At 40.5% G+C, this 72,089-nt stretch overlaps 1 protein-coding gene across 5 annotated transcripts; it reads right to left on the reverse strand.

Moving 5' to 3' along the window:
• Positions 1–26,020: 26,020 nt before the first annotated feature.
• SLC35B3 (solute carrier family 35 member B3) lies at positions 26,021–54,206 on the reverse strand. Of its 5 annotated transcripts, none has more exons than XM_062184441.1 (10): positions 54,117–54,206; positions 46,111–46,404; positions 41,578–41,699; positions 37,265–37,419; positions 35,849–35,956; positions 31,686–31,783; positions 29,664–29,756; positions 29,154–29,265; positions 28,080–28,149; positions 26,021–26,641 (listed from the first exon to the last, which is right to left on the reverse strand). In XM_062184441.1, the coding sequence occupies exons 2-10, from the start codon at positions 46,309–46,311 to the stop codon at positions 26,491–26,493; spliced, it is 1,110 nt and encodes a 369-aa protein (XP_062040425.1). In that variant the 5' UTR covers positions 46,312–46,404; positions 54,117–54,206; the 3' UTR covers positions 26,021–26,490. The 5 variants fall into 5 exon arrangements, with proteins under 5 accessions (XP_062040425.1, XP_062040418.1, XP_062040412.1 ...); XM_062184434.1 differs by lacking the exon at positions 54,117–54,206 and adding an exon at positions 53,593–53,752; XM_062184428.1 differs by lacking the exon at positions 54,117–54,206 and adding an exon at positions 53,669–53,749.
• Positions 54,207–72,089: the final 17,883 nt, after the last annotated feature.

Below are 72,089 nucleotides of genomic sequence, written 5' to 3' on the forward strand. Positions count from 1 at the left end.
TCAGTGGATGGAATATGTCTGTCTATCTCTGTCTTTCAAATAAAATGAAAATAAATAAATTTAAAAATATACATTGCAATAAGATCTGCAGGTGTGCTTGCTATCTCTTTCATTCGAGGTGCCACGCATAGTTCAGAAAACACTTCTGTATCTCACAACACGCTACACAGTCTTGCTCATTAGATCTGTTTTCCAGGCTCCTGCAATGGGAGGTCACATTCTTGGAAGCTTAACCAACAGGCATCCATTTTCTCTTGAATTCTTGAAGACGTAAGTCCAAGATCCAGGTGCTAGGGTTGGTTTCTGGGCCACCTTCTCATTGGGTCTTCACTTGGCTTTCCTCTGTGTGCACATGGCGGGGAGAGGAGATGGTGCTGGTGACTTTCATCTTAGAGTGGGGAGGTGAGGAGAAAGGCTTCTGGTTCCCATCGTTTATTCCCAGCTGATCATCTCTTCTTTTTCTTCACAAAAACACACTTCTGTGGTCTCTGGAGACACCTTTTCCTCTTATAAGGACACAAGTCCTGTTAGATGGCAAAGACAGGTTTAATCAAGGAAAGGACTATAGCTTCATTGACGTGGCCGTCAGACGCAAGGTAAGAGCTGAAGAAACTCTGCTCAGCCCTGTTTCTTCATGGAGAAAAAACCGGTTCAGTTTTTAAAAGCTCACTTTCATGATTTCTCTCTTGTCCAGAGCTTTTAGGTGAGAAAACAGAGTTTTACAGAAGAAAGTTCAGCTGGGAGACGGGTGCCTATATACAGTGCTCAGTAACTTAGAGAACGACCTGCGACTGTTTGCACGGCTCCCAGAGCCCTCAATTTCGTCTCCTATAAAGTGAAGTAGCGAACACTGTGGTGCCCTATTCTGCAGTGAGCAGTTTCTATAACTCTGACATTTATTTTTATTTTTATTTTTGACAGGCAGAGTGGACAGTGAGAGAGAGAGAGAGACAGAGAGAAAGGTCTTCCTTTTGCCGTTGGTTCACCCTCCAATGGCCACCGCGGTAGCGCGCTGCGGCCGGCGCACCGCGCTGTTCCGATGGCAGGAGCCAGGTGCTTCTCCTGGTCTCCCATGGGGTGCAGAGCCCAAGCACTTGGGCCATCCTCCACTGCACTCCCTGGCCACAGCAGAGAGCTGGCCTGGAAGAGGGGCAACCGGGACAGAATCCGGCGCCCCGACCGGGACTAGAACCCGGTGTGCCGGCGCCGCAAGGCGGAGGATTAGCCTGTTGAGCCACGGCGCCGGCTCTGACATTTATTTCTAGAGAACGTGTGAGTGGACTTCAAAACATTGTGGGAGAATGGAAGTCACAGATCAGTTTGCTTCTGTGCACAATGTCTTGGAAACCCTCGCACAGATTTTTCATGTGTGTTTCCCATGTGTTGCCTGATGAGCCCTCATGGATGCTGGTTCCCATGGTTCTAGAGCAGCTGCCATGTTACTCAACCTTCCTTCCACTCTTCAATGCAGGCACCTCTGTAATGCCAAGCCTTGTGCTCTGGAAACCACTGTCATCTGAGGAGTAGCGAAGAACAAAACAGAATGAAATCCAAGTTAGGGGCCTCATTCCCGCTGTGCCATGATGTAGCGGGCTGGTTTATTTAGAAGTAGTTTCATTTTAATTCTGTCAATATCATTCCCTTAATGCTCATTTAAAAAAGGAGAGTCTAAATTTAAGCTCTGTGGGTCCAGGATGGGATATTTTCTTTACTAGCTTTAGAGTTAACAGCAAATACTGTTTCTTAGTGGATTAAACAATTCAAAAATGAATTTGGATGATGTTGTCACAGAATTACACGGTAGAAACATATCATGTCATATATGTCATGATACGGCCATCTTTTACACTTCAGGGAGGGGATTCCATATGTGGCAGATGTTAATCAAACTGCATGTCTTGCACAATGTCTTTCTCTAAGAGTCCTTCCCCTCCTCAGAAGACCATAGCCCCCATCAGTCAATAGTATTAAGGAGCTGTCACTTAGTGCAAGTTAGGTGATCTCTTAGCCTGACCCAAGAGCTTCTTGGTTGGTTGGGCATCTGTGTGACTTCTGGGGCCCTGGAGACTTAGAAGGTAGGCCCTTCAGTGACAGTCTGTATTGAGAGTGAGCCGAGAAAGACAGTCTGCAGAAAAAAATGAGAAGAGAGGCAAGAAGCCGGCCTGTGGGCAGAGGGAACATGAGAAATAGCCTCCTCATGGCTTTCTTTGTTCTTTCAGATCCTGGAAGGTCAGTTTTCAATTCCCACTGTAGGATTCCTCTAAGAGATAGCACAGTGCCCCTGCCCACCAAACTTACCCATCTTAAACACGACTTTAACTCAACAGTCCTCCCCCCCTTTTTTTTAAGTTTATTTATTTGAAAGGCAGAGTTACAGAGAGAGAGGTCTCTCTCACACATGCACACACACACACACACAAAACTTCCATCCACTGGTTCACTCTCCAGATGATCACAATGGCTCGCACTGGGCCAGGCGGAAGCCAGGAGCCAAGAGCTTCTTCCAGGTCTCCCACCAGGATAGCAGGGGCCCAACCACCTGGGCCATCTTCTGCTGCTTTTCTCAGACCATTAGCAGGGAGCTGGACCAGAAGAGGAGCGTCTGGGACACAAGCTGGTGCCTGTACGGGATGCCAGCATTGCAGGCGGTGGCTTCACCCACTACCCATGACGCTGGCCTCTCACCAGTCCCTTCATTGCCATCCTCATCTTGGCAAAGCACTCTAGAGTTTAACCAAATTTCATTACTTTTTCTCAATCAGTGTCCCCCTTATTGCCCTCTCCTCAAAGTAACCCTACACGCTCTTTTCTAATAGTTAGCAATATTTTCCTAATCGTGCTAAGCATGGCCATTGATTAACTTTTAATGAGCTTCTAACTCCTATTAGTGATCTGGAAATTTCCAACAAATATGTGTCATTGGCTAAAAAGGAAAGGTTAAATTTCAGACCAATTATATCAGTGCAAATCCATCACCAGAAATTCAACTGAAAATGCATGATAAATGTAGGTTAGCAACGTCAGTGTGGGAAATGAATTACATTACTTGTCATATTTGCTTTATCTATTAAACACTTTATGTTCACAAATGCTTAACAGTGATTCCTAAACCTCCCTGAAGACAAAATAATTAAGGGGATCTTTTTAAATATAAATTTCTAATCTTATTTCAGAACTATGAAACAAGAACCTGTTGGGGAGGAGGCCAGGGAATCTGCATATTTGGATAGATATAAGTCTATGAGTGATTTTGAATATTTGAGGACCACTGTTCTGTAGTACTTATAATATCCAGGGGAAATTTGTAATTGAAAATAAAATCCTAATCAATATAGAAAAATCAACTATATTTCTTTATATGGCAATGAGCAACTGAAAATTCAAATTTCAAGAAGTAAATATTAGAACCGTACCCCAAATATCTGGGTAAAAATCTGAAAACATGTGCAAGATATGCATGCTAGGAGCCAGCACAGAAGGCTAAGCCTCCACCAGCAGTGCTGGCATTCCATATGGGTGCAGGTTTGAGTCCAGGCTGCTCCACTTCTGATCCAACTCCCTGCTGATGCACCTGGGATGGCAGTGGTTGATGACCCAAGTGTTTGGGCCCCTGTGCCCAGGTTGAAGACCTGGAAAAAGCTCCTGGCTTCAACCTGGCCCAACTCTAGTCATCGCAGCCATTCAGGGAATGAACCAGTGGGTAGAAGATCTGTCTCTCTCTCCTCTATTTCTGCCTTTCAAATAAATAAACAAATCTTTTAAAAATATGTATGCTAAAATCTATAGAATTTTGATGAAAGAAATTCAAAAATACCTAAACACTGAGATATTTACAGTATTCATGGATATTTACAGTATTTGTGGATCAGAAACGTTAATATTTTTATGACTATTTTCCAAGAGTGATCTATGGATTCCTCTCAATCTAATCAAAATCCCAATGACATTTTAAAAAAGTTATTTAAAAGAGTGACAGCGGAGGGAGAGGGAGAGAGAGAGAGAGAAACTTCATTTGCTGATTCATTCCCCAAGTGTCTGTCCACAGTCAACTAGGCCAGGCTGAAGTCAGGAACTAAGAACTCTATCCAGGTCTCCCACATGGTGGCAGAGGCCCAAGCACTTGGGCCATCTGTGTTACCTTCCCAGGCGCATCAGCAAGAAGCCTAAATGAAAGTGGAGCAGCAAGGACTCAAACTGGAATTCTAATATAGAGTGCTGGTATTACAAAAGGTGGCTTCACCTCCTACATCATAATGCTACCCCTGCTCCCCTGCTCCCGGTAACAGTTTATAAGAGAAATTGACAAGATGATTTTAAAATGTATGTGGAAAGGTAAATTAACTAGAACAGCCTAAATAATTTTGGAAAAGTAGAACAAGAGCATAGGAACTCACACTGCCCGAGTTCTTAGATTCAGGATCATGTAGTACTGGCGAGAAGACAGACACATTACAGACAGAACAGAATTAGAGGTGTGCATATGATAAATTGATTTTTGACAAAAGGTGCAAGGGCAGTTAAGTGGAGGAAGAAATAACTTTTCCAACAAATGATACCAGAACAACTGAATATCCAATAGGCAAAACAATGAACTTTGGCCCAAACCTCACATTATATGGAAACATTATCTCAAAAAGTGTAATAGACTTATATATGTAAAACCTAAAAACAATAACAAAACAAAACAAATTCTATCAGAAAATCTTTTGTGACCTTGGGCAAAGCCAAGATTTCTTGATAATGATCCTTAGGCATGATCAACAAAAGGAAAAATGTGATAAATTGGAGTTCATCAAAATTTTTTTAAAAGAATTTACCATTCTTTTTTTTTTTTAGATTTATTTATTTGAAAGTCAGAGTTACACAGAGAGAGAGGGAGGTCTTCCATCCGCTTGTTCACTCCTCAAATGGCTGCAACGACCAGAGCTAAGCCGATCCAAAGCCAGGAGCCAGGAGCCAGGAGTTTCCTACGGGTCTCCCATTTGGGTGCAGGGGCCCAAGGACTTGGGCCATCTTCCACTGCTTTCCCAGACCATAGCACAGAGCTGGATCAGAAGTGGAGCAGCCGAGACTTGAACTGGTGCCCATATGGGATGCTAGCATTGCAGGTGGCGGCTTTACCCGCTCCGCTAGCTGAGTTCATCAAAATTAAAAGCTATTTCTCTTTGAAGAACATTGTTGAGAAAATGAAGACAAGCCACACATTGGCAGAAAATGTTTGCAGAATATACATCTAATAAAAAGTTTGTTATCCTGAATATATAAGGAGCTTGTAAAACTCAATAAGGAAGCAACTCAATTCAAAATGGGCAAAAGATTTGACTAGATAATTTACCAAAGAAGGTATACAAATGAGGGGCCAGCATTGCAGCATAGTAGGTTAATCCTCCACCTGCAGTGCTGGCATCCCATATGGGCACCAGTTCTAGTCCCGGCTGCTCCTCTTCTGATCCAGCTCTCTGCTATGGCCTGGGAAGGCCACAGAAGATGGCCCAAGTGCTTGGGCCCCTGCACCAGCATGGGAGACCTGGAAGAAGCTCCCGGCTCCTGGCTTCAGATCGGCACAGCTCCGGCCGTTGCAGCCTTGGGAGTGAGCCAACAGAAGAAAGACCTCTCTCTCTCTCTGTCTCTCCCTCTCACTGTCTGTAACTCTACCTCTCAAATAAATAAATAAAATCTTAAAAAAAGGAAAATATACATATGGAGAATAAGTATATGAAAAGATAACATAATAACTATTAGGGAAATGCATATTAAAACTGCAATGAGCCACCTTGATACCTATTAGAATTCTACAGCTTAAAAACCTATGAAATATATGAAATCTGTTCTCTTTATATTAATAAAAATTTAAAAAGTAATACAATTAAAACCTTACAGTATTAAGTGTTGGTGAGGATGCAGAGCAACTGGAACTGTCCCAGACTGTTGACGGGAACACCACTTGGGAAGTTTATAGTTCGGAAATGTCTCACAAAGTTAAATATATACTTATCACAAAAATCCCACTCCCAGTGATTTAAGAAGAATGAAACATATTTACATAAAACATGCTTATAAGTGCTTGTAGCAGCTTAATTCATAACCAATTGGAAATACCCCAAATGTTCATCAACAGGTAAAATGATAAACTGTACAGCCACACAATGAAATACTACTCAGGAATGAAAAGGGACACACTGCTATATACTCCAAAATATGAGTAAATTTCAAATACGTTCTGCAAATTAAAAGAAGCCAGATTCAAGAAGCTATACGTACTGTTTGATTCCATTTTATATGACATGCCGGAAAAGATAAAACTGTAGAATCTGGAAGCATTATTGAGTTGATGGGCAGAGGGGATGCTACTACTTGTCCCTTTGTGGTGATGGGGCTCTGTGTTACATTACCGCATATATTTGTCTGAATTCATAGAATGGCATATGGTAAAGAGTGAATTTTACTACATTATGCCTGAGCTTCAATAAGCCTATGCAAAAAAGAAAAACCATAAAAACAAGCCACGTTCCAGTCAAGTGTGTCAAGGGCTATGTATTTGCTTTCAATTCGATCATTTCTAAGAATGAAATGATCGTTTTTGCATCCCTTCAAAATGACTGAGGTAACAAATGGACTGCCAGCTTCTTTAGCATGGAAATTCGGAGAGGACAGAGCGTAATGCTGTTGTGATGGGCCTTAGGCATTTGCCATTATTTATTATTCAGGGTTACGATATAATGGAGAGGTCACCTTCCAGCTGCAGTGAGATATTAGCACACTGGGAAGGGTGGGGGTGGGGAAGAAGACAGCTGTAATGTTATGCTTCTGTCAAGAATCAGAGAGTCTCAATTTGTAATGGAATCGACGAGCTGATTAAAATGTTAAGTTGCACTGAAATTATTGCACTTAAAATGGTCACAGTTAAGAGGTTCTCTGCATTCAATTTGCCCCAGAATCTTCACAGGGAAGGAAAGAACTTCTACTGTCTCATAGGCGTGTATGTGCTACCTCTAAGCAAGTGTTATGCTAAAAGAAAATATTAACCAATCTCTAGAATGCTACCGAATTTTCTAGTATTTAGGAGAACGCCATGAATAGAAAAGAGTTGTGGAACACTAATTAAATTATTAAATATCACAGTTAACACCTTTAATTTTAAGAATTTGCCATCTCAGACATCTTGGGCCTCAGAGCCATTAACTGATTTGTCCACAGCTGGTGAGTGGCAAGACTCATATTTAAATTCAGGTCTTCCCATTGAAGGCGGATGCACATTATATTGCTTTACTTTTCCTCTTAGAAGCTCACAAATGCATAAGCCATGATGGTGTGTTAAATCATGTCAGAGATGCCAGCGGTATTTCTTCTCGTAGACTCTAGTGCTGGGAAGTTGAATGTGGCAATTTTTAAATTAATTCTTACTTGGCACTCCATTATCATTAGATTGATTTAACTCAGCTACATTTTTAATATTTCAAAGTTAGAAGATATATGCCCACAATTTCATTTTCTTTTATGACTTTTTAAAATGCTTCAGGAATGAGGAAGGAAAATACTTGGGGACATTCTTCACCAGAACATAACATTTCCTTTCTCTTGCCTACCCCAGCCTCCTGATTCTCTCTTCCTTTCCAGTTGTTTTTAGACCCCTTGGGGGAATATCTTCTTCTGCTTACCCATTAGCTGCTGGTGTTTCTCAGAGCTCTCTCCCTGGGTCAGTGGGCATGGTGTCTCCTAGGTGATCTCACTCACTCATCTTCCCCTACCATCTCTACGTTGATGACTTCATCTCTGGCACAGACCATTGTGACCTGCAGAAACATAAATCCCATCTCTTTGGATTGGACCATTCTGCCTGGATGACTCACAGAAAAACACAATCTCAACACGCACCCAAGTAAATTCACCTTGCTCACACCTTGCTCTCTGCACCTCCCAATGTTATACATAGTTACTTTGGAGTCATTCTCCATTTCCTTCTCTCCCTCCTCACACCCACATATTCATTCTTACTGCTCTGTCTCCTTAATATCAAAGTCCCCCCCCGATACCTCTCCCATAGAGCCCTCATCAAGTCTAATCTGCATTGTTGTAAATATATATCTTCTTCACCAGCTCCCCTTCCAGTCTCCCCGTCATCCAGGGGCATCTGTGCAGTCATGTACAGCTGAAAGTCCTGCTACTCCCAAAGGGCAAAACCCAACTCCAAGGTCTTTCTGCTGCCATCTGTGCTCTAATCTAAAACGTGTGTGGATGCCATCCTATTTGGAATACAGATGTTTGTAAGTGTTGCCTTCACTGAATTGTACCCCTCTCATCACAGTATACTCTGTTTTGCTCCTTTTAGGACCTTTATCACAAATCTCATGTTATGTGGTATTAGTGCATCCACCCTTGCCTTCCAAAATAATACGCATGAGCAAATACATAATATTTACATTTTATTTACGTATTATTATTTGCATAATATTTACATTAAAGAGGGCAAAATGATAAAAATGGTTAAATGTATGTGTGCTCAATGAGCTCTTTACATTTTCTATATTATTTTAAATCCTTAAAAATTTAAAAAGTTAAAAAAAACAACTCAGTTAAGCAATCCATAGGACGTTTTTAGAACATTGTTAAGTATTTGATAAATAATAGATAAGAGGTTACAATTATTTGGCCCTCATTTGCACCCAAGGGACCGAGTGTTCTGGAACAGAGTCCCCAGAAAACACTGAGTGAAGCCATCAGCAGTGCAGGACAGGGCTCAGAAAGCCACAAACCTGGCCTTTCTCAGATGCTAATGACACCCAGGTCACTCTGCTGCACCTGAGGCTTAGAGTTAGCGCCCATGTGTGTCTTTTCCCTATAATGTTTTTTGGCTAAAGTGATTTCAGGTAAAAGAAAGGGAAGAAAAATAAGCTGATCCAGTGGTTCAAATTGCTGACCCCAGCATGGCTCCTGATCAGAAATCTTAATAGCTCACTTACTAATGCATTTCTATTTAAATTTGATAACTGACACCCAAGACTGGGGTCCATGCTTATCCCTATTTTGAAGTTCAGATTCACAGAAGCAGTTTAATAATGCGGCTCCAGTTCTGTGCACACCTCTGAGTGTTACCAAGCCATGATTCACAGGCAAGAAACAGTGGTGTGTTGTAGTTATTTGACAGGAAATCATTTAAGGGGACATAGAGGGTGGGAAGTCCACATGCGATATGATCCCAGCTAACAGAAAACTTCCTGGGATGGGCATTTGGCCTAGGTGTTAGGATGGCTGCTGGAATGCCTACATTTCCTTATGAAAGTGCCTGGGTTCGAGTCCTGTCTCTGCTTTCTGCTTATTTGAACAGTGGGAGGTAGCAGGTGGTAGCTTCAATGGTTGGGTCCCTGCTCCCTACACAGGAAAACTGGATTGAGTTCCCGGCTCCTGGCTTTGGCCTTGCCCAGTCCTGGCTATTGTAAGCATCTGGGGGGAGTGAATCAGCAATTAGGAGCGCTCTCTCTCTCTCTCTCTCTTGAATAAATAATTTCTTTCAAAAGAAACTCCTTTTGGACCGATGAAAGCATAATAATTTGGCCAAGTCTCACTCTGACAGGAGACAGAAGGGGCAGCTGTCTCTGTTGAAAGCAGGGTAGATGCCATGATCAGTGGTAGGGAAGTGAGTGGTTAGATCAAGCCTCACAAAATTAATATTTTTATAGTATTTGATGTCTATTTTGATACGAGTTGTCCTTATCAGATGATGTTCATATTGAGGGTTTGAAGATAATGAAACCCTGTTGCTGAAAGCAATAGATGAACAAGGTCAGAAATGATCCTGAAGTGAGAATACAATGGTTTTTCTCTTCACTTATGCATTAGTGAATTTTTTGAAAGCCTACTCTGAGACGAAAGCATGATTTCCTATTCCAAAACTATTTTGTCTTGGCAGAGATGGAGTTTGCCCATGTATTTTCTATAACTAAGGCCGACTGCCATTAGAGTAGAAAATAAAGTATATGATTCATAATAAGGGATGGCTGCCTTTGAAATCACTTCCTACCACAACACTGGCCACTTCATTACAGAGGTAATTAGAAAGAACAAACCCCGAATGGCCATTTAAAGGGAAATTAGTGCTTAATTTCCGAGACCACTTTATTTTAATGGATGCAACTCTGGCAAGATTTTATGTTTAAATTGCAAACTCAAGAAAGATAAGGCTGGTGTTTCAGATCTGTCTTCTAAACGGAAAACCCTTAATGCTTCATGTGATAAAGTATCTAATGACTGAACACATCCGTTAAAGTCAAACGCACAGCCTTTGAAGAAGCATTTAAAAAACAAGTATGTGTATGTAGGTAGGCACTTGAGGATGGAAGTTACTTGTGGATGTGTGACAACAACTGTTTCAGTGTGCACCTTGAGCTTGGTAAAGATATTCCATTTAAGAGAAAGCACCGTTAAAAGAAAGCTTTGTATTTTATTAAAAATTTTATTAAAAATGATACATTTTATTAAAAATGTATTTTATTAAAAATTTATTAAAAATCCAAAAGGAAGATATAGATCTTTTCCCAGAAGAGGAAAACAAGATTTAAGACAAAGAACTAAGCACAGATCGATTTAGGATTTCCCGGGTTTTGGAGAGCTGGTGTGCCATCTTTGAAAGAACATTGCTTCCCTCCCCCAACATTCCCTCTCCTGCCCCATTTCCTCTTTTAGAAAACTCTTTCTTTCTTTTTTTTTTTTTTTGACAGGCAGAGTGGACAGTGAGAGAGAGAGACAGAGAGAAAGGTCTTCCTTTACCGTTGGTTCACCCTCCAATGGCCACTGCGGCCGGCGCATCTCGCTGATCTGAAGCCAGGAGCCAGGTACTTCTCCTGGTCTCCCATGGGGTGCAGGGCCCAAGCACTTGGGCCATCCTCCACTGCCTTCCCGGGCCACAGCAGAGAGCTGGCCTGGAAGAGGGGCAACCGGGACAGAATCCGGCGCCCCGACCGGGACTAGAACCCCGGGGTGCTGGCGCCGCAAGGCGGAGGACTAGCCTATTGAGCCGCGGCGCCGGCCAGAAAACTCTTTCAATGTGGAAAATAATACACACAGAAAACTGTACCCAAGAAAAACAGTACAGCTGAATGACTTATCTCCAAGAGCCACGGGGATGCAAAATGTTGCCTGCACCCCAGACGCGCACCCTGCACACTGCGCTGCCACTACCTGAATTTACCTGTCACGTACATGATCACTTCCTTGCCTTTCTGGATAATTTTGTCATCAAAGCATGCACTCATGGACTGTTTGGCTTGTTACAGTTTTTGGCTTCCTGCAGTCATACACCTCACACATTTTCTGGATCTCTGATCTTTCATGGAATAGTATGTGAAGAGTCATTATTGCTGCTGTGGATTATGGTAATTCGTTCCTATCATCCCATTATACATAGCAGAGTACTTCAAAAACTCACGGAAAATGAAATTTAAAGATAAGTTTGTTTCAGTAGATTTTGAAAAACCCTCCTGTATAGGTTTTTTTTAATAATATACATTTTCTACAAATTTTTAAAGACCTCTCATATATATCACAGACATTTCTCTTTTTTTCCCAGTCTAATATAGGAAGTCACGACTTGGATGACTGTTCAGCTGCTTTGTAGAATGAACCTCAATTTGGACTTCTCTGTTGCTTTCTCATGATAAGATGAATTTTGATAATAGTACAGTTAGTCCCCTCTCTTATAGTTAATGCTTTCTTTAATTTTTTTGTCCTTCTCAGAAAACCTCTATTTTTTTTTTCTTTCATATCTTCTAAAAGCTATATTTAACCTTTCATTTGTAATTTATAAGTTTAGGCCAAGTTCCATAGCCTTCACATGTAACTGGTCCAACCTCATTTACTGAAAAAAAAAAAAAAGTTTCCCCACTGATCTGCAGTCCCATCTTTATGATGTGTCAAACAAATCATGTGTGTACATTGTGTCTGAGCAGTCTATGGCAGTCCAGTGTCTGAGCGCTCTGTGATATTCCAATGGTCTATTTGTCTCTTGCACTATAGTATACTGCATTAATTGCTGTAGCTTTATCAGAAATGTTGATACTGGGTACAACACACCTACCCACCATTTTGTTCAAGAGATCATTAGTTATTTTGGCCCTTTGCATTTCCTTAAATATTTTAGAATCAGCTTGCTAATTTTCACACCCACACATGTGCACACACACACAGGCAAGGAAGAAGTGAATTGAATACAGAAACCATTTGGTAAATGACAGTTCACAACATCACATTTGCCAACACAGAAGCATGGATATATCATCATTCATATAGGTACTTGACTCTTCAATAAACCGCTTATAGGTTTTTAGCAGGGCTCTTACACCTCTTTTCTTATATTTTCAAAGGATTTCACAGTATTTTATATTTTATATTGTGAAATAGAATAGGCTCACTTTTAAATTTACATTTTTCTAGTTATTTATTGTTAGTGTGCAGAAATGCAATTGATTTTTTAAAAGTATTTTGATCTTGTACCCACAGACCTTGCTAAATCGTTTTTAATTTAATGGCTTATCTGTGGATTCTTTTGGATTTGCATACAGACAGTTCTGTCATTTGTGAGTAAAAACAGTGTTTTTCTTTTTTTTTTTTTAACTTTTATTTAGTAGATATAAATTTCCGAAGTACAGTTTATGGATTGCAATGGCTTCCCCCACCCCCATAACTTCCCACCCACCCACAACCCTCCCATCTCCCGCTCCCTCTCCCATTCCATTCACATCAAGATTCATTTTCGATTATCTTTATATACAGAAGATCAATTTAGTATATATTAAGTAAAGATTTCATCAGTTTGCTCCCACACAGAACACAAATTGCCAACTATTGTTTGAGCACTAGTCATATCATTAATCCACATTGAACTACACATTAAGGACAGAGATCCTACATGGGGAGTAAGTGCACAGTGACTCCTGTTGTTGACTTAACAAATTGACACTCTTGCTTAAGGTGTCAGCAATCTCCCCAGACGCTAGTTATGAGTTGCCAAGGCCATGGAAGCCCTCTGAGCTCGCCGACTTTGATCTTATTTTGACAAGGCCATAGTCAAAGTGGAAATTCCCTCCTCCCTTCAGAAAAAGGTACCTCCTTCTTTGATGGCCCATTCTTTTGACTGGGATCTCACTCGCAGAGATCTTTCACTTAGGTTTTTGTTTTTGTTTTTGTTTTTGTTTTTGTTTTTGTTTTTTTTTTTTTGCCAGAGCATCTTTGCTTTCCATGCCTAAACTACTCTCATGGGCTCTTCAGCCAGATCCGAATGCCTCAAGGGCTGATTCTGAGGTCAGAGTGCTGTTTAGGACAACTGCCATTCTATGAATCTGCTGTGTATCCCGCTTCCCATGTTGGATCATTCTCTCCGTTTTTAATTCTATCAGTTAGTATTAGCAGACACTAGTCTTGTTTATGTGATCCCTTTGACTCTTAGACCTATCATTATGGTCTATTGTGACCTGAAATTGATCACTTGGACTAGTGAGGTGGTATTGGTACATGCAACCTTGATGGGATTGTATTGGAATCCCCTGGTACATTTCTAACTCCACCACTTGGGGCAAGTCAGCTTAAGCATGTCCCAAATTGTACATCCCCTCCCTCTCTTATTCCCACTCTTATATTTAACAGAGATCACTTTTCAGTTAACTTTAAACACCTAAGAGTAATTGTGTGTTAATTACATAGCTCAACCAATGGTATTAAGTAGAACAAACAAAAATACTAAAAGGGATATAGTATTAAATTGTACATCAACAGTGATGATAAGGGCTGATCAAGTCATTGTTCCTCATAGTGTCCATTTCACTTCATCAGGTTTCCTTTTTGATGCTCAGTTAGTTATCACCAATCAGGGCGAACATATGATATTTGTCCCTCTGGGACTGGCTTATTTCACTCAGCATAATGTTTTCCAGATTCCTCCGTTTTGTTGCAAATGACTGGGTTTCATTGTTTCTTACTGCTGTATAGTATTCTATAGAGTACATGTCCCATAATTTCTTTATCCAGTCTACTGTTGATGGGCATTTGGGTTGGTTCCAGGTCTTAGCTATTGTGAATTGAGCTGCAATAAACATTAAGGTGCAGACAGCTTTTGTGTTTGCCAATTTAATTTCCTTTGGGTAAATTCCAAGGAGTGGGATGGCTGGGTTGTATGGTAGGGTTATATTCAGGTTTCTGAGGAATCTCCAGAATGACTTCCATAGTGGTTTAACCAGTTTGCATTCCCACCAACAGTGGGTTAGTGTCCCCTTTTCCCCACATCCTCTCCAGCATCTATTGTTGGTAGATTTCTGAATGTGAGCCATTCTCACCAGGGTGAGGTGAAACCTCATTGTGGTTTTGATTTGCATTTCCCTGATTGCTAGTGATCTTGAACATTTTTTCATGTGTCTGCTGGCCATTTGGATTTTCTCTTTTGAAAAATGTCTATTGAGGTCCTTGGCCCATCTCTTAAGTGGGTTGTTTGTTTTGATGTTGTGGAGTTTCTTGATTTCTTTGTAGATTCTGGTTATCAACCCTTTATCTGTAGTATAGTTTGCAAATATTTTTTCCCATTCTGTCGGTTGCCTCTTCACTTTCCTGACTGTTTCTTTTGCAGTACAGAAACTTCTCAATTTGATGCAATCCCAAATGTTAATTTTGGCTTTGACTGTCTGTACTTCTGGGGTCTTTTCCAAGAAGTCTTTGCCTGTGCCTATATCTTGCAGGGTTTTTCCAATGCTCTCTAATAATTTGATGGTGTCGGGTCATAGATTTAGTTTTTTAATCCATGTTGAGTGGATTTTTTGTAAGGTGAAAGGTAGGGGTCTTGCTTCATGCTTCTGCATGTGGAAATCCAGTTTTCCCAGCACCATTTATTGAATAGACTGTCCTTGCTCCAGGGATTGGTTTTGGATCCTTGATCAAATAAAAAAACAGTGTTTTTCTTATAGTTTTTGTTTTTCTTGGTATTTCTAAACTGCTGAGGACCTCCAATTCAATGGTGCATAGATGTATTGATAATAGGAATACCTACTCATTCCCCAAATCAAAGAAAATGCTTTTAAGACTTACAGTTAAGTACCATGCTTGAAGTAGGCTTTATGTAGGTATTTTGCAATTTATTACTAGTTGGCTAAGAATATGCAGCAAGAATTGATATTGTTTCTTATCAAGTAGTTTTTATGGACCTATTGAGATCATCCTGAATGCTTTTATTGTATGAATGTGGTGGATTACATAGATTGAGTTTTCAGTGTTAGCCTGCATTAATTCTTACAGGTTTTAAACTTGGCAATGATCTACTGCACTGTCCATGTATCACTGAACTTGGTTTGCTAATGTTTTATTAGGATATTTGTGCTTATGTCCATAAAAGAGACTGGCCAATAATGTTCCTTTCTCAGAATGTCTTGGCCAGGATTTGCTTTCTGGATTATGCTACTTTCACAAAAGAATTGGGAAAGGTTTATCTTTTTTTGTATTCTCTACAAATGTTTTTGCCATGATTGGAGTTCTTTCTGAAATGTTCAGTAGAGTTCACTGGGAAAGACATCTGGATTGCAGGTTTTTTTTTTTTAAAGCTTTGAATTATGGATACATCTGTCTTTTTAAAAAAAGAATTTGTATCTTCTTAAGTCAGTTTGGAAGACTATTTTTTTAAGAAATCTGTTTATTTCATCTAAATTCTCAGATTTACTGGCATAAGTGTTTTGAGCCAATGTTAACAATATTCTTATTTTTAAAAATATCATAGGACATTTGGTAATATTTATTTTTCCATTTAATAGTTTTTTTATCTTAATTTCTTGATCAGTCAAGTTAGATATTTGTTAATTTTAATCATCTTTCTAAAAAGAACCAAAACTTGTCTTAAATTTTCTACTGCGTGTTTTTATTTTGTCTACCTAATTTATTCTCCTTTTTTTGTTTTAAAGACTTTTTTTTTTTAAATTTGTTTTACTTGAAAGTCAGAGTTACACAGAGAGAGAAGGAGAGGCAGAGAGACGGAGAGGTCTTCCATCTGCTGGTTCACTCCCCAGATGGCTGCAATGGCCAGAGCTGCGCTGATCTGAAGGCAGGAGCCAGGAGTTTCCTCTGGGTCTCCCACGTGGGTGCAGGGGCCCAAGGACTTGGGCCATCCTCCACTGCTTTCCCAGGCCATAGCAGAGAGCAAGGTTGAAAGAGGAGCAGCTGGGACTAGAACTGGCACCCATATGGGATGCCGGCACTTCAGGCCAGGGCGTTAACCCACTGCACCACAGCGCCAGCCCCTTATTCTCCTTTTTTTAAAAAAATATTTAATTTATGTATTTGAGAGGTAGAGTTACAGACAGTGAGATGGAGAGACAGAGGGAAAGGTCTTCCATCTGCTGGTTTACTTTCGAAATGATTGCAATGTTTGGAGCTGGGCTGATCTAAAAGCCAGGAGCCAGGAGCTTCCTTCAGGTCCCCCATGTGGGTGCGGGGGCCCAAGGACTTGGGCCATGATCTGCTTTCGCAGGCCACAGCAGAGAGCTGAATCAGAAGAGCAGCAGCTGGGACTCTAACCAGTGCCCATATGGGATGCCAGCACCACAGGCGGAGGATTAACCACTGTGCCAGTTTATTCTTATTATTTACTTCTTTATTTTTTGACCTTCATTTGCTGAATATTTTTTCCTAACTTTTTTTTTTAAGATTTATTTATTTACTTGCAAGTCAGAGTTAAACAGAGAGAGGAGAGGCAGAGAGAGAGAGAGAGAGAGAGAGAGAGAGAGAGAGAGGTCTTCCATCCAATGGTTAACTCCCCAAGTGGCTGCAACGGCTGGAGCTACGCTGATCCGAAGCCAGGAGCCAGGAGCTTCTTCCTAGTCTTCCATGTGGGTGCAGGGGCCCCAAAGACTCGGGCCATCTTCCACTGCTTTCCCAGGCCATAGCAGAGAGCAAGGTTGGAAAAGGAGCAGCCGGGGCTAGAAACGGCACCCATATGGATGCCAGCACTTCAGGCTAGGGCGTTAACCCACTGCACCACAGTGCCGGCCCCGTTTCCTAACTTCTTAAAATAGATGCTTATACCCCAATCATTTGGCAAAACAGGCTGTTCTTTTATCTGCATTATTTTGCTTGATTTTCAAAATCACTCTGCAAAGAAAGGTGCTCTAACTCCACTTTTCTTCATAAAGAAAACAAGATAAATAATTTGCTCAAGGCTCCTTGCGAAGGAGCTAGGAGCACACGCATGGGTATCTGTTGAAAGCCCTGCCATTTGCTTCTTACATATTTTGTTAATGTGTGTCACTGGAATATCAATGGACAAAGAACACAGAAAGAGAAAGCTTGCCGATTTTTCAGTGGTTGTTACAACTGTAGAAACTTTCAACTTTCCGGAGGAGGAATTATGTAGACCCATGGGTTGCTATTATCAACCTTTGTGAAAAGCCAGTTCATTTAGATGGGACTATTAATTTGAATAGATTTTTGTCAACATCACTTTAAAATAGAGATAGCTGAACTATTGATAGGGTTCTGTCATCTAGGAAAAGTCTATGTTTATATGGTTATAAAAAAGCCTTCTGACATTATAACCACATCATTTGAACTGTCATATTTTTTCGAAGAGTAGTCAAACCATAAAACTATTGAAGGCATGTGCTCATAAAAGCTTAGGATCAAGTAATTTGAGTCTTGCATATTGGATTTCAAATGATTAACCACTTATTAATGCAAATGTCATAAGAAAAAAATTCAATTCAATGAAGCTGTTTTTAATCACCCCTTTTTCAATGTGGAGAATGAAATATTGAAATGAAGCAGCTGATGCTAAATCTCATCACATTACTAATAACAATTCTGAAATATTGATCCTTAATCCTAGTCTCATCCTTCTTTTTGGTAACAATGCTTCCAGCTAACATGGAGAGTCACATAAAATCAAGTATAACTTCTGACCTTGCTCCCAAATTAAAAAAAAAAAATTCATTGTTAGTGACCGTTAACCCTTACAGAGCTTTAGGTTTAATCCCATCTGGATCTCTCGCTAGGGGAGACAAACTGACCTTGGAGTTCACAGCTCAGCAAGCCAAATTCTGTTTGGATCTCCTTGATATTGGAGATGACATTCTCTATCTTTTCCTCCTTCTGATTAAGTTTCTGTTTGTATTCTAATGCCAGTGATGTTTTCTGAGCAGACTGGCCTTGCCTCCTTGCCCAGTAACTCCCTTACACTGAGACTCGCGTTCTGATTGGTGTTTTGATTCTATCCCCACCCCACGTCGCACCTACCCTAAACACTTGTGTCTGTGACTAAGTCCCATAATCTACTGACGGACTACCCGAAGTGACTACCTGTAACAAGGCCTTCTCCCTCATCACAGGGAGATTTGGTTGATAAGAACCGTGAGCAGATAACCCCTTTCTGCACACCACCCTACAGCCAGGTTCAGGAGGCCAGTCTCTTTAGACAGGTTAATAGGTACACCAGCAGGATTGCCCATAAAAGTCCTTTCTGGAAAAATGTTTCAGTCCAGGTTAAGTGAGCCAGAGAGGACCGGCAGTGTTGAGTCATTTGGGAGACCATAAACAGCTAGAGAGGGTGACAGTCCTCATCTGGTGCTGCAGGCACGAGGGTCTGGAATGCTGGGTTATGGCACAGGCATCGGCACTGAGGCTCAAAGAAGCTGACCAGGGCCATCTTGTCATTTGCTCCGGGGGGACTTCAGGTATCTCTTTTGTCTCCCAGAGACCTATTTCCATGTCTGCAAAAGACAACCTATTCCTTCCCAATTTCACAGGATTTTGTATAAATGATAGAATTAGGGGAATTCATAAAGCATATGAGTTGGTATACTCTCAAATAATCAAACATTTAAGGTGGAGTAAAGCTTCCTAATCTCAAACAATTATGTGTATGTCTTAAAAGCATCCTTACCTAATTAGTCATAATAATCAATCTATATTTCTGTTTATTAAGACTGAATCCTATTTTATATTTCCATCCTTAACTTTTCCTCCATCAAATTTGAAATTCATATTCGAATTGCAGCATATTATAAACTTTACTCTCTAAATCTGAATTGACCAATTTACACTGGCAACCAAACAAATATTTCTAAAATAAATTGAATTACGATAGCATCCAGCAAACGATCATTTACATGTGTCAGAACAGCAAATCTGAGACAAATGAGTATAAATCATTAAGACAAATAATTGGAGGAACTCACTTTTTAATTAGTCTTGGTTCCTGCCAAGATGGACTAGCACAGGCCCAAACAACCACAGAGGAACTAGGAAGGGGAGAGAAAGGGGAGAGGGAGAGAGAAATTACAACAGACCGACATTTGTATTCTAGCAAAAAATAAAATAATACCCCGAAGTGAGACATCGTGAGGAGACTGAGGCTGCCTTAACCTTGTAGCTAAGTGGAAACAAGTGGAGGAGGGAGTACAGTGCGTATGCAGTAAGAAGAAAGGTTGGTGGGAGACTGCTAATGACTGTGCTAGGTACATGATGACTGCAAAAGAACAGGAGTTAACTGGAAACAGCTGCCACTGGAAACACAATGATTAGAACAGACAGCCCAGAAATTTAGAATAGTGATGACACATAAAGGAAAATATACTGGTAACATAAAGCAAATGTGAGGAATATTTTTAAAACTCCAAGTGCCAGGCCCACTGTAATAAAACTGAGTCATACAGGGTCTCATGGCCCCTACCCCCAGGACTGTACCTGGATTGAATATTTGAACCCTCTTAGCCAGGTGGCCAGGGGTCTATTTCTGCCACCCCTCCCCAACCACTGGCCAAAAAAAAAAAAAAAACCAGTGTGAGACTCCAGTGGCTAGAGAGTAGGGCATGCGAGGGAGCTTGGGAGCTTGCCTTGGAGCTCAGAGTCCTGAAACCCACGAGACTCACCACTGGATGAAGCCCAGAGGTCTCCACCCCTTAGGCAGGTGTTTGAAAATGGAGCCTCTAGACATGTCCTGGCATCAGGTGGAGAGCTGTGCTCTGATGTGTATCACCACTAGACTCAAGGGGGCTTGGTATGCACCCCTGAGACGTTGTAGGCTGTAGTGACTGTACTGGGTAACACCCAGCTTAGTGCCAGTATGGATGGTCAAGGGGCTGCCTTTATCACCCTTCCACAAACCTAGGACAGACAGCAAGGAACCATAGGACCATGGGACTATAAGGTTGGGCTGCTAAAACTCAACGATGGGCAAATCCTAAAGGTTACCCAGCCTCAAGCCAGTAGCTGCACAGTAGCTGCTCTAGACCTGCTCTAGCATGAGGTGGAGTTCTGAGCCATAGTTCATTGGACTTCCATCAGAGCAAGAGCACCTGTGGCTGGATGTAGCCGCCTTGCACTGAGTCCACGTCAGCCAGCAGACTATAGCAGGCTGGGCTTTTGTCTTACTCCTGCGATGCACTGGTCATAGACACGACTGAACCAGAGAGGAGACACCATCTACAGCTTTATCTTTTTAGTCTCTCACTGCAGCTGGCACTAGGAGAAAAATAACGGGAGCAGAGTCCCACAATGAGATCTATAATACTCAGACTCCAACATCTTATTGCTATCATTAACTATTGTGAATAACGATCCACATTTCTTTACTTATTTTATCTATTTAAATCTTATCAATTGTGTTAAAATGATTAAAGTGATCTAATTAATTATGTTGGAAATGGGGGGGGGGAATCACAGGATTAAGACACTTAATGTAACACATTTTGTGATTAAAGCCTCAGAAGAATCCCTTAAGTGTTGAGACCTATTTCCCTGTACCACATGGTTCATTCTGAAACAGCAGGAAATCATTGAAGTGAACATTTTCTTCATAATGTCACTACAAAATAGCATAAATAGTATTCTAACTACATGCCATGAAATTAAAACAATAGACCATGACTGGGAAGGAATTACAGGTTTATCTTAACTTTCATTGAAGATTTCTTAAAAGTAACATTTATGTGGGGCTGGTGCTGTGGCATAGTGGGCAAAGCCGCCCCTTGCAATGTCGGCATCCCATACGGGCACCTGTTTGAGACCCGGTTGCTCCACTTTCAATCCAGCTCTCTGCTATGGCCTGGGGAAGCAGCAGAAGATGGCCCAAGTCCTTCTGCCCTTGCACCCGCTTGGGAGGCCTCAAAGAAGCTGCTGGCTCCTGCCTTTGAGATCAGCCCAGCTCCAGCCATTGTGGCCATCTGGGGAGTGAGCCAGGGGATGGATGGAAGACCTCTCTCTCTCTCTCTCTCTCTCTCTGCCTCTGTGTAACTCTGTCTTTCAAATAAATAAATACATCTTAAAAAAAATGTATGGGGAAAGTAATGAATATTAACTCTCAAACACCAACAATAACTAAAGAACTCTTCACAGACACCAGCATCTCTCCAACATAAGATTATTCTTCAGTTTGAAAAAAGAGACCATGAGAGGAATAAGGTCAAGCCACACAGAATGGGAAGCCTGAGAAGAAAACCAGGTAAAATTTCTTTAAACTTTAAGATGTCCTGACATTGAAAACACCTGCTACACCCTTGCTCCTCCCGCAGCGGTCCACTGAGGGCAGTGCCAGCGTAAGCAAAACCTCGGAGCTTCTTGCAGCTGAATCCTCAGCCTCACAGCGACACCAGGGAATTGAGATATTTTTTTAAAAACAAGATCTCCTGGTAGGTTGTTAATACTGATAGAGGCAACGGAGTAGCTAGGACAAAGGAACTAAGGGGCACAATGGGTTGGGCTATTGTTGTGGTACCAGCAGCAGTCCTGGCTGCTTCACTTCCGATCTAGCTCCCCACTAATGCACCTAGGAAAGCTGTGAAAAATGGCTGAGGTGGTTGGGCCCCTGCACCCACATGGTGAACCCGGAAGAAGCTCCTGGCTTCAGATTGGTCCAGTTCTGGCTGTTGCAGTTATTTGGAAAGTAAACTAGCGATGGAGGATCTCTCTCTCTCTCTGCCTTTCAAATAAATATTTACGGGGGAAAAAAAAAGCACTACACTATCATAGTTTTAATTTTATTTAAAAGTCAGAGTTGCACAGAGAGAAAAGGAGAGGCAGAGAGAGAGAGGTCGTCCATCTGATGCTTCACTCCCCAATTAAATGCAATGGCTGAAGCTGCGCTGACCCGAAGCCAGGAGCCAGGAACTTTTTCTGAGTCTCCTACGTGGGTATAGGGGCCCAAGCACTTGGGCCATCTTCTACTGCTTTCCCAGGCCATAACAGAGAGCTGGAATGGAAGTGGACCAGCCGGGACTAGAACCAGCACCCATATGGAATGCTGGCACTGCAGGTGTTGGCTTTATCTGCTATGCCACAGAGGCAGCCACCACAATTTTTTTTTTTTTTAATTTAAATATTTAGGCCGGCGCCGCGGCTCACTAGGCTAATCCTCCGCCTTGCGGCGCCGGCACACTGGGTTCTAGTCCCGGTCGGGGCACCGATCCTGTCCCGGTTGCCCCTCTTCCAGGCCAGCTCTCTGCTGTGGTCCGGGAAGGCAGTGGAGGATGGCCCAAGTGTTTGGGCCCTGCACCCCATGGGAGACCAGGAGAAGCACCTGGCTCCTGCCATCGGATCAGCGCGGTGCGCCGGCCGCAGCGCGCTACCGCGGCGGCCATTGGAGGGTGAACCAACGGCAAAAGGAAGACCTTTCTCTCTGTCTCTCTTTCACTGTCCACTCTGCCTGTCAAAAAAAAAAAAAAATTTAAATATTTATTTATTTGAAAGAGTTACACACACAGAGAGGAGAGACAGAGACAGAGAGACAGAGAGAGAGAGAGAGAGAGAGAGAGAGAGGTCTTCCATCCATCTGCTGGCTCACTCCCCAAATGGCTACAATGGCCGGAGCTGCGTTGATCCAAAGCCAGGAGCCAGGAACTTCTTCCGGGTCTCCCACATGGGTGCAGGGGCCCAAGGACTTGGGTCATCTTCTATTGCTTTTCCAGGCCATAGAAGAAAGCTGGATCGGAAATGGAGCAGCCAGGACTTGAACCGGCACCCAAATGGGATGTTGCCACTGCAGGCAGTGGCTTTACCCACTACACCACAGTGCTGGTCCCCATAGTCTTCTTATAAAGGGTGCAGATTATGTCCAGCCAACAGAAAACAGCCATAGGTTTTGGAAGGTTACAAACACTAAGCCTGTGTGTCCTGACACATCACCCTTCTGGCACATGGAAACATAGCATCAACCAGGGACGCTCTCCCAGGTCATGGTGTGCAGTTTTATTGGGGTCTCACTATGCAGTTGGTATGGCTGAACTAGTCTTCCTCTTTCTCTTTTCCCTGAAGTTGGGCTGGTGTTACATGGCTCAAAAACCCAGCCAGCCCTAACTGTGAACCTACTTAGGGATGCGTCATGAAAACCAAGACACTGCTCTCAGTTGGGAAAATCTAAGGACTTACAGGCTTCTTCCCAGGAATGAGAGGCAAGGGCTAGAAAAATTCCTAATACAACATGGTCTCACAGAAGATTCTGACTAGGCCTACCTACCTCCAGGTGCAATCTTAATACAGCGATCCATAGGACTTGTCTAGATTCTTCTGCTCTTAGAGTTCCTCAACCTTTGTATTTGCAAAAAAAGTGGGCGTATTATTTTATTGTACTAAATATTATGCCAAAAAACAGAACATGCTATGGCAGTATTTAGGACATCAATTATCGAGTATATTTTGGTCTAATGGTATGGTTCTTTGATTAGTCTTACCGATATTTACTGAGTGCCTACTATATGACAGGTAATCCAATGTTAACACAGCTGAAAATTAATCTATAAACTGATTAGAACAAATATCTCTACTTACATTCAGCTAACGCTCTAATCAATGATCTTTGACTATTCTGTTATGAATTCTTTACTTGCTGTTACATGTTGAGTGAAGATCTGTCTCCCCAGATCACATGGAACTGATAAAACTGTCTTACTGTTGATGGCTGATGGATTAACGGAGGAGACTTGATCTCTGATGCGTCTGAGAAGTGGGACGACTGGGAGCTCTCTGGGTCGTTGTGGGGTGTGCTCTCAGAGGGTGGTTCTCGATTAGAGTTCAACTTCAGCCTTGGTTCTCTCTGCCTCCTGACTCACAATGTGATCCTACCTCCGCTCCCACCATTCACAGCCTCCATCAGACACTGGACTATAGGCTGCCTCATCCTGGAACTTCAATCTGTAGTGCTTTTCAAAGCAGTTCCTCTCAGGTATTTTAGTTGAAGTAATGAAAAACAGACTAATTACACTTGGAAAACACTCACTCATTGTTTCAGTCTAGGCTGCTGTAACAAAGTACTGTAGACTGGTGTCTTAGACAACAGAGATTTCTTGGTCATTGTGCTGGAGACTTCAAGTCTCCAGAGATTGGTCTCCTGGTCCTAAGACCAGGGTGCCAGCAAGGTCAGGTTCTGGTGAGGGCCCTCTTCTGGGCTGTACACTGTCAACCTCTCATTCTATCCTCACACGAAACTGTGAATGTTTTGAATTCTCTTACTGGAACTTATTTCATTTGTTGAGATAATATTCATTTGATCATATCAAACGACACTGAGGTCAATATAATTTTTCATCAAGGATTTGGTGCAATTAACTTATTGTCTTAAGAGGTCAAGGCAGTATAATTTAATATATCTTCAGATCACTTCATTCTTTTTTTATTTTTTTAATTTTTGACAGGCAGAGTGGACAGTGAGAGAGACAGAAAGGTCTTCCTTTTACTGTTGGTTCACCCCTTCAATGGCCGCTGTGGCCAGCGCACCGCGCTGATCCGAAGCCAGGAGCCAGGTGCTTCTCCTGGTCTCCCATGCGGGTACAGGGCCCAAGCACTTGGGCCATCCTCCACTGCCTTCCCGGGCCACAGCAGAGAGCTGGCCTGGAAGAGGGGCAACTGAGACAGAATCCGGCGCCCTGACCAGGACTAGAACCAGGGGTGCCAGCGCTGCAAGGCGGAGGATTAGCCTATTGAGCCGCGGCGCTGGCCGATCACTTCATTCTTATGAATGAACTTAAAGTGATTACTTCTTGGGGAACAAATCAACAGAATTTAACAAATGGGAAATATGAAAACAGGATTCCTCATGATGTATTTTCACAGGCTTCTGTTGTACCTATATATGCAGAGAAAGCATTAACGTATCCATCAGAATACAATGGAATTTTAAGAATGGGATTAAATATTTCAAGGATATTATAGTTATAAAATATAAATATTATCACCAATAGCACAGATGCTAAGATTTTTAAACCAGCATTATTTATACTGAAAAATGAAGATGAACAGGATTTTCATTTCAATACAGTGGGAATAATTCCAAAAATCACCGCTAGGACCAAAGTCTAGGAGTTTAGACTCCAAACTATGGAAGCGATATTGCTATGGTCTGAATGTTTATGTCCTTCCCCAAAATTCATACTGAAGTCCTAACTCCCAGGGTGTTAGTAATTAGGAAGGTTTAATGCCCTTATAAAACAGACCAAAGGGCAGTTACCCCTTCTACCCTGTCAGAACACAGCCGGTGGAGTCAAAATATGAGCCAGAGATTCGGCCCTCACCAGACACCAAAACTATTGTCACCTTTATCTTGGACTTGCCAGCATCCAAAACTGTGAGGAATAAATTTCTGTTGTTCACAAGCTACCCATAAAATAGTGTCCAAAATTGCTAAATCTACTTGTGTAACTTAAATTTATCTTATTTCACCTTCACACTTCTAAATTCTCACTTTTATGTGAAAAACTGGGATAATGCTATTATATTTAATAAAATATTTAAAACATAAATTACTTTGTCTTCAATTACAAAATCTAAAATACTGTTTTTTAGTACTTCTTTCATGAACAGCAGTGGCCTTTTCTTGTGGTATAAACTCACATGAGGCAGGATGATGACTGCTTTTATGATCTTGCCTATATCCTACAGAAAGGTTAAAGCATTTTTTTTTCTCTAAAAAATATTTTTAAATTATGACAGAAAGATCTGTTTTAAAGTTTATAAGTCTTACTCTAATCTTCACTTCTATCTCTATCACAAAATACTATTAAAACATTCCTTAAGAAAATCATAGAATAATTTTATTTGTAATGAATGCTATTCTCTCCAGTCTCTAAATCATCAGTTTACTCTTATAACAGAGAATCAATTAAACACCACCACAGAAAGAGAACGAAGACAAAACATTCTGCTATTACATATCAACTTTTTCGATATGTTATAATGATATCCAATAGTCTTGCACTACGGTCCATTTCCAGTGAAATTCTCCAGAAACTGTTAGAAATTACAGTCCTTCAAGCTGACATTTTAGTGCAAGGTGTGCCGGATGCAGTTCTCTTGATTGCTTCAGAAGCTGAACAGTCCGACAAGGGTTCTGAAGAAAAGCTGATGCCACAAGCCAGCTGGTATGGAATTCATCCACAAAGAGACAGAACACCTTCAGATCCTTTGGTTTTTATAAAAAATCCTTTTGGAAAGTTAATTCATGATTATTCCCTTACACATTCTATGTTAAATAGGATGAATCACCGCCTATACAGTTTGTGCCAACGTCCTTGACCTTCTTCCTTCCAGTGATTTGCTTATCAAATCACAGAGTGATGGTAGTCTTATTTTATCCATATTTTTGCTGTAAACATTGAGAAATATACCAAGGACAACTAACAAACCAGACCATACATACCTAAAAGAAATAAATAAGAAAAGAATATTAAAATTGATGGAGCAACAACTTATTACCACAGAATTGTAGTGATCAGTCCATAATAAATTCTTGACAAAAGAAAATTTTGCTATTGGAAACCTATAATGATAGTATTAAAATAAAAATAGTATTATTAGATAGTTTTCTGTTTTCTTTCACACTGAGTATGTACAACAAAAAGGTATTATACAAAATATGATACAAAATGTAGTTCATTTGAACTCTGGAGATGACAGCATATTCAAGTCTAATCTTTACCAAAAGTCATATGAATAAACTTAAAGCACTGGCCATGTAAATCTACCAAAGGCCATCTTGGGAATTCAAAGCAATGGTCTTAATAGTTGTCTAAGCTGGGAAGAATATAAAGGGAGAAAAAGGGACATATCCCTAAGAAAGTAAGGGAAGCCTCATAATTATACTGTAAATATAATCATGTATACCTAGCACATTCAGGAAGAAAAATCAGTTTATAGACAACAAATAATAATCTATAATATAGTGATGGAAATACATTTTATGGTTACCTTTAAACTTATATAGTGGTTCTGAGTTTGAAACATCACAATTATTGACCAACATAAGTTTAAAAGAAGCTAATTTCAAACACACACTAGACAATAAAGACACCAGTAAGTGCTTTCACAAAAAGCCAAAAGTCAGTCAGTCACTAGGATACAACTTACAGAATACTTCCCACCTCAAATCCTTTGTGGAAGGGGCAGTACATAAACTCATAACTGTTAGAAGCATGAACTACAAGGGCATAGGTAAGGTAAGGAGGGATCCATTAATCTCAACAGTATACACATTACTCTTACAATGGAATCTGGACCGGCAGCTTAAGTATATAAAACAATAAATTCCAAATACTGAATAATAAACATTTCTGAAACAGAAGGCACATCAAAGAGATCAAGATGAAAAGATTTCTTACAAAGCTTAACAGCAAAAAAATACATATGAAGCTACATAAAAATTAATACATTTATTGCAAAAAATAGTAAAGTTAAGTTTGAAGCTGTTTAAGAGGAATCACACAGTATCTTAAAAATTGAGAAACTTTGGAGCTGGCTTTATGGAGCAACAGGTTAAGCCACCCCCTGCAACACCAGTATCCCTATCATAGGAGTGCCAGTTGAATCCTGGCTGCCCCACTTCTAATCCAGCTCCCTGCTAATGCACCTGGGAAAGCAGCAGAAGATAGTTCAAGTGCTTGGGCCCCTGCACCCACGTGGGAGACCAGGATGAAGGTCCTGGCTCCTAGCTTCAGCCTAGCCCAGCCCAGACCATTGTGGCCATTTGGGGAAGGCACCAGTAGATGGAAGACCTCTCATCTCTTTTCCATAACTGTCTTTCAAATGAATAAATAAATCTTTAAAGAAATTGAGAAACTTTTTGAATTAAAAGTACTTACTGAAATGTGAAGGGTTTAGCAAAGAATATAAATGAAAGTACAATGGTCATTGCTTTTCTTCCGGTTGTCACTGTAGGAGTAAAAATGCTCATTAGAACATCCTACTATATACTATTTTGGAAAAATTTATTCAAATATTTTTAGCCAACTTCACGTCAGAATCTATGCGAGGTTCCAAGGAAGCAGTGGAAAATGAAGACCAACCCATCACCAAAGTGGCTGCTCCTGCAACCATGGAGTACTCAGTCTCGTGGGACTAGACAGTAACTAGTGAACAAGTAAACTGTCATAAATAGTAGACGGAGGCCGTGGTACCAAGGAGTCATGACACCCCTCAGAGAGACTGATTTAATTTGGCAGAAAAGAGAGGCTTCCTATGGCAGATTAGGAGCAGCCACAGCAGTGGTTGTCCTTTAAAAACAGTGACCTCAAGGATATGTTAACATCTTAGTGTCCAGCTCTGGATAAGACGAGTAACTTTCACAACGCTCTTTGTACATCTGTGTTAACGTTTCCCTCGAAGGCGTAGTACTGCAGCTGGAAGACGGCTGCGAGGCCTGCAGATCTCTTCCCTTGTCCCAGTCAGAGGCAGAGAACCTGCGTGCATCTCCACTGGCAGCACTCCACTCCCATCACAGCAACATCTGTAGCAGCTGCTGTCATCCCACGAGGCTGTTTTACCTAGTGCCTTGACTTATCCGTCCCCAGGCTATACTGTCATACTTTAAACCAACAAAAGTGGAATTTTCAGTTGTAAGTTAAATGTACAAAAAAGGTAGTATTTCTTTAAGGCGTTACCTCATCATACTTTTACAGCAAGTTCTTAAATAATCTAAAAGTTATTATTTAGACATTTACATTTATTCTTAAAATTACACCTTCAAAAGAAGAAATTAAGATCAAGCATCATTTTCTTTAGAATTTTAAAGAAATACCCTAAACAAAGAATAAATGGGTGGAATATGTAATGCTCTTTTTTAATAAAGAGATGCTGCCCTTGTTTTTGTGAAACAGCATTAGAGAAAACGTATGAGGTCATTTCCCAATTTAGGCAAGTAAATCTCTCTGTCCTACCTGTTACAGCAAGAAGTGCACCAAAAATTTTAATCAAAGCCAAAACAAAGGAGATTCCAAAATACCCGGTGAGGGAAAAAAGAAAAGCATAACCATAGGTCTGAATTGGATTCTGTAACAAATAAAAAAAGCCTGTTAGAAAAATGCAAAACAAACCCTGAGGTATTACAAGTGAAATAGAACTACAGGATTTTAATCAACCTCTTGAGCAATAATAAGCCATCTGACAATGCAGTCAAGCAAAGATTCTTATTTAGTTTTGACTTAATGTAACAATAATGAAATTAAAAATTTCCAATTCCTACATCATGAACAGCTTAAAAATGAACTTATAGGGTACAGCAAGAATAAAATAAGTTTAAATATCAATCATATTAAATAATATCTGATCTGCATATATGAAATTAGTTACCAAATTGCTTCAGTAATAGCTATTTTTGAACAAGGGGAATCAGAAATATAGAGAAAACTTTAATGGAAGGTTATTTAAAAAATGTCATTAGTGCTTACCTTTGAACAAAATGTTACCGCAGGGCCTAATCCACTAGTGCATGTCAAGCCCAATAAAATGTACACAAAACCGATTGAATACGAATACAAAACCTAGAGTAGATAAGAACAAAATGGAAAAAATACTATCAAACCAAAAGTAGAAAACAGAAGATTACAGAGATTTGGCTCAATGAACGTATTTAGTTAAGTTTGCATTGAAAACATTTTTAAAGTGATATCATCATTTCAATGTGGCCTAACTTTCTGGAAATGATAGTTGATTCTAATGGTTTAGGTCTTCATATTATTTTACGTTACAAATAATATAGCAGTTCTAATGTTTTCATAAATATTTGTTTCTTACCTGGCTTAATTACTGAATTCAAACCAGATTTTAATGCCAGGGCTCTAAAAATATATAGAAACAAAATAAAAAAAACCCTTAAAGCTATTTTAAAAAACATGAAAAAAACCCCCACAAACATTAAGCTTGCAAAAGACATTAAAACAGAATGAAATTAACCAGTACAGGGCATTCTCTATTGGTCTATTTCCTACTAACATTTTTCTCCCAGTCTTTCATCCTCCCATAGAAGGATTCAGCAGCAGTAGCAGCAAACTTTGAAACCTGCTGTGTGTCAGATACTTCGTTATTGCTTTGTATGGATCACTCCATTTATTTCTCACAATCTATCAGATGGGGACTCAATTTCCATATGAAGAAACCAAGACTTAAGAGACATTAAGTAGTTTTCTCCAAATAAGAATTAGTGATGCCAGGCTGTGGACTGAGGCTATCATTCTAGATTCTACTATCTTAACCTCTGTATTATATTAGCTTTCTAACCACTTCCTTGGTTTCCCTCAGGCCATTAAAACCTTATCTAGGAAGACTAATTATAATCAAGAAATTCCTGACCAAGATTAAAGCTCTTAAAGTAATAGGCAAGAATAGTCCTATATGACTATCTTTAACAGTCCTACATTCATATATGGTTAATTCAGTATGCTTTATTGTCCAGCAAGGTGACTGGTGATAAACACCTAGACACACACACACACACACACCTTTCCTGTATACAAATAAAAACCAGTTAGAAGATAAACTGAAAAAGAAGAGACATCATTTACATTAACATTAAAAAGATGAAGCACCTAACATAAGGAAAAATGTGCTGGATTTATATGAAGAAAACTTTAACATTCTAACAGACATTAAAAAATGTCACTTGAACAAAAGGAAAATCATACCTTATTATTGGACTCAAACAACCAAGTGTAAAGATGCCATTCTCCCTGAATTAATTTATAATTTATTGCCATATCAACCACATTATCAAAGGGATTTCTAGTTTATTTGTGGGTATGATCACCCAAGAATAACTACTGACAGCAATAATTTGAAAAAGAGAAGCAGCACTGGTGGCTAGTGCTAACACATGGCCCATGCAAGATCAAGTTGCTGCCTTTACAGGTACAGGTGAAAAGTAAACTCAAAAGAATAGAACCCTGAATCCTGTATGAGAATGTAAATATGGTGAAGGCATTTACAATTATTTGGAAAAGGGGGTTATTTAATAAATGGTTTTAGGACAAATGAGTAGCCATATGGAAGAAAACCCGTTTTTAGAATCTTTAGATTGGGCCAAGAATTTAATACAAAAGGAAATCATAAAACAAGTAAGCAATAGGGGTAAATTTTTTTTTAAATCTTAAGAGTTGGAGAAGTCCTTTCAACCATGACACATAGCCAGAAGCCATAAAGGAAAAGATAAACTGAATCACATAAAAATCACAAACTTCTACAGGAAAAATAACATCAAATACAAAGAAGCAGGAAATGACATAACAAAGGATTTTTTTAAAAATACTAAAAACTTCCATAAACCAACAGGGGAAAAGTGTATCAAATATATAATAAGCTGTCAGCAATAACAGTGGTTGTTTTTTCATGCAAATCATGATGACAAACTATCTGAGGTGTATCACCATTGTTTAGTTTGTCTGATGTGAAGGAAAATTTTGCACTAGAATATTTACCATTTCAGAATTAGAGGCATTGTGCAGCTTCATCGCTTTCTCTTGAACATTTCCGATGACAGCATCTGCACACAGTGCCAGGGAGATAAGCATCACACCTTCAAGAAGTATAAAAAAACCTCCTTATTAAACGTATGGACTACAAGCAAGTTTTATGAGAAATTTAATTGATAGAAAACAAAAGCAGATTTTCAACCATATTTGCTCCATAACGCTAAATGAATATTCTCATCTACAGCCAGTTTTAACAAGCACATTGACAATATTAAGACAAAAAAAGCAATCTACACTAACAGTTAATGCTTATCACCATTACTGTTTCAATATCATGTTAAATAACTGTTCTGCTTTTATACAAGATTTATGCTTGAGAGACTTTATTAAATCAGAGAACACCTTGAAGATTTGAAGATGTACTTGAGTAACTGTTCTAAAATTGAAAACTCTTTGAGCCCCAAAATGGTGCCACAAGCAGAAAATTCCAAATCTGACCTCATGTGACAGGTCACAATTCAAATACAGACACACTAAAAATACTACATAAAATTAACTGCACACAACGTGAAACACTTCTGGTTCCAAGCATTTCAGGAAAGTGGTACTTAACATGTAAAACTAAAACATTTATTTAAAAGCCATAAACAAGCATACAGTTCTCAAGATTTCTTCTTTAAGAATAGGTCCTGACTAGAATTCTATACTGGTATGAACAACACTCCATACTATATATTCTCTCTGACTTCCAAGTCGTTTCTGTTTAAAAGTGCATCCCAAACATAAGAACTCCTGAAATAAAGGGATCCTTTCATATTTTTATGAGCCTTTCCTATCTATACAGTTCTTTGACCCACACCTCATTCAGTAGTGACTGGCTTGTCAACTAAATAGTTTCAATTTAGATTCCAGACAAACAATTCTCTTTTCCCATTCATTTTTGAATAGTTTACATATATTGTTATTTCATAATTACAGTATCAAGTACAGCAGGCAGAAATAAATCGGCAAGTCAACCCATTCCTGGCAAGTGTACAAATGTGTACATGTATGTGAGGAGCAGGTTAGTAACTACAAGTGTTTAGGATGCGTGGTCCTTGGTCACAGAAGAGGAAAGGGCAGTCTAAGCTACACCTCTGAGTCTGATGGAGTTTACTTAAGTTCTTTTTTGTTGTTGTTGTATAAGGTGTAGGGGAGAAATGTACACGGGTATGTACCTCAATTAAGATTTTTCAAGTATTCATACTTATTCAATCTGACTTGAATCATCTGACTATGGTGTTTATTATCTAGTCACATTTTTATCCACTAAAATATTAGGAATGTTCTTTTATTTCAGAAGAAAACCCCAAGTCCTAACTCCTCAGAGGCCATTCAAAGGCAGTCCAAACATGTTCCAAGTAACGCCAACAACCTTATTCATATGCTTAGGGGAGTATTTTAAAGCCACAGTTGAGTAAGTAAATTTATGTACAAACTTTACACAAAGATTTATTTATACCTATCTTAAATAACCATTTTTTTTTTTTTTTGACAGGCAGAGTGGACAGTGAGATAGAGTCAGAGAGAAAGGTCTTCCTTTGCCGTTGGTTCACCCTCCAATGGCCACTGTGGCCCGGCACACCGCGCTGATCCGAAGCCAGGAGCCAGGTGCTTATCCTGGTCTCCCATGCGGGTGCAGGGCCCAAGCACTTGGGCCATCCTCCACTGCACTCCCAGGACACAGTACAGAGCTGGCCTGAAAGAGGAGCAACCGGGACAGAATCCGGCGCCCTGACTGGGACTAGAACCCAGTGTGCCGGTGCCGCAGGCAGAGGATTAGCCTATTGAGCCTCGGCGCTGGCCTTAAATAACCATTTTTAACAGTTAATCTCATCTCTTTTAGAAAACATACTCTAAAAGATCAGAAATTTATTAGACATAAGTGGTCATCAATTATTCTTCATGAGTAACTATGGTTGGTTCTAATTCTCTTTAAAAATATGTCCATGGAACTCAGCAAAAGTTACCATAGGTTACAGTGAAATTCTAAACACTGGAACCATCCCAGCCCCTCTTTGTCACTGTCAGCACTCCACTGCTGTCAGGTACAGGTGATTTCATATCCACTATTCCATCATCTCATTCTTCCTTCCCAGTATCTTTGGATGAGGCAGTTATTATCTTTTTTTTTTTTCTTTTTGAAGATTTATTTATTTGAAAGGCAGAGTTACAGAGAGACAGAGAGTCTTCTACACACTGGTTCATTCCCCATATGGCCATAAAGGCTGCAGCGGTGCCAATCTGAAGCCAGGAGCCAGGAGCTTCTTCCAGGTTTCCCATGCTGGTGCAGGGACCCAAGGACTTGAGCCATCTTCTACTGCTTTCCCAGGCCATAGCAGAGAGCTGGATCAGAAGTGGAGCAGCCGGGTCTTGAATGGGCACCCATATGGCATGCTGGCACTGCAGACAGTGGCTTTACTTGCTGTGCCATAGCACTGGCCCCTCCTTATCTTTTTTAAAAACAGAATTATTTATTTATTTTTAAAGTCAGAGTTAGAGAGAGAGAGGGAGAGACAGAGAGAGTGAGTTTCTATTGCCGGTTCACTTTCCAGAAGCCACAATGATCAGGGCTGAGCCAGACGGAAGCCAGGAGCCAGGAGCTTCTCCGTGTCTCCCACATGGATGGCAGGGGCCCCAACACTTGGGCCATCTTCTGCTGCCTTTTCCAGGACATTAGCAGGAAGCTGCATCAGAAGTGGAGCAGCCGGAACATGAACTGGTGCCCACATGGGATGCCCGCATCACAGGGCAGCTTTACCCACTACACCACAATGCTGGCCCTCATTATTTCTTTTTCAAGGGTGAAGCACAAAAGGGTCTGGGAATTTATCCAATGTTGTATTTCCATGTAATTCAGACAGAAAGTCAAAGTTGTATCTCTCACTGCAATTTCTATTCCTTCTCTAAAACTGCCTTTTCCTAAGCAGAAGAGTGAGCTCTGTTTTCAAGAATAACTTCTGTTTAGTCTCTGCCATGTGAAAATAAAAGGTTCTTCAAAAACTTCAGCCTGGTTAAAAACATCTGTAACTGCAGGCTTTCTCTAAAACCAGGCAGGTCGTTCGTGCACCCACGTGGAAAGCACAGGTGTAGCAGGTTCTACCGGAATCTTGTGCTTGTTAGCTGCTCCAAGAGGCAGAACTCTACATTTTCCCCATTAACTCAACCTCCTTAGCCAAGTTAACAAGGAAGACTGACAACTGGGAAGACATTTTGATTCTTAGGAAGGGCAGTGAAGCTATGTTTTTTCTCATTACATAATAGTTTTTTTCCTTACAAATAATTATAGTTTCCAAGACTACTTTTATTATTTTGTTGTTTACTTATGTTTCTTTGAAGACTTACATCTCTAAACATTATTTTTGTCAGGTTAGGAAATAGGCTACCACTAAATTATTCTTATTGGTAAAATCTGAATAATTCAAGAATAACCATACTTAAAGGACACTGAGATAATTTCTTTGAAAGGCCTTTACAGTAAAAATAGGATTCTAATACTTATTTTTAAAAATTCTTATTTATTTCTAAATACATTGTTATACCTATTCTGCTTTTGATAATATAAATTTAATTAACAAAATTTTAAAAATGCACTATGAGGAAAAGACTTGAAAACTCTGTCTGCATTTACATTCTCCAATTTCTTTTTAAAATTCCCTTCCTCCCTCCCTTCCCCCTTTCTTTTTCTTTTTTAGTTTTTAAGATGACATATTTTAAAATTACATTAAATAGGCTTAATAATTCACAGAATAAGAAGTTTAATTTTAAAGTACAGCGTGTCTTTCCTGCTTTAGCTAAAATAATGACAAATAGATGTGAACATTTCAACTTTTTTTTTTAAATGAGAAGAAAATTATTAGGATTTATGCCCCACTCAGCTGATTAAAGATCTATGTATCATCTACTAGAAAATTACGGATTTTCATGGAGCAAACACCTTCCTGTCAGACCAAAGTACAAGAACACTAACAAATTATTATTTCTAGAGTTGATATTTTACGACGTGTTATATGAAAAGGTCCAAAGCCTTTTATTAGATATGACAATTATACCATTTAAAATTCTCATGAAATTTCAAAAATTCTGTCTGAAACTAAAATACCTATGTAATAGGAATAGAAATTCCTTACCTGTCAGGTTGAAATTTGGGGCAATTGTGCTGTCAGCCAGGGTGAACCATATGAGGCCAAGGCTCATACACACGGCAGCGGACACATCTGCAATGTTGTAGCGTTTCCCTGCACGGAACACACAGAACTCTGCCTCATTATGCAAGCGCCCAGCAGGCTCGTGGCAGATCTGTTTACCCAAGCACGCAGGGATCTGATTTTTTTTTTCCATCCAATGCCAAAATTATGAGAAGAACCCTTAGGTCAACGCCTCAGATAGTCACTGAAGGGCAGTTCCGAAGATAGTGGGTACCAACATGTCTTTATAAGTTAAAAAATGACCCTATTTTATGTTACAATAATGAGTTTTTATGAAAATTGATAATACAATTATTTAAAAATTTCATTGAAACTAGTGCTTTTTTACTTTAAATATAACATTTATTTTCTTGTAGTTTTTAAGGTTATAACATAACCAGGGTAATAAACTTGCTATTTTACTGTTTAAAGACAATGTAATGGGATAATTCTAGGTAGGTGAGAACTAGCTTATTATATTATATCCATATTTAAAAACTAAAATACAGTGGAACTCTTTGTAAACATTATAAAGAAATACAAAGGGGAGAGGGGTCAAGAGTTAATGGAAAGCACAGAGTATCTTTTAATTCCATTTCCTCACAAACTTTTTGAAGCCCCCTTGTATCATGTGTCCAAAGTCCGCTAGGAAGTTAAATGGGATTTTTAATAGGGGTAGAGGGAGGACAGTTACCCTGAAGTGATTAGTGAAGCTGTTGACATTACATTCTCATTTAACATGTAAAGCGTTTTTGGGAAGGCACCTGACACATACAATACAATCAGGCTGTGTAAGAACTTCAGTGATACAAAAACACTCTAATTTGAAAATATGAATATTCCTCATGTCAGTTACTGCTACCATTGCCTCCTCTTCTGCACATCTTGTCCCTTATCTGGGTCTAAGAGATCAATAAGCTAGCAGGGTTCATTACAAAAGCAGTTCTGCCCAGGTAAGTTTTACTTTGAGAAATGACCAATGTACAGTGGAGAGAACGTGGGGTTCTGAAGAATAGAATGGAAGAATTGAAAACTTTCCAGGTATTTTTGAAAATGTAAATATAATGTTGATGAAAAAGCAGTAATTCCCAAAGGAAAAAAAAAAAGAAGAAAAAAAACCCCCAAAAACAAAACTTTCTTCTTTTTCCCAAATTCAAGTTGTTGATTTCAAGTACTAAGGAATACCAGAGAAATATCAGTGATTTTATAAAATGTTATTTGTAAACTATTACTCAGAACTGTTACAATTTCTAGACTGCTATTAAATATATTAACAGAAGTTTAATGTTTTTCCTAATGCTAGATGTTATAACATATCCTACTAGTTTCAAACAGTATGAAAATATATTATTACTATACCTTGAATAAAAACTCCTCCTAGCATAACAGGAATCAATTTGCAGCACTTGAAGATGACTTGGGTAGGATAATTCAGGTAGCCCAAGGAAGTGTTTGATAACCCCATAGTACCCACAGTTAGAAAAGCTATTATCATGTAGGTTTTTCCTGGTATTCTGTAAAAGACAATTTTTAGAACCTTCATTTTGGGACCCAATTCATACTACTGTAAGATAGTGTGTTCACAATGTGTAAATGACTACTTACTTTTCTAATTTCTGGTTAGGAGTTCTGGAAATACCAGTAAAAATATCTCTATCCTGAAGGTTGTATCACTGTTTACTTGTATAAAAGAAGGTTGATAAAAAGAACAGCTTACATAAATGAGAACTTTCAACTATGTGAAAAGTGGTGTATTAAGAGATAGTTACACTTTGTTACTGGAGGTATAAATGTTGATAATTTTTTTTTAACAGTTCTAACTACAGATGAAAAACCATTTGGGCTGAATTCAGAAAAAAAAGCATTTATTTTAAAAAAATATTTGGCTCTCTAATGGTAAAATGCACCTTAACTAAGTTTTAAGGTGAATTTTTAAATTCTCACTTATTGTTCTATGTCTTAACATTTTCATCTAGCATTAGGAAAAATACTTCTACCTATTCTGCTACAATGACCTGAGCAGAATTGCTCAAAAAAAAAAAAAAAAAAAAAAGCATATGGTCTACAACTCTAGACATGATTTCTGTACCCATAATATTTCACAAGTCTGTATTCTATAAAATATTGCAATATTCAACCTTAAAATGAGGTATCTCTGTCTTCGTGATCTCAAATCTTTTAACACTGCCTCTATATGGACTTCCTAGTAGAGGTTCTTAATTTGGCATCCTTACAAATTTGAGCCATATGTGAACACATGCTTACATGGAATAATGGCCTAATATAATGTTGTGCACTAGTGTGATAAACATAATGGAACACTACTGCCATTATCAAACTATTAATCTGATAATGTTACATATGAGGTCACTCCAAAAAGTTGGTGGAAATGCAATTAAAAGTTATGTTTATTTTCGGGCAACAAGTTTTTGAAATCTATGCATATTAGGGGTCTTCAATAAGTACACAGAAGAAGTATATTATGAAAAACTATATAAACATTTTTTTGCACTAAACTCATTTTTTAATAACAGTTTTTCATGAGTTTTATCAAACTTTATCTTACACTTAGACGTAATTTCTTCTCTGGGATTTGTACTGAACTTTAATCAAGCAACAAAATTTTTTCATCTATATGATCAGCTATAAGGTAAAATAATTTACTGAGAAAAGTGTGATTAAATTGCAACATTTACATTTGCTTTTTAACTTTTAAACCTTTTCTGCATATGTGCTAACACAGGAGTCAATCGTGAAATAATGTGGCGGGCCGGTAGGCATCAATGTACACAAACACATTTTCCTGCTGACTGGGATTGGACCCGCAGAGGGCTATCATCAGTGAACGAGGACAGGACACATCTGCAGAGCATCCTAGAGGCACAGCCCCAAATTTCCTCAAAGATGAGCAGAAAACAATGGCCAGAAAATAAAACCATTCAAGTCAGAAAAATCACAAGGCATTAGAAGAGCAGCATCGCACAGGCAGGAAGAAAACCAGCCGGGAATTCTGTGGGCCTACACTCAGGAAGCAGCAGCTTCGAGAGCGGCAGCTGCCTGACTCCACGGGAACCTCTGCCTGGATGCCTGTGTTCTCACTGGTAGGAGAAGCTGGATTTCATCAGTTTGCTTCTAGGATTCACACGCTTTCTATTTTATTTACTATCTCAATTGCTTACTTCTTTAAAAATGTTATTTATAAAAATAATGTTATTAAAACAAAAACCTCCCCAGAACCAATTAAAAACTCAAAGTAGTAAAGTTACAGGGCAATCTACAGCAAAAAATAAGTAGCATGTGGAAGTGAAACAGTTTACAATGTGTTTTATTTAGCACACATTATACATTTCATACTCAAAACTAAGAGAAAGTTTCAGAAACTTCCCTGAGGTCGTAACAGAGCTAGTGAGAGGCAGTGCCAAGACCCAAATCCATGTTTTCTAACTCTAAATTCTGTTCTTTTCCCAGTACAATGGTATTCACATAAACATAGGAAGAAAACAAATGCTAAGCAGTACCTAAATTTGGAAATGGGGATATATTCAGAGATTAAGACATACATACGTGATTGGATGTATTTTCATTGTAATGTAGCTTTAAAGACTTTCAAAAAATGTGCCCCAGAAAGAAAAGGTTTCGATTCATAATTACATTTCTTACAATAGAAATTCTTTGCCTAAATTCTTTCACTTATGTTTAAATCGAATACATATAATTCTATTTTTAACTATGTAATGGTGAAAGGCTGGGAAATATGTGGCTGGAGGCCAACTCCCCATTTTACCTGGGTAGTTGATAGGTATGCATTTCTTTTTGAAATTTAACAAGTCATGAGATGAATCATCTTTATGTCACTTTTCATTTAAAAAAGACAGTATTAGATTGCTGGGAAGCAATCAGAAGCACTGTAATTTGCAACAGGTAATGAATCAGCAGGCTTCCTTATTAGTCCAGAAAGATGTATGTAAATTCTTTCAAATCTATCACCCATTGCCATATTCTGTAGTTTCAAAGCATGAAAATAGTGAAGATGAATTCTCAAATTCATATATTTTCACTAAAACTGCTACAACAATTTATTGGCAATAAAGAGGCAAAAGTAGACCAATGAAAAAGCTAAATTACACATTCAAGCATTTTAGATTATACTCCGTGTCTCTGCTTTTTAAATAAAATGAAAACAAATGAAGAAAATTAAAAGGGATGGATGGCCAGGCACTTGACAGAGTGGTTCAGACACAGTTTGGGAAGCCTGCAACCTATATTGTAGTGCCTGGTCTGAGTCCTGGGTCCTCTATTTCTGATCCAGCTTCCTGATTCTGTGCACCCTGGGAGGCAGCAGATGACGGCTCAAGTACTTGGGCCCCTGCCACCCGTGAGCGAGACGTGGATGGAGTTTCAGACTCCTGGCTTTGCCCTGGCCCAGCCCTGACTGTTGTGGACATTGGGGGAGTGAACCAATGCATGAAATCTCTCCATGTCTGTGTGTGTGTGTGTTTGTGTGCCTTTCAAATAAAATGAAAAGTAAAAAAAAAAAAAGTTGTATATACTTTCATATAAAATTCAAAACCACTTTAAAAAAAGATTTCTTAATTAAAAAGGGCAGACAGGGAGGGAAAGAGAGAGAGAGGTTATCTTCCATCCACTGGTTCAATTTCCAAATGAATGCAACAGCCTGGTCTGGTCAGGCCAAGGCCAGGAGCCAGAAACTCTACCGTGGTCTCACATGTCGATAGCAGGGACTCAAGAAAATGGGCCACCATTTGGTGCCTTCCCAGGCACATGAGCAGGAAGCTGGATGGGAACTGGCACTGCAATGTGGGAGGCTGATGCTGCAAATGGTGGCTTTACCCACTGTACCACAACACTGGCCCCCCAAATCATTCATATTAAAATAAAGGGGGGCTATGTAAAATTTAAAGGATTAAACATCTGCATCAAAGAAGATTAAATGTCAGTACCACAGTTCTTATTACGTTTCAACTACCCAATATACATGAAATACACATGAATAAGGTTATGATGAAAACAATCATTCTTATATTTAACCAATCAAATCTTATATTCAAATTCCTAACTACTTTGTTTTATTAACTATTGTTCTGTATGTCAAAAATATATCAAGATTTTTCTCAAATTGAGATGATTATTAAAAGATACTATTAAATGAATTCTTTTGGTTTTGATAAAATGATGAAATATGTTCCCCTTCTATTTAAGAATACACTGGCAACTAGATATTACAGGACAATGTTGGTGACAACGTATTCCACAAAACAAAACATCTTTACATTTTAAAAGATACTGTAAAAAAAGATATTTATAATTTGTTTCATTACTTTCATGTCAGTTGTGTTGTAAATCTTTATCAGTAATTTCAATGAAATTTATAAAAACATATAGTTTCTGAATACTAAGAGCCCAAGTTGTAATTTTTATTTTGTAACATTATACTTAAAACAAGATGTCATTTTATTCAGTGTACAAATAAATGATATAGCACATTTAATATTTTTGGTAAGCTGGTTATACTGAAAAATATTGGTGGCTGTTACATCTGTTGTGTTTATAGGAAATGTAGATTTCATGCATATTCGCTATGTCCACCACTGACAAATTCAAATAATACTAATGAAGTTACTATCAAAAAGTGGAAACAACAAAACACATACCTTCTCCGTTTGTCCTGAGTAAGCTGAAGCTCTATTAGGCCAAATATGGAGTAAAATGCAAACTGCACTAAAGTAAGGTACCAGCCATAGGACTTGAACCCTTCCACTGAAAATATTAATTCCTGTCAAAGACACATGAATAATGGTAAGCTCAGGGTGGAAGACTAATTTCCTCACAACAAATTTTTATAAATACACTGTTTTAAAAGAAACTAAATCTCATACTCAACCAAAAACAAAACAAAAAACGGATCACAAGGCTTCTCATAGTTAAATTAGGATAGAAGCCGAAAGAACCCACACTATGAGGATAGCAGGGAAAAAAAAGTAATTATGAAGAAATACTATCTGATGCTTCATTTTCTAAACAAAAAGACCAAAATTATTATTATTTTTTAAAGATTTATTTATTTTACTTGAAAGTCACAGTTACACAGAGAAGGAAAGGTGCAGAGAGAGAGAGAGAGAGGTCTTCTATCCGCTGGTTCACTCCCCAAATGGCCACAACTGCCGGAGCTGCACCTATCCGAAGCCAGGAGTCAGGAGCTTATTCCAGGTCTCCCATGCAGGTGCAGGGGCCCAATGACTTGAGCCATCTTCTACGGCTTTCCCAGGCCACAGCAGAGAGCTGGATTGGAAGTGGAGCAGCCGGGTCTTGAATGGGCACCCATATGGGATGCTGGCACTGCAGACAGTGGCTTTACCTGCTACGCCACAGCACCAGCCCCCACAAAAAGACCAAATTATTAAAGCATAGTAAAACAATGAGAAAGCTGTCTGACCCAAGAACTAATTTACTGTATAAAAACCATATTTCAGGGGCTGGCATTATGGCGTAGTAGGTAAAGCCACTGCCTGCAGTGCAGGCATCATATATGGGTGCCGGTTCAAGTCCCGGCAGCTCCACTTCCAATCCAGCTCTCTGCTGTGACCTGGGAAAGCAGTAGAAGACGGCCCAAGTCCTTGAGCCTCTCTTTACTCACATGGGTGACCTGGAATAAGCTCCTGGCTCCTAATCAGTACAGCTCCCGGCCATTGCGGCCAATTGAGGAGTGAACCAGTGGATGACGGAAGACCTCTCTCTCTCCTCTGTGTAACTCTGACTTTCAACTAACTAAATAAATAAATAATCTTAAAAAAAAAAACACCCATATTTCATTAGAAGTCAATTATTGGGTAAGGCCTTTGGCCTAGCAATGAAGACATTCATGTGCTTAATGTATTGTATCGGAGTACCCGGGTTGGATGCCCAGCCCCATCTCCTAACCTCAGGAACTGCAGACCCTGGGAGCAGCAGTTAATGGCTCAAGCAGTTGGGCTCCTGCTGGTGACCCGAACTCCTCACCTATGGGAGACCTGGAGTGAGTTTCCAGCTCCTGGCTTCTGCCCAGCCCAGCCCTGTGGAGTCTCTCTCCCTCTCAAAAAATTAAATGAAGTAATATTTTTAAAAATTAGGAAAAAAGTATCACTTTAGGCCTGTTTTTCTGTAGGAACACAGCTTATATTGATAATGTTATTTTTAAAAATTATTCCCTGTGAGGGAATGAATTTGCCTAAATATAACATTTATATTTATTATTAATAAATCATTCTTAAGCTGTTAACAAGCATTCTAATTAATTTATTTGGTTTAATTTGAATTGAATAAATCAAACTTTCCACCATGTGTCTTTCTTAACAAACCCACCATTTTCACTGAACTATTTTGATATGCAATTGTCATTAGCAATGCCAGTTTTCATAAGTTAAAGTGGCAAAGTTGCAAATATAGTTAAAAATGGTTTATGTAATTAAAAAAAGAAAACTATGCACTTATAAATTAAACTATCTGATTACCAAATAGAAAATATTTAATGAAATTTGTAGGGTAAATTGTTTTTAAAATGTATTTTATTTATATGAAAGGCAGAGTTAGAGAGAGAGAGAGAGAGAGAGAGAGAGAGATCAACCTCCCATACGCTGGTTCACTCTCCAATGGCCAGGGCTGGGCCAGACTGAACCCACGAGCTGGGAACTTCATCTAGATCTCCCAAATGGGTGGGAGCACCTAGACCACCTGCTGCTGCTTTCCCAAGAGCATTAGCATGGAGTTAGACGGGAAGTGAAGCAGCAAAACGGGACCTGAATGGTCTCCTTTCCATGTGGGATGCTGACATCGCAAGTGGCAGCTTAAGCCACTATACCATGATTAGCCCTGTGGTGAATTTCCAAATCACCTGTCTTTGCAATAATTAATTTTGTTCCCAAGCTATTTGGTAACAGTGATGTGCTTTAGAAAAAAGATATTTCTTAGCAAGAAATTAAAATTTATATTTTTAATTGTTTATTTTTAAATTTTTTAAAAAAATTTTTTTTGGACAGGCAGAGAAAGACAGTGAGAGAGAGACAGGGGGAAAGGTCTTCCTTCCGTTGGTTCACCCCCCCAAATGGCCGCTACGGCTGGCGGGCTGTGCTGATCCGAAGCCAGCAGTCAGGTGCTTCCTCCTGGTCTCCCATGCGGGTGCAGGGCCCAAGGACTTGGGCCATCCGCCACTGCCTTCCCTGGCCACAGCAGAGAGCTGGACGGGAAGAGAAGCAACCAGGACTAGTACCCGGGGTACTGGCACCACAAGCGGAGGATTAGCTTAGTGAGCCATGGCACAGGCCTATATTTTTAATTGTTTTGTGATATCACAGTTTTCTATCACCTTATAGTGGGAAATCAGTTTAAGTTTTTTAATTCATGGTTTTGTATTACATCAATACTCTTGATAATATTCTTGTAAGCTAACTGAAAACAAAGTCATGGGACCAGCACTGTGGTGCAGTGGGTTACGCCACCATCTGCAAAGCTGGCATCCATGTGAGAGTGCCAGGAGTCCCAGATGCTCCGCTTTCCATCCAGCTCTCTGCTAAAATGCCTGAGAAGGTGATGGAAGGGGCCAAAGTATTGCCATCCACGTGGGAGACCTGGAGAGTTCCTGACTCTTGGCTTCCGTTAGGCCAGTGGATGGTCTCCTAAGCCTGTTGTTCTTTCAAATACATAAATCTTTTTTAAAAAAAGGTCACAATTCCATCTTCTCCGCTTACATTTGTCTTTATATTTTCTCTATAAGACAATGAAAAAAGAGTACAATGATTTCTAAGATAACCCTAACTTAACAGTACTAAAGAACAGCAGAAATATTAAACTATGTTTTAAGAAACTACATGGCTTTCCTTTTCTTGAATTACAAAAGTTCTTTCACATTATGGAATTGCATAAAAGAGTACAATCACTAAGGGCTACAAATATTTACAATTTAAATGGCCATTTATAAAACTGCCTCCACACAAATATTCTTGCTTATACTATCCTGGATCCTCATCCGTCCAGCCCACGTCTTTGATGGTCAGGAATTTACCGTTGGCTGAACAGATACAACTATCTCAAAATATAAAACAAACAGGAAATAAACTGTTGCAATTTAGGAATGTTTCCAACAAGCAAAAATGACAGAAAACTAAGATTCTGGCAGTTATTTAGAAGAGAAAACCAACAAGAAGAGAATACAATTGGTGCTTCAAAAAAAAAAACCAAACCAAAACAAAAACACACACAACAGAATGATTCAAATTTTTAGGATTAAAGAGGTAACCTTGGAAAAACACAAAATATTTGCAAAAATGATCTTTTATTAGTGAGCTCTAAGAAATAAGAGTAATCTGTGCTATGAATTTTATTTGAAAAGTATGTTTCAAGATCCTGATAAGTATTTGAATCATTCTTTCTTTTAAAAACACCATATATTAAAACTCAATATATCTAAACCTTAATAAACATAATAAAATTTTATAATTTTTTCAATTATTTAAGCATACATGTTCTTTTTTTTTCACAGGCAGAGTGGACAATGAGAGAGAGAGACAGAGAGAAAAGTCTTCCTTTTCCGTTGGTTCACCCCCAATGGCTACTGTAGTCAGCATGCTGTGGCCGGCGCACAGCGCCGATCCGAAGCCCGGAGCTAGGTGCTTCTCTTGGTCTCCCGTGCAGGTGCAGGGCTCAAAGACCTGGGCCATCCTCCACTGCACTGCCGGGCCACAGCAGAGAGCTAGACTGGAAGAGGGGCAACCAGGACAGAATCCGGCGCCCCGACCGGGACTAGAACCCGGTGTGCCAGCGCTGCAGGCAGAGGATTAGCCTAGTGAGCCGTGGTGCTGGCCAAGTATACATTTTCATTGTATTTAACCATTTGTCACACCAGAAAAAATAAACACAATCAAGTCAGATTTCAAAAAAACTCAAGGCTGCTTTCTTTTGATTTTTGCCATCTTCATCCTTGTAAATACTGTAATCATAAGATAATCTCCCCACTTCAAATATTTAATCTAAAATTTTATTCTTGTTTTCTGAAGGGTTCCTTTGAAGAAGCCCTTTTTATCACTATTCTAAAAAAACTCAAACTTACGAAATCTACTGGAACCCTGTAACTGAAAATATCTTGGGCCAAACTACTAGTAAGTGCCTACAGGGACCTCAACTGCTATAAATAACATCATAAATGCATTTTTTACCTGTAAATATCCATAAATTAGGTAAAACACAAAAACTCCAGCAACACATATGAAAAATTGAGCAAGTTTGTTAAATTTGCTGAGATTTATGCCAAGTACTACAATGTCATCAATTGACTTGATGTGTGGTGACATTGTTTGGGTTTTGGACGGCACAGTAATAGAAATATATTTCCTGGAGTTGTTGAACTTGAGATCCATTGTTCTTATTTTGTTGCATTCAGGGCTTCCAAAGTTATCTTTGTTGGTTTCCTCTCTTTCACTGAGTTTTTCTTTTGCTTGCTGTGTCAAGGCCTGCAAGAAGAAACAAGCAATTAAAGCAAAACATTAAGATTCTAAGGGATTATGCTTCAAATACTTGTAGTACTCCGAACTATATTTTAAAATTACACTGGTAAGTCTCATTTTCTCTGAATATGAACACACCAGCTCTCTTATTCTGGCTTCCAAGTCAAAACCAGTAGGCCTACTCTCTAAATAATTTACCTCCAATTAATAAAGTCAATCATGAATTGAATATCTTTCATACTTATTTTCATAGCAATAAACCAAAAGCTAACTCGGTATTTATTTCATCAAAGAACTAAGCACACTTTTATGTTTTTATATGTAAGTATATAATTTTTAAAGCCCTTAATAGTTTTTCTCAACATTAATGCCAATATTCATTTTGTAGGAGAAGTAAGTGATGTTCCCTTAAACACTAATTGCACAACATACTTGCTAATCATGTTTCTTTCTTTCTTTTTTTTTTTTTTTTTTGACAGGCAGAGTGGATAGTGAGAGAGAGAGAGACAGAGAGAAAGGTCTTCCTTTGCTGTTGGTTCACCCTCCAATGGCCGCTGCAGCTGGCGCACTGCGCTGATCGAATGGCAGGAGCCAGGTGCTTCTCCTGGTCTCCCATGAGGTGCAGGGCCCAAGCACTTGGGCCATCCTCCACTGCACTCCCGGGCCACAACAGAGAGCTGGCCTGGAAGAGGGGCAACCGGGACAGAATCCAGCGCCCCGACTGGGACTAGAACCCGGTGTGCTGGCGCCACAAGGTGGAGGATTAGCCTAGTGAGCCGCGGCGCTGGCGCTAATCATGTTTCTAAAATAAAGTCAAATAATTATTTTACTTAAGAAGCTAGATTTTTTTCAGAGATTATAGAAAGGATAATATGATTTAACAATAGGTTAAAAATTAGGTTAAAAAGTATTTTTCTGGGGCCGGCACTGTGGCGTAGCTGGTAAAGCCGCTGCCTGCAGTGCCGGCATCCCATATGGGCACCAGTTTCACTCCTGGCTGCTCCTTTTCTGATCCAGCTCTCTGCTATGGCCTGGGAAAGCAGTAGAAGATGACCCAAGTCCTTGGGCCCCTGCACCCACATGGGAGACTCGGATGGAAGACCTCTCTCTGCCTCTCCTTCTTTCTTTGTAACTCTGACTTTCAAATAAATAAATAAATAAACCTTAAAATTTTTTTTTCTTGCTTTGGAAAAAAATCATTTCAATTAAAAAAGCTGTTGGGATGGAATAGGAAGGAGAACGTGTCATATTTTGTCAGTCTGTGTGAAAAACTGTGAAGGCACATAGATGATGGCTAATTTCTCTTTGGATTTACACAAACTGAAAAATTTGAATTTGATACAAAGGCTGAAGACAGACTGACAAATTATGCCAAACAATAGAACAAACTTTTGAAGAAAATATTTTACTAAGAAAGATTATTACGATTCCAATCAGCATGAAAATTTCAAGTCTCAGGGCTAAGAACTGATAAGGATAATTCTGAATGTGCCCTCTATTTTGATAATCATTTTTCAGAGGGAGAGACAGAGAGATCTTCCATCTGCTGGGCCAGTGTGAAGCCAGGAGCTTCATGAGACTCCTATGTGGGTGGTAGATACCCAACAACTGGGCCATCTTCTGCTGCTTTTCTCAGGCCATTAGGGCAGAGCTGGATCAGAAGTGGAGCAGTAGGATAAGAACTAGAGTCCACATGGGATGCCAGCATCACAGGTGGCAGCTTTACCCACTATGCAACAATGCCAGCCCCAATCATCTTTTTAAAATAAACTGTCCGTTGATGTTAAAATGGCAAGAGTCAGAGTTGCCTCTCCTCCAGTCTGCTAAAACAGAGATTATCCAGGTCTTTTTCAGTAACTCAAATTAGGGGTCAAGCTCCTGGGTCACTTGTAACTAATGATACTGAGGCCATCAAAATATTTGTTTATAGGGTACCTGCCACATACCTAAACAATAAATGTAGTTTTAGGATGCTTTATTATGTTTTTTCTCCCTGTACTTCCTTTTAACTTTGTTCTCACTTTCTACACTGTTATAATCATCTCAAAATTTATTTTTAAATTTTTACTTATTTGAAAGCCAGAGAAAGACACAGAGACAGAGAGAGATCTGCCATATCCTAGTTTACTACCCAAATGCCCACAACAGCTAGAGTTAGGCCAGGCCAAAGCCAGGAGCCTGGAACTCAACCTTGGTCTCCCACATGGGTAGCAGGGACGCAAACCCAGCTATAACCTGCTACCTTCCAGGGTGTACAACAGCAGGAAACTAGAATCAGAAGTGGAGCCAGGACTTGTATCCAGGTACTCTGACATGGGATAAAGTGTCCCAAAGTCATATCTTAACCACTGTACCAAGTGACCACTCCTGAGTAAGTTTTTACATCATCTTGTGGGACTCCCTTGAGAGGTTTCTTTAATTATTTTTTAAAATTTTATTTTCTTAAAGATTTATTATTTGAAAGACTGACTGGGGCGGGGGCAGGGATCTTCCATCTGCTGGGTCACTTCCCAAACGGCTGCCAACAGCCAGGGATGGTCCAGTTCACAGGTGCCTGGAGCTCCATTCAGGTCTCCCATATGGGTGTTAGGGGCCAAGTACTTGGACCATCCTCTGCTGCCTTTCCAGGCGCGTTAGCAGGCAGCTGGATCAGAAGCAGAACAGTCAGCACCAGAAGCAGCAGCTTAGCTCACTGAGCCACAATGCTGGCCCGGAGTGAGTTTATTTATAAACTATAGTTTAAATTGTCTCCTTTAAACATCTGATAAAATCTGCACTAGAATGTAGAGGAAACAAAACCCTAAACAACTATGCTTACGTTTGTGTTCACATGGATATAGAGTACCATTCCGATAAACTGAGCTGCACACCGGTTTCTAAGCTTCCTCTCTGCCTACTTTTTTCCTTCCTAGAATAAAATATGGACTTTGAAAACCCTCTTGCCTTTGTTAATGATATTCTTTAAAACCTGGTGTCTTTTTTCTTTGGGGCAGGTTTTGAAGCTCTGCTTTACTGTCCCCTCCTTTGTGATACTATCCTTAATTCCTCCAGCTGGGAGAAGATATGAGGGTCATCAAAATGTTCATGGAAAATGTGTCTTATGAAAAAACTATCCATGGATTTCAAAATTTTTTGCACCAAAATAAGCTTTCAATTTCATTTTCCATGAATTCTTTGGAATACTCTCATAGAACTTTAAAGGCAAATCTGAAATACTATTTCTCTCTACAACCTTGTTATCTGGCATCTATTCTACATCTAATACTCAGATAAACCAAATAAACTGGCTCTGTCCCTGGATACTCTCAAATTGCTTCTTGCTATCACTCACCCGATACCTATGTTTGAAAATGGACTATGGTGTAGGCAAATTTTATGGGCAAAATTGAAAATCTCATAGAAAACAGGTTGGGTTGAAAGTACACATAATGGAAGCTGGCGCTGTAGTGCAGCAGGTAAAGTCACTGCCTGCAGTGCCGGCATCCCATGTGGGCGCCGATTTGAGTCCTGGCTGCTCCACTTCTGATCCAGCTCTCTGCTATGACCTGGGAAAGCAGTAGAAGATGGCCCAAGTCCTTGGGCCCCTGTACCTGTGGGAGACCTAGCTCCTGGCTTCAGTTTGGCACAGCTCTGGCTGTTGCAGCTAATTGGGGAGTGAACCAGCAGATGGAAGACCTCTCTCTCTCTCTGCCTCTCTTTCTCTCTGTGTAACTCTTTTGAATAAATAAATAAATCTTTAAAAAAATATGCAATATGATAAATTTACACATATGAATAAATAAAACTTCTGGGCAATGTCTTTTTCTTGCTTATATTGGTATCAAAGAACTTCTCCAGAATTAACTCTTCCCAAAGTCACATTCTTCTGAGTTGTTTGCAATTTGGCAAAATGCCAAGCATACTGTAATGGCTCAATACAACTACAGCTCACATCAACAGAAGTAGTATATAACCACGCTGTCCCCATAATTTGGAATTGATTGATTTACTTATTTGAAAGGCAGAGACAGAGATACAGAGACCACTCTTCCCTCCATGAGTTCACTTCCTAATCGGCTGCAACAGCTAAGTGTGGACCAGGCTACAGTCAGCAGCCAGGAACTCCATCTGGGTCTCCCAGGTAGCAGGCAGGGGCCCAGGGACTTGGCCATCATGCACTGCCTCCCCAGGTGCATTAGCAGGAAGATGGATGGGCAGTGACTCAGCTGAGACGTGAACTGGCACTGGTGTATGGGATGCCAGCGTCACAAGCAGCTTAATCTGCGGCACTGCAAGGCCAGGCCCCGTGCTTTAGCACTCTGACAGATCTCAGTCCAAGATCTGCCTTTGGGACTTACTAGCTGGAGACTCTTAGCAAGTCATGTGAGTTTCAGGTTCTGTATCTTTAAAAGGAGGGTTAAAATGTGCCTACTGTAGGATTTTTATTAGAATGATAAAGTGCCTGGCATATAGTAGAACAGTCCATAAATGTTAGCTATCATTATTCAACTTTTAGAAATAGGGTGGGCTGAAGCTGACACACCCCTGTATGGAGTGGGAATATAAATCTGGATTTCCAAATCAGATTTTATTCTAAGATTCAGTTCTCCACTTCCAAATAATTCTTTGATACTACTCCACTGCACTTCATCATTAAAAATATCCAAACTGAACTCATTAGTTTCTTTTTAAAACACACCCTCTCTTCTTCCTATATACCAAATCTCATCTAACAGTATCTTGTATGAAACACAGGATAAACCAGGGAGTTATCTTAAGAGTCTTTCCTTTTCTCATATTCTGCATTTTAGAGATTCCTGTTGATTCTATATCTATAAATATTTAAAATCTGTTTTCAATTCTACCTTCAAGCAACCATTTTCTCTTGCCTAGATCAGCCTGTTCAAAATCTCTTCCTCCTTTTATAACCCACTGTTATAAAAGGACTTCCATACACTGGTTCACTCTCCAAATGGCTCCGCCCATCTGAAGCACTGTTCACATCAATTCTGATCATGTTGTACCTACGATTAAAGCCCTGTTAAGTTAGGCCCTGGTTTCTCACAGCATATCCAAATCATGATGATATCACTTCCTGGGTTTTCATGTCTGCCTCTTCTACAAACATACAAATTCCTTAAGGTAAGAGATGTCATCATCAGCATATGTTCCAGCACATAACAAAAACAAAAGATATGAAATGAAGACCTCTATTGTACTTTAATAAAAACCATTTAATCAACATTACCCTGCTCCTGTCCACCACTCTATAGAGCTCTTGGCAGCAGAGTGAGACCTTTTGTGTAGTTAAATGATGCCTCCAGTGTTATGCTTTCTATCTCTGTGTGCCAAAGATACTGATATCTCTTCTGAATTTCCCACAAATCATCTGAAATGAACATGGAAACGAATTCATTTCCTTTGCTTACTTTAGGCATCAGTACCACAAAGCTTGCATGTGAAAGCCCTGAATTTGGAATGCAGTTTATTAATCAGAACATCACAGGTCAAGAAGTATATCCACGCAGGCCTGATACCCAGTAACTGTGATCCTAATGTCTGTCATATACCTTCCATCTCCAACACTAATCATATTCACTATCATGCTAAAAAAAAAAAAAAGGGATCAAAGTCCTAATTATGTTGCAACTGAAAAATAAATCAAGCAAGCATTCAAATTCGTTTTGAACTTAAATGACAGATATGTTTGTTTTAGAAGTTCACAAGCTTTGAAACTAAAGTAGGAAAGAAAATCACAGGCGTGAACCACTGCCTGAAGTCTCTTTCTAAACACAACACAGATATTTAGCTTCAGTTTCTTGAAGGTATAACTGCGAAAATGTAAATAAAAGGTAGCTTTTCCAGCACCTACTGAAAATTTAAAGAAAGATAAACAATTGGTGATAATGTTGACTTAAAATGATCTACTCAAGTGGAAATTATTTCCTACCTAGTCTTTATCAACCTGAAGGATACAGTCCCCCAAAGAAAGGTAGAATATGAAGAAAATATAGCTTGGGGCCAATGCTGTGGCTTACTAGGCTAAGCCTCTGCCTGTGGTGCCAGCTTCCCATATGGGCGCGGGTTCATGTCCTGGCTGCTCCTCTTCTGATCCAGCTCTCTGCTATGGCCTCGGAAAGCAGTGGAACATCATCAAAGTCCTTGGGCACCTGCATCCAGGTGGGAGACCTGGAAGAAGCTCCTGGCTTCAGATGGGCCGAGCCATTTGGAGAGTGAACCAGTGTATGGAAGTCCTTTCTTTCTGTCTCTCCCTCTCTCCCTGTAACTTTACCTCTCAAAAAAAGAAAACAGATCCTTATAGTTTGGTCACTTGAAAAAAATGTGACTCCATCCACATTTGCCACAGGCAATAATACAAATAAAAGAATCTTGCCATTGTGCCTCAATTAACTGCACTCTGGATACTAATCCTGCCTGTAGGGTAACATTATAAAACAGAAAAATAACATTATCTTGTTTATACAAACCTCTCCAGAGTCTGAGACACGGCTCATTGTTGAAGAATATTCCTTTGAAAGCCAAAATTATGATCTAATGTATACACTAAGTCTAAATAACGCTATATAAATTACTTGCAAATACTGGTTGTATCTCTCAAAGCAATCTAGACGTCTGATGTCCTACTGTGAAAGAAATGCAGATGCCCAACACTGAAGAAATAATGAAAAGAAAATTCTGTTGGCCTAACAAATCATTCCACTTTCTACTTCCAACGGAAAGAACCTGGGGGCCGCGAATCCCTCTGCAAAGAGGGGAAGAACACGCAGGACTGAGTCACAGCACCTCAGGAAGCCGGCGGGAACACGCACCTTGCACTCCACGCACAGCGCATCCGCGGAGCGCCCCCGGGGGACGCGGTACACTGCAAACGCTGGGACCGCCGGCCACCGGCAGCTCCCAGAGACCCCCGGACTGCCCCGGGAAGACCCCCGCAGGTGGCCTCGTCCCTCCGGGTCCACACACCGCGGCCTGGGGTCCGGGTCCGGAGCGGCAGCAGCTCCTCCCTGGAAACCGCGTCAGGTTTCCGCTTTTTAAAAACAACGCAGCCACTCTCGGCCTCCACCCCGGCCTGGACCGTTCCTCGAATGCCCCCAGTCTGGACCGGGCAGGTTCTGCAGGGAGAAGCGGTCCCGGCGCCGACCCAGGGAGAGGCCCCAGGGGCACGCCATCCCCGCGACCCCCGTCGGTAGTCACCTGGAAGGGTGACCCCCGCCCGGGCGGCGCCTCATCCAGAAGCAGCGTCTCCCCGCCCCAAGTCGATCGCCATCACCTCCTTCTTTCCCTCTCCTCCGCCGGCACTTCTCACCGCAGCCGCAGCCTCCCCGGAAACCGCTAGCATCCCCGACGCCCACGCGCCACTTCCGCCTATGTGTCCCGGCGCGCGTGCGCAAGTGCGCGGCCCCGCCCCCTCGCGCCTCGGGCGGACGTCGGCGCGCGCCGGTAACTCCCTCGCGCATGCTCCATCGGCTCTGGCGGCGGGGGGCGGGGCGGGACTGGGCATGGCCGCGGGCCGCGGCGGGGCGGTACCCTTGTGCCTCACCGCTGCCCTCGCAAAGCGGCGTCGGTCCTGTCAGAGTCTCTCCATCCTGTTCGCTCCGAAGCCTCTGCAGCTCGCGGGGGTGCAGTCGCCTCGTGTGCCCAGCCCTGAGGTGCCCACGAGGGAAGCGAGTGCCACGTCAGTGGCCCTGGGAGGAGGCGGCCGCGTGCAGAGGGCTCACCTGGACTTACACAGCCCGAGTCCTCCTCTTCCCCTCCCGTGTGCCTCAGTGAGACGTAACAAAGCCGCAGAACCCTTCTGCGCCTCCGTGTTCTCACCGGAAGGGTACCTGCGGTCCCGCCGAGGTGGGTGACGTCACACTCGGGTCCCTTCTGACGCTGGGGTGCTCCCGGCCTCGGACCGGAAACGTGGCCGGCCTGGAGTGGCGGTGCCACTGAGCCGCTTGGAAAACAAGCCCCAAAGGTTGAGGACTGGCTCCGACTGCAAACGTTTAACACACGTAGGAACACGTTTGCAGTCGCTTTATGGTGTAAAATGCGACATGAGGTCGCTGATGAGTTGTTTTTTAAGAAACAAGAATGGTGTGGAAGGAAGATGCTACTTTCATGAGGATGCTCGATATTTGAGAAGACGGACGATTTTTGAAACATGATTTGGGTCCCAGAAAGAGAGGATTTGATTAATGTTTATACCACCATGCACACCTTTTAAAATTGCACAGGTATGCGAGAAGGGCAGAACTTGCGTCTTGCATTGAGAGTGATGGTTTGTACTGAAGCAAGATGTATTTCCTAAGTGGCAGTGAGGAAAAAAAAGGGTCTGGTGAGGTATTTTCCTTTAATACTTACCCACGCTTTTAGACCAGTGTTACCATCATTTTACAAATGTTGTTTCTGAGGCTTAAAGAACTTAATTTCCTAAGGAGACTTAATGATAAGGCATTTCAGTGATGCCTTAATGTCCTTGAGTAACATGGATTTAATACCTATTTATAGCGTAGCTATACCATCGTTCTATAAAGTAGGCATACTATAGGTCACATACATAATTCATAAACACATGAGCTCCTTGCCCTCAAGGGGTCCTGGGATACACTTGAGAAGGTAAATGGTGGTATAAAAAACTTACAGTACAGGAGGTGTTACAAGGTGCCAGCTACTCATGCCTGCACAATAACCATAACTTTCAGACTCCAAACTTTAGTTCCATGTGGCAGCTGGAGTTATCCTTGCAGAAACTGTGACAGAATATGCCAGGCCTCATTTCAACCACGGAAGGCTCTACCCTTTTATTCAGATTAAAGTTCAGAACCCTTACCACAGCTATTCGGGCTGAACTTATTCTTGATGGTTCACATCCAGGCTACTCTTCAGAGCGCATCGAACCATCTCCAAGTACACCAAGCATCAGTGCTTTTCATCTTCTATTCCCGCCTGGAACATGGCCTTCTCTGATACCCACAGGGCTTGCTTCTTCACTTCTTTCCTGTCAGGTGCCCAAAGTTCAGCTGATTATAGCTCTTCTCTGACTACCCTATCTGCAAAATATTTGCGCATGTCAAATGTGGGATTATGGAAACAATCTGGGATATTTTGTTATACAGTAAGTATTTAAAAGATATTGAATCCCAGTTTCTGCCCACTTACTCCTATGTTAACCATAGGGTGAACCAAATTAAAGACTTGTAGCTATGAATTTGTTTTCAACTTCTAAGAAGTTGATGATCCCGTTGTGTCAGAAACATTTGTTGTCCTCACCCATTCTGCATATCATCTCTAATCCCCCTTCCTTCCTTTTTTTTTTTTTTTTTTATAAAAGATTTATTTGTTTGAAAATCAGAGTGACAGAGAGGGAGACACACAGAAAGAGATCTTCCATCTGCTGGTTCACTCCTCAATTGACTGCAAAAGCAGGCATTGGGCCAGGCTGAATCCAGGAGGCTGCAACTCCATCTAGATCTCCCTTATGGGTGGCAGGAGCATAATTACTTGGGCCATCTTCCACTGCTTTTTCCCAGTCATTACCAGGGATCTGTATCTGAAGTGGAGTGGCTGGGACTCCAACCTGCGTTCAGATACGGGATGCTGCTGCCACAGTAGCAGTTTAACCATGCGAATCCTATCATTTCTGATTTCTAACTTAGGAGGGCATTTCTCCCTGACAGTATCTGTTTTCTCAAATTTACCAGGACTTGTTGCTTTCTGCCTGAAGATTCTCTTGACTTTGCTGGTGCCAGCCGTAGCTCTTTCAGCTCATGTCATGCACAGTTTTGAAGTGTTGGTAAATTAACACATCTGGAACCCTTCAACTAGGGGGCAAGAGTAGGCAGTGGATAAACACTCCTGCTCCTTATCCTCTGAAAAAATAATTTTGTAGGCCATATTGTGTCTTCAAGAAGTCCCAAGGAAACAGAGTTCTGTTGCCCACAGCAGCAACATCAGTAGCACAATTAAGATCATCTTCCACATCCTTTTCCATCTTCCCTCACTACTTCTCCCTAGAATCCCCTCCCAAATAACCAGCCTTTATACAAGTGGATATCATAGGTTTTGGTTTTGGGGGCATTCAAGCTAAGAAGGTCGATGTGAGAAAAAAGACTAAAACATAGCCCCACAGAACGGGGTTACTGTCCATTGTGATAAGTAGGGTAGCCATACACCCTGGATTGCTTTGGCATCACAATTTTAGAGACATTGTCATGGAACTAGGATCCCTGATTTTAATAGGAATGACAATCGGAATTTTAATAGGATTCTAGAATAGCAGAAGACCTAGGGAAACATTTAGCTCACAAAACTGAAGCTTATGTAGTTTCCATAGCTAGCAGCAAAAAGAAATCAGAGTGTCAAGCAGATTACCTTGACCTTCAGGCTTGTATTCAAAGTGTCCCTAAGGGCAAGACAGAAGACAGCCTGAGCGTATTATTTGCCTTGAAACCAGAAAAACAGAGGAATTAGAAGGGAAAATGCTGACCTCAGCTCCTTCTCTAAAAGTAACCTCACTAGCAGAACTCAGTTGTGGGGGACTCAGATCCCTTAAGGAAGAACCCTGTAATGCTACTGCATGTCTCTTAAATAGGAGTTCCCCAGTTATATTTCCTATGGGTTCTAAGCCATCATCCCCAGGACTCACATACACAGTATGGAAAGTAAATTAATAGATCTTCAAGGGCTCTTTGGCACAGTAACTAAATTTGACACTAGTACCAAGAGGCTTGGTGATAAAAGGAGTTCTGGCCACAGTCTGTCTCAGCATGTCTGTTGAGTCTGTGGACTACCCAAGGGCATGCACTTTACAGCTGACAGAGCCCTCTCTGATACTGGGTAAAAGTTATGGTGGGATGGGCCAAGTGGAAGATTTTGAAATCATCTGTCCTTCCAGGTCCAAGATAGAAAATCAGGAGCTTATTTCACTTGGGGTAGGGAGTGCAGTATGGGGGTCAATGATTGCACGATTGGTAGAGACATTAAAAATATGATGACTTCTGTCATTTCCCCATTCAGTTTTTTGGCCTCTGAAGAAACTGGGTGGATCACAGTGTGTGTTGGTGAACCACTGTGAACTTACCCAAAAAGGGGATACATTTCTGGATACACATAAGTTATCAAAATTGGACCATGAAGTCACTCATCCTGAGGCTATAGCTGATAGTCATCTTATCCCTCTTGTACCATTCTATTACTTTTAATGAGTCTCTTTTGTGATAAAATATTTTTTTTCTATAGTTGTGTCTTCAGATATCAGATGATAGGCTACTTTGGCTTTATTTCCAGTTGTGTGCTGTAGTGTAATTGCCCTATATCCATCCACAGCAATTGATGACAGTAGCAGTGAAGGTATTGGGTGCTCCTCTCAGACCCATCCAGGTATTGATGGATCTTGATAGTAGCCTGTGGGGCAAGGTCACACTAGCTGTCAGTGTACTGTTACTGGGGTCATGAGAACACAAGCTCAAAGGGTCATGCTGAAAAGGTTACTTGGGTACTCATGTTGGTCAAGCTGTGATCAGGGGATAGGTAGCTCTGGTCAAAGTCTAGCAGGGACACACACACGTCCCTGTGCTGCCAGCCCCAGGTTTCTATGCAATGGCTTGGCCTCCATCTATCTTTTCTTCCCCCAAGCAGATGGAAAGCTTTTCCATGTTATGCTGCCTGGGCTTGGGGGAGGAATGTTGTCACCAGTCCTGTGGCTACCAGTGTCACAATGCTAAATCATACTCAGAGCCCAAAGGCTACCAAGAGTAGCCCAGCACTGAGTATGGCCAGGTCCATTTTGCTATGGGGTGCCTGCTGCTGAGGTGAATGAATAGCCTGAGGCTACTGCAGCCAATCCCAGGTGATGCTGAACGAGAGGTACATCCATTGACTGGGGCCATGGATCACCACCTGGGACCACAGCAGGTCCAAAGGCCCTGTCTGTAGGTACTGGCTTGGGAACAAGGACCATTTGAATCTTCCCAGTGGTTTTTCTAGATGCAATTCTGGGTTCACTTCATGGCCCACTGCCCCATGTTTGGAGATTTGATCCTTGCTGTCTGTAGAAGGGGTGGTGAAGACAGTCCCTTGACACCTGCTGACAGTAAGCGGGGTTCACCTAAGACTTGCAGCGACTGGGCTCCATGCTATTTTGCATATGCATGCCAAGTACATGAAAAGCTGGGGACAATGCGGACTGAAACATTCATCTATCCTATAAGGACACAGGTTTCTGCCTGATACTTTTTCATGCCTTAAGACTGTCTGTGAGTACTAGTTTGGGGATGGAAAGCCACTAGACTATTTCTGGTGCTGAGTCTTACTCCAGTGCAACTGATCTGTCTTATTCGCCAGTGGTTGAGGACTTACTCTTTTCTGTCTGCCTGAGGCTGGGAGAAGGTTGGTAAATGCAGTCTCTTGGCTTTCCAGGCTGATACCAAGCTGGGTTGCATGTCAATCTCACAGTTACCTGGCTCTGCATGGTCCCAGGGATGCGTGCCAAACCTGAATGATGCTGACAGCTCTGTGGACCAACATGAGTCTGTTCTGTCAGAGCACATGTCTCTGCCTGATGCTGGGGCATGTCTAGAGGCTGCATCTGTGAGCACTGGCCTGGGGATAGCTGTATTTCTGGTGCTGAGTTTCGCAGAGTCAGGCCTGGCAGTGAGCTTCAAGACAAACTTAAGTTTATCTTTCTACCCTAGTCTCCAAGGGTTGGAGTCTTGCTGTGCTGTCCATCAGAGGTTGGGGAAGGGGTGCTGGGTGTTGTCCTTGGCTATCTCTAAGGGAGGTTCAAAAGGCTCAGTCTGCACTTACTGGTTTGGGGGCAGAGACCATGGGGTGTCCCTGTCCAACTCCAGAATTCACCGTAGCTGAGCTGGTAATGGGTTTGAAGTCTAATGTGCAAACTTTATTCCTTCTCCCTTTCCCAAGCAGGAAGTGACTCCATGATGCTTTCTACTCAGAGCTTGGAGAGGGATGACACAGTAGCTCCTCACTTTCTACTTTCATTAATGTGTTCTTAAATTTATTGTGATTGTACTAAGGCCGGGCACTATGGTCTCTCACTTGGCTTCCATAGCTCTTATGAACGTGACTTGGTGAGTGAATAGCTGCTCAAGTGGGTGTCTCTGTGGGGAGATGGTCGGAGCATCTTACTCAGCCACTATCTTCCTTTGCTCTTTGCTTTCTTGGTGCTACAGAGGCCTGAAGGATTTCATTGCCCCCTTCCCCCTGACACACACATAGACACATGCTGATATTCACAGGCACATGCAGCTACCCTTGGAAGATTTAAGGTAGTTAGCATTCTTAGGCAATAATTCACCACTGGGAATGTGCACCTGTGGGTAAATGCAGCTACCTTCCGTCCCCCAAGGGACAGTTTGGCAAGACATCCCTTGGGCTTCTCAGAATGTCTTAGGGAATCAAGTCTGTGACCCAGCATGATGCTAAAGCCACCTCAGTTGGCTTTTTACCCTCCCCTATCTCATTCTCTCTATTCCCTCCCTTCAGTGTCACCAGATCACCTCCCAAGTATGGTACCTGTGCTCAAGGCCTTGTCTTAGGCTCTGCTTTCCAAGGTATCCAGGTAAGACACTTGTATTCATTTCCCCCTCCCCCTTGTTATGTTCATTTAGTACTTATAATAAGCCAGCACCATTGTGTGTTGTAGGTAAATCAGTGCTCATGGACTTGGTAGTACAATAGATTAAAGCACAGAAAGTGATAAACAGTACAGCGATCACTGAAGCTGGGAAAGTGATTGCAGAGATTGAAGGGAGGCAGCACTAGGAAGTTGCCATTTGATGAAGAAGATGGAATTTGCCCTGTGCATTGCTGGGGGCTGTGTTTTCCAGCTAGCCAAGGAAACGGCCCTGAGAGCAAATGTGGAGCTGCAGGGTTGACGCTGAAATTCCTGCTGTTAGCTGAAAAAGCAGAGCCTGGCCTAAAAATCAAAGTCAAAGTTTATTCAGCAACTTAAAGTGAGGATTTAAACCCAGAAACCACTAGTCAGTGGTCTGAGCAGGCTGTTCCACACATCAATTTGGTTACAGGTTTTACACTTTTCTTACAGAGTGAGGATGTGAAACAAGTCAAGTCATATTTAAATTGTGCAGATGTAAGTGTGCTTATCAATCACATTGAAAATTGAATAACACCAGCTAATAGGTAACAGATGTGATCATTGATTCGGGAAGTACATTACATTCCAATAATCCCTCCCACTTTGGGTGTTATCTATATGCAGGGAAAGGCAAACATTAATCCCTTTTTCTGCAATGGCCTTAAGATGTAAAGCTCACTCCTTCTTAAGGTACAGTAGATGATTTCTTGGTCAGGGTTGAAGTTTCTTTGGAAGTTCTGTTACCTGAGAGCCAGCTATGGGGTCTCTTCATTGTATGGATGGCATCTTTGCTGACATTATGTTCACAGCAAAAGATGAGGTCAGAGAAGTGATGGAGGCCATATTTTGTCCTGTAGGGTCACATAGGCTGTTGAAGAAATTTAAATGAGAGGAAAAATCACCTGGGTATTCTGAAAGGAAGGATCACATGATCAGACTCATGTTCTGATAGAATTATTCTGTTTGCAGTAGAGGAGCAAAGGTAAAAATAGAAAAGCCATTGAAACATCCTGCAAAAGATGATGGTGGCTTGGATCAAAATGTGAGAGTGGAAGTGGTGAGTGCTGGTCAGATGATAGTAAATAGAGCCAATAAATTAACAGATAGATTAGATGTGAGATATGAAAATGAGAGAAAGTAAAGAAAACTCTTGAAATTTTTGATCTGAGCCATTGGAGGGATGAAATTGCCAATAACTGAGATGGGGCAGACAGTGGGAGGAATTGGTGTTCCTGTTTAATCAAAATACCTTTTAAACATTCAAGTGATTGTGTCTGAAATGTAATTGAATTTTTGAGACTGGCATTCAGGAGAGAGATACCAGCTGGACTTGTGGATTCCAGAGTCATTAGTGAACACGATATGTAAAGCAACAAGTCTACATGCCATCTCAGAGTACAGTGAGACACCAGGCAGAAGAGAGGAGGTTCAAGGGCTGTCTCCACGAGAAGAGGTTGGCAAGATAAGAAGAAATCAGCAAAGGAGATTGAGAATAGGCAGCTGTTGAGTAGGTTGTGTCTGGGAGTAAATGGTCTTCTGAGACCCAAGCGAGAGAGTGTTTCAAGGAGAAAGCAGTGATCCCTGTGTCCATCTATGTTAACTGTGTCATTTGGTGATGTGTCTAGGAAGGATGATCTTGCATTGTAAAGATTTGGCTCTAGGTCAGACTAAATGTAAATTCCTGTGCCACTACTTGCTTGTTCAATGTCTTTGTGAAAATTAACTTAAATCCTCTTAAATCTAATGCTAATAATTACTTGGATGATACGATGATTATGGAAAGGGGGGTTAAAATGGTTAAATTGTTAGCACAATTCCCATCACCTGACAAACATTGTTAACTATTATTCAGTTTTAGGTTGTTTCCAGGTTTGGCTCTTATTCATCAAGGTGCTGTTGAACATTCATGTACAAGTATTTGTGTGGATCTAGGTTTGCATTTCTTGTGGCCATATACACAGAATGTCTTTGATATGTTGTGGGTGTTCATCTGGCTTTTTAAGAAATCACTAAACTAATTCCCAAAGTAGTTGTGCTACTTTACATTCCCACCAGTAGTGGATGAGAATTCTGATTGTTTCCTATTCTTGTCAAAAAGACAGATATAAGTAGTCTTCATTTTAGCCATTTTAAATAGGTGTATGATAGTAAGTCACTGTGGTTTTAATTTACAATTCTGCAATGACATATGATATTAAGCTTTTCATGTGCTTACTTATTGAGCATACATTTGTATGTTTTATTGACTTCTGTGTATCTTTTTTGATAAAACCATTTCTGAAACTTTCTTCCCATTTTTTTTTTTTTTTTTACTTTTTTGATAGGCAGAGTGGACAGTGAGAGAGACAGAGAGAAAGGTCTTCCTTTGCCGTTGGTTCATCCTCCAATGGCCGCCGCGGTAGGCGCGCTGCGGCCGGCGCACCGCGCTGATCCGATGGCAGGAGTCAGGTGCTTCTCCTGGTCTCCCATGGGGTGCAGGGCCCAAGGACTTGGGCCATCCTCCACTGCACTCCCTGGCCACAGCAGAGAGCTGGCTTGGAAGAGGGGCAACCGGGACAGGATCGGTGCCCCGACCGGGACTAGAACCCGGTGTGCCGGCGCCGCAAGGTGGAGGATTAGCCTAGTGAGCCGCGGCGCCGGCCATTTCTTCCCATTTTTTAAAATTTATTTTTAAGCAATACAAATTTCTTAAGTACAACTTTAGGAATATAGTTATTTTTCCCACCATACCCGCCCTCCCACCCACACTTCTATCCTTCCTCCTCCTTATCCTCTTGCCAGTCCCATTCTCCATTGTGATTCATTTTTAATTAACTTTGTATACAGAAGACCAACTCTATGCTAAGTAAAGATTTCAGCAATTTGCACGTGCACACACACACACAAAATTGAGAACTAGTTTTACAGTTACCTCTCATAGTGCGACTCATTGAGGATGGAAGTGCTGCATGGGGAGATAGTGCACAGTGACTCCTGTTTTTAATTTAACAATTAACGCTCTTATATATGATGTCAATGACCATCCAAGGCTCTTGACATGAGCTGTCTAGGTTATGGAAGCCTTTTGAGTCCACAAACTCCATCAGTATTTGGACAAGGCCAAATACTTCTCCCTTCAGAGAAAAGTACATCCTTCTTTGATGGCCACTTCTTTTCACTAGGGTCTCACTCACAGAGATCCTTCATGTAGAACATTTTTTGCCACAGTGTCTTGGTTTTCCATGCTTGAAATGCTCTCACGTCTGCTCATTTTTTAAAACTAGGTGTTTTCCTACTAACTTTGTCTTTGAGTATCTGGCTTATTTCACTTAACGTGATGATCTCCAGTTCCATCCATTTAACTGCAGATGTTAGGATTTGATTGTTTTTATGGCTGATTAATGTTCCATTTCCTCTGTGTACCTCATTTTCTTTAACTGTTCATCTTTTGATGGACACCTAGGTTGATTCTGTATCTTGGCTATTGTGACTAGTGCTGCAATGAAGATGGGAATGCAGGTATCTCTTTTTTCAAATGCTGATTTTAGGTCCCTCAGATATATACCCAAAAGTATGATAGCTGGGCCAAATGGTATATCTCTTCAATTTTTTGAGAAAACTCCATACTGTTCTCTGTAATGACTATACTAATTTGCATTCCCACCAACAGTGTATAAGAGTTTCCTTTTCTCCACATCCTTGCCAGAATTATATTTTTCTCTTTTTGATAGTAGCAATTCTAAATGGTGTGAGATGATTCCTCACTGTGGTTTTGGTTTGCGTTTTCCTAATAGCCAGTAATCTTTGAGCATTTGTTTCCTGTATTGGTTGGTCATTTGTATTTCTTCTCCTGAGAAATGTCTATTAGATCTTTTGCGCAATATTAACTGAGTTATTTGTTGTTGAATTTTCTGGGTTCTGTATATATTGGATATTAACCCCTTGCCACATGAATAATTTGCAAATATTTTCTCCCATTCTATCAGTTGTCTGTTGATTTTTTGCATTGCTGTGAAGAAGGTTATTAATTCTATATAGTCTCATTTTTCTATTTTGGCTTTGTTTCCTGTGTATTTAGGGTCTTATCCTTTGCCTATTCTGATGTCCTGAAGAGTTTTCCCTGTTTTCTTGTAGTAGTTTCAGCTTTCAACAATTAGACCTTTGATCTATTCTGATTTGACTTTTGTATAGGGTGAATGGTAGGATGTCTTGTTTCAGTCTGCTAAATATGGATATCCAACTTCCCCAGCATCCATTTATAGAGTCTCTATTCTGCCCCATTGGTCTGTGTGTCTGTTTCCATGCCAGTAACATGCTGTTTTGGTAACAGTGGCTCAGTAGCATGTCTTGAAATCTGGTATTATTATGCCTTTGTTTTTGTTATTTCTGTTCAGCATTATCTATTTGTTTCCTCTGTACTACAGAGAAAAAGTTTCCACTGTAAATACAATTAAATGAAGATTGGAGAGGCATATGTTGTGGCAATTTTCTTCCACACATCATTTAGATATAAAGTTTAAGGAAATAATTACTTTTTTAAGTTTAAAAGCTAATGTTCTTAAATTGAAATATTATAATCAATGACCAGAAAAGCAATTGAAAAAATATTGTGATAAATTTAAACCCTAGGAAAATGTTAGCTCATTTTTTGTATGAATTACTTTTGTTACTAATGACTGTTATGATGCATTGCTACATATGTGCCTCTAAGATATTCATATATATTCTTGCTATTCTTCTACAGAGGAAGGGAAAAGTAAAAGGGTGAGATTTAATGAGAGGAAGATTTTTCTCCTAAATTGGTCTTAAAAATGAAATTTTGTCTTATACAAAATTTGTATTCAGCTGTTTATTGTGAATTGTTTCTTCTTTGAATCATATATATTGCATCTATGGTTGCCAATCTGATTATCCCATATTACAAAAATTTAGTGTCTTTCTACTGGAGTTGTTACTGGGTTATTGTTCATTTTGAGGGTATAATCAAGTCCATAAATTGTTAACATGACTGTTGAATTTAAAGCAACTAGCTAAAGTCTCTTTTCCCAATAATCCTTTTAACATATTCCTTCTCCACCTCTGAAATTCTTTGAATCAATTTTCATTACAAATAAATAATATATGACTGTGTTCAGCTGCCTTTAGTTTGATTTCAATGCAATAGTTTTCATAAAATGAGCTTCTCTGCGGGTCTATGTGCATGTATGGCATGTGTGTCTTTATACATATTCTAGTTTGCTATTTTTCTTCTAATAATCACACAGAGTGTGATTATTTTGATGTGATATCAGTCTAAATAGCAATGTAATTTCTTTTTTAAATAGAATGACCTGCTTTCATAGACCTGCTTCAACATAGACATTTAGGATTATCTGCAACAGGGCTGTAATAGAAAGGGAAATTCTACTTCAGATACCTTCTTGTAACAATGGCCAGTTGGACTAATCAGGGTAAAAACAAAAGCAGTTGGGACCAACATAATCTGGAGAAAAATAGCAGCATTTTAGTTGATTCCACTTTAGCACACCATGAAGGAGAAGCTTGTGTGGTTCTTTATCCCTTGTTTTTTTCATTCTGGGAGTCTTACTTTGTTAAAAAAAAAAAAAGTAATGGATTAGTAACTGCATTTTCCAGGCTTTTGAGATAACAGGAGTTCCACTGACATGTGTGGCCATGTAAATAGTAGAGGGACTGGGCATGAGCAAAACTAACATTGCTGTGCACTTAAACATCAGGCACAAGCTCTGTTTTCAAGGTATTGCTGTTGAATGTGACCTTTGTGAAGAATACCTGATTCTGAGCACTAATACTACCCTTCAGTTTAATAAATAACTCTCAGATTGACTTAAAGGCCATCCTTCATAAGAAGGAGAATTTGCCCATGCTGCATTGTTCTCATGTATTTAGGATTGTTTGGGTGGAAGTATTTTCTTTCTTTTTTTTTTTAACTTTTATTTAATGAATATAAATTTCCAGTGTACAGCTTATGGATTACAATGGCTTCCCCCTCCCATAACTTCCCTCCCACCCGCAACCCTCCCCTCTCCCACTCCCTCTCTCCTTTCATTCACATCAAGATTCATTTTCAATTTTCTTTACATACAGCAAATCAATTTAGTATAAAGATTTCAACAGTTTGCACCCACATAGAAACACAAAGTGAAACATACTGTTTGAGTACTAGTTATAGCATTCAATCAAAATGTACGGTACATTAAGGACAGAGATCCCACATGAGGAGCAAGTGCACAGTGACTCCTGTTGTTGACCCAACAAATTGACACTCTAGTTTATGGTGCCAGTAACCACCCTAGGCTGTCGTCATGAGTTGCCAAGGCTATGGAAGCCTTCCAAGTTTGCCAACTCTGCTCATTTTTAGACAAGGTCATAAAAGACAGAGTGAGGATAGTAACCAATGATCCTAAGAGTGGCATTTACCAGGTTTGAACAATTATACAGCATTAAGTGGGGAAGAGGACCATCAGTACACACAGGTTGGGAGTAGAGCCATTGGTGGTAGAGTAGAGGTTATGATTACAAAGGAATAAGGCCCAAGTGTGCTAGACAGGGTCTAGAACAAAGGACAGAGTCATTATTAGAGGAGCTAAGAAAGGTGCTGTCTAAGCTACAATTAAGTTTTCTGATTGAGAGGCAAATAGAACCTGATAGAAGGGGCTTGATAATAATCTGGTGGGCTTTAGTCCTTGTAAGTTAAGAGGCCCAGACCTATCTATCTCTTCACATGGAGTATATCCTAAGGGAGGTGTGAACCTCCTAGGGGAAGGCACTCTGTTGACTTTCATTACTTGGCTGGCCTGGGAGGAGAGCTGGCCAGGTAAAGGCAGGAGGCATCTCTAACAAGAAATTTACAGTTCTGCCTGCAATGTTGCTGACCCTACTTGACCATCCCCTCAGCTGCAGTGGTCACTTTGGAAGTTGGGCTGAGTGAAGGGCTTTTCAGCTTAGAGCCAATAAGATTTGTGGCTCTGACCTGGGCATCCTTCGACTCCAGGGCAGGTCCATTTCCAGTGATCCAACTCTTGGCAGAGCTGCCAGGGCTCTTCACAAGCTGACTTCTGCTGAAGCCCAGGCTTACCACATTGAAAGCCACTGCAGTGGACTGGCCTGTTGGGTCTCCTTGAGGGCAGATCACTGTACAGATCAGCCATTAATAGGCCTGCCACCCATTGCTTCTGATGCCGAGCTTTCTTTTCCTCCTGGTTTGTGTTAAAGCAGACCAGAGGATGCAAGTCAAGGGAGTGCCCGTGTCCCATCTCTAATCTTCGGTGGCCTGAACTACAAGTCTATAGTCACAGGCATGTTCTGTAGTAGTTTTTCTAAGGTAGACAATGCCCATGAGGAAAATTATATTCTCACTTTAAAACTTTCTTTCCCTTTGGTCTGAAAGGGAGGTTTTTTCTACTTACTGTATACTTGGCTGATGGCGAAGTGAATCTAGCTATGAGATTATTATTTAAGTTCTTATTTTGGCTATGCTATTACAGAAAAATGTTAGCCATCTCTTTTATAAGGTCTAAAGATTAAATTCTGCGTCCTACAGATTCCTTCATAATAGAATTAGTTTCCTACCTTGAAGAGAATAGAGAAATGAAAGAACAAGTTGGGCTTAGAATAGAGAAATGAGGGAGCAAGTCCTAGATCGCTTGCTGACAATAGCAATATCACATGAATACTTAGCAAACCGTTTCAACCATTAGATAACAACTTAAGAAAACATTTACCAGAAGGTCCAATGCCTTCTATAAATTTTAAGAATCATGTATTTGAAAACACCTCTTAAATATCTAACATGGTGTAGTTTGTTTAACCAGTAAACTTAAGCACAACCATATAAAATATTTTTAGTTTCTTTCTACCAACAAGTTTAAAACATATGATACAGAGATTCAGGTCACACAAATTAAAATGTATCTTTGATTGATTTTAGCAGCTTAAATTTATGGACAATCTTATCTATAAGCCAATTAAAAAAACTCTTAATAAAATTTCCCCATGTGGTCATATAATATGTACACACATATAACATAGCATAATAGACCAATATAGCAATTTTAATAATAGCTTTTAAAATCTTTAACTCTTTTTGTAGATTGCCAATTGATTGGAATTGCTTTTTGTTTTTAGTAACCTCAGTGAACCATACTTTCTCTCAGTTGGTACTGTTAATACATTATTGGCTTCATCTGTTTACAGAGCCATCCCAAAGTACTGAATACAATAGGAGTGGCTGGAAGAAGTCCATAGGAACCTATAGGAGGACAGCTAAACACAGAACCAACAACGCTTTAGTTTTATGAGCAGCACATCATATATAACTGTGAATGACAAAAGACTTTAAGTTGCCATGTTTAAAATTATAAACTCATCGGCCAGCGCCGCGGCTCACTAGGCTAATCCTCCGCCTTGCGGCGCCGGCACACCGGGTTCTAGTCCCGGTTGGGGCACCGATCCTGTCCCAGTTGCCCCTCTTCCGGGCCAGCTCTCTGCTGTGGCCAGGGAGTGCAGTGGAGGATGGCCCAAGTCCTTGGGCCCTGCACCCCATGGGAGACCAGGATAAGCACCTGGCTCCTGCCATCGGATCAGCGCGGTGCGCCGGCCGCAGCGCGCTACCGCGGCGGCCATTGGGGGGTGGACCTTTCTCTCTGTCTCTCTCACTGTCCACTCTGCCTGTCAAAAAAAACAAAATTATAAACTCATCAACCAACAAGAGGCACTTGCTTACTTCACAGTATTTTTGAAAGCACCTGTAGGATTTTACAAGTATTTAACCCTTTAGGCCTCTGGGGCTTTCTCATTAAGATAACTATCATGTCTAGTAACACAAAATCATTAGACTTTTTAATTCTCCAACATTTGTATTAATAGCATTTTCCATTATAGAAACTTAAAGTTTGGTACCACATCACATCTTGACAGTACTTCTAATATAATCCAAATAGCCTGATTAGTTGGTGTCTCTATAAGATGAGAGACATAGGTCCTTCGATTTTTTCAGTTGGGCCCAAACTGGAAAAACCAAAGTCCAGGATTTACTGGAAATTTTAGAGTCCAGATTGTTTGAAACTTTGATTTTTTGAATGCCTGTCAAGAATGCCAAGAAGGCTCAAAATCCAAAATATCTGGTTGAAATCAGATTCCTTAAAATCATGACAGAACATAGATCAAATTTGATCATTGTTACAAGGTGATTATTCAAATCTTTGAAAATAAGCACATATTTAAATAACCCATAGCTCTTAATAAAAATTCAGCTGTTTTTGAACAATTAGAATTTAACAGACATCAAGAGAACATAATAGATTACTTTAACACATTGCTTTAACAGAGCATCAGAGTTTAATTCTATGTCAAAGAGAAATTGAGCTTCCTGTGATCTTTTGCTGTGAGGTTTCCTTCCTTTACCTTCTTTCATATTGGTGACCATGTTTCTGTGTTTCTGTGTGTAACACATCTTTAAGCATCTTTTGCAGGGCAGGATGAGTGGCAACAAATTCTTTCAGTTTCTGTTTGCTATGAAAAGTCTTAATTTCACCTTCATTCACAAATGAGAGCCTTACAGGATATAATATTCTGAGCTGGCAGTTTTTCTCTCTTAGTACCTGGGCTATGTCTCGCCATTCCCTTCTAGCTTGTAGGGTTTCTGATGAGAAGTCTGCTGTGAGTCTAATTGGAGATCCTCTAAGAGTAATCTGACGTTTCTCTCTTGCACGTTTTAGAATCTTTTCTTTATGTTTCACTGTGGTGAGTTTGATCACAACGTGTCGTGGTGAGGATCTCTTTTGGTCATGTTTAATAGGGGTTCTGTAAGCTTCCTGTACTAAGATGCCTCTGTCCTTCTCCAAACCTGGGAAATTTTCTGCTAGTATCTCACTGAAAATGCCTTCTAATCCTTTCTCCCTCTCCATGTCTTCAGGAACTCCTAGAACCCGAATGTTAGGTTTTTTAATAGTATCCTGTAGATTCCCGACAATATTTTTTAGATTTCTAATTTCTTCTTCTTTTCTTTGGTTTGCCTGTTTCCTTTCCTATTCTCTGTCTTCTAAGTCTGATATTCTTTCTTCTGCTTCGCCCATTGTGTTTTTAAGGCTCTCTAATGTGTTTGTTATTTGATCTATTGAATTCTTCATTTCATTATGATTTCTCGTCACTATCACAGTTTCTTGTTCTACTAGTTGTTTCATTTCGATTCCTCCTTAATATTTCATTTTCACGAGAGAGATTTTCTATCTTGTCCATTAAGGATTTCTGTAGTTCAAGAATTTGTTTTTGAGAATTTCTTAATGTTCTTATCAATTTTTTGAGATCCACTTCTTGCATTTCTTCTATCTCATCATCTTCATAATCTTGAATTGGGGTGTCTTTTTCATTTGGGGGCATCATAGTGTCTTCCTTGTTCTTGTTACCTTGGTTTTTGCGTTTGTTGTATGGCATGTTGGAGATATTTGGTTTCTTCACTGTGGTGTTTTTTCTTGTTATACTATGGCTCTATATTAAGTGGACTGTCTGCTTTCAGTGGAGCCTTAGAGGCTGAGATGAGTGTGGACTGAGAGCTGTGTTTGGTTCCTCAGGATTGAGGGTGTGTCAAAGATGACACTCCCAGGTTAGGCATGGTAAATCTCTTTCTTTCTTTCTTTCTTTCTTTTTTTTTTATTCAAAAGGGAAGTAATTCCACACAGCTGAATGTAATTGGAGGTAGTTAGCAGGCGAATGATATACCCACAGGAGCCAGAGATAGGAAGCTCTTTCCCAAGGACCACACAGGGAATCTCTGCTGCCCTAGGTGTGGGCTCCAATTCTCCTGCAGTCTCCCACTGGGTTGCCAAGTTAGATGCTAATCTCCTGTTATTTCACCCCTCCCCCCAGAGTCAGGTTTTTCTGCTAGGCTCAGGGCTGGTGCAGACCTGAGGTCGCCCTGCTTATGACGTATGTCCAAAATGGCACCTGCTCTTTGTCTTGCTAGCCTTTGAGGGGTGAGCGGAGAGAGAGAAACTCATGTCCGTATCGGTCACTTTTTTTTTTTTTCCTCTCTCTCTTCTAGTTAGCCTGGTGAACTTTTCCCCACGGAGTTTCAAGCCTCGTTCCCTCTAGTCTCCTCTTTCCGCTTGCCCGCTGGTGTCTAGGGATATCGATGTTTGGTTCACCTCGCGTTCCAGCACTGGTGCGTTGAGTCTGCCGCTGGTGTCCCGAACTTGGGCTCCCACGCTCTCCACGCAGGTCCACTGTGAATCACTAGTTCCGGAAGAGTTTCCTCTGCTGTTTCTTCCCCTACTCTTCCTTGACCCTGCAGTTTCTCCACTTTTATTAACTGGTGTCTTGCTGAACTATCAATGTGCTCCCTTCCTATTTCGCCATCTTGCCGCTTTCCCCTGGGAGGAAGTATTTTCTATGACTATCGATATTGGCTCTGAGACATGAATGTGGTGGTCTTCTTCCTTTCAAGCCAGTTGATTGGACAGTATTTTCAGTTATCTGAAAGAGTGAGTTATGTGTTTTTGGGAATTGACTTTAGGTGTACTCTAGTACTTTACTTCTTACCTATCAATGTTTTAATTACTTTATATACATTTGAAAAAGAAGAGTATATTTGGATAATTTATGTAGCCAACTCAGTTTTGTACTGAATTAGCTGCATTAAGCCAAGCAATCCCTCTAAAACAGATTCTGTTTAATCAGAAAGAAGGTGGAAATGAAAAGATTCATCTTTGGTTCAAGTCTAAGGATGCTACTGGGTTAATGATTTTGCTGTTGCACAGTGTGACAGCTGGTTAGTTAATAAATTTTCAAAGTGGTCATGAATATAATGAATTAGATTTGTGGTTTTGAAATGATACTTAGGACTAGCTATGGATATCTGTTAACTTCTATATATTGCTCTATGCCAAGCACTTGGGCCATCTTCCATGGCTTTTCTCAGTCCATTAGCAGGAAACTGGATCAGAAGCAGAGCAGCTGGGACACAAACCAGTGCCCAAGTGGGTTGCCAGTGTCATAGGCAGTGGGATGTCAGCGTCATAGGTGGCAGCTTTACCCACTATGCCAGAGCACCAGCCCCTACAACTGCTACTTTTTTAAACTTTTAAATGTATCCTCA

This window comes from Lepus europaeus, chromosome 3, assembly GCF_033115175.1.
Source record: "Lepus europaeus isolate LE1 chromosome 3, mLepTim1.pri, whole genome shotgun sequence".
Classification (NCBI taxonomy): Eukaryota; Metazoa; Chordata; class Mammalia; order Lagomorpha; family Leporidae; genus Lepus; species Lepus europaeus.

Coding starts and splice junctions, on each gene's coding strand:
- SLC35B3 (XM_062184428.1), bottom strand. CDS start 53,737: ATGCTAGCGGTTTCCGGGGAGGCTGCGGCTGCGGTGAGAAGTGCCGGC. Junction 37,420..41,577: donor ACTCAGGACAAACGGAGAAG/GTATGTGTTTTG, acceptor TGTCTTTTACAG/AATACCAGGAAAAACCTACA. Junction 31,784..35,848: donor CCCAAATTTCAACCTGACAG/GTAAGGAATTTC, acceptor TACTTCTTGAAG/GTGTGATGCTTATCTCCCTG.